Source organism: Adiantum capillus-veneris, chromosome 22 (genome assembly GCF_014529385.1).
Source record: "Adiantum capillus-veneris isolate H3 chromosome 22, ASM1452938v2, whole genome shotgun sequence".
Classification (NCBI taxonomy): domain Eukaryota; kingdom Viridiplantae; phylum Streptophyta; class Polypodiopsida; order Polypodiales; family Pteridaceae; genus Adiantum; species Adiantum capillus-veneris.
Genome location: NC_140952.1, coordinates 146,742,899 through 146,814,987, shown reverse-complemented (window position 1 = coordinate 146,814,987; position 72,089 = coordinate 146,742,899). Strand labels below are relative to the sequence as shown.

At 44.2% G+C, this 72,089-nt stretch overlaps 1 protein-coding gene across 1 annotated transcript; it reads right to left on the bottom strand.

The window, feature by feature from the left end:
- Window positions 1–13,026: 13,026 nt before the first annotated feature.
- BETA-UP (beta-ureidopropionase) lies at window positions 13,027–68,925 on the bottom strand. The gene is made up of 8 exons (XM_086494848.1): window positions 68,725–68,925; window positions 67,567–67,649; window positions 67,245–67,369; window positions 67,032–67,139; window positions 14,285–14,473; window positions 13,972–14,202; window positions 13,659–13,883; window positions 13,027–13,583 (listed from the first exon to the last, which is right to left on the bottom strand). The coding sequence occupies exons 1-8, from the start codon at window positions 68,865–68,867 to the stop codon at window positions 13,230–13,232; spliced, it is 1,458 nt and encodes a 485-aa protein (XP_086350974.1). The 5' UTR covers window positions 68,868–68,925; the 3' UTR covers window positions 13,027–13,229.
- Between the last annotated feature and the right edge of the window lie 3,164 nt (window positions 68,926–72,089).

Sequence of the window (72,089 nt, the reverse complement as noted above, 5' to 3'; positions counted from 1 at the left end):
CCACCAAGCTAGGCATCCAAGCCTATGATATGGGAGATGTCCTACCTGCCGATGGTGCTTTCAAGGGGCAAGAAGCTTCATTTACTCCCTTAATTAGGAAATTGAGGCTCCATGTCCAAAGCTGTGTGGACAAAGAGGACTTCTTTATCCCTCCTCTGAGACACAAGGATGTAATCCTAGGGGCACCATAGTTTGATTGCATGGCTGCTACTGTTAAATTCCTTGAAAGGAAAATCTACTGTAGGTTCAGGAAAAAAGAAATGTACATAGATGTTAAGGAGTTGGGTAACACCATACCCATTGTACATACGCAAGCTTTCAATAAGTCAATAAAGAGATCTATTTCCGTGTACATGATTTTTGTTAAAGATTCTCAAAATGAACCTAATGCTTTAGCAAAAGAAAATATAAACAATCACAAGGAATTAGAGTTATCCAATTTTCTCAAGAGGTTTCAAGATGTTTTTATTGACGACATCCCTTGTAAACTACCTCCTAAACGAGGCAATGATGACCATGCAATTGAACTTCTTCTAGGAAGTTCACTGCCTAAACCTCCTTATAGAGTTTCTCAAGCTCAACAAGAGGAGATTATGCGGCAAGTGCATGCGTTAGTTGAGAAGGGCATGGTTAGGCCTAGCTCATCTCCATTTTGTTCACCCGTGTTATTAGTGCAAAAGAAAGACGGCACATATCGTATATGTGTCGACTATAGAGCACTAAATAGGATCACTATCAAGAATAGGTTTCCCGTTCCACGGGTAGAAGACCCATTTGATAAGCTGCAAGTGTCAACCTACTTCACTAGGATTGACCTAAAAGGTGGCTACCATCAAATAAGGATAGTTGATCAAGACATTGTAAAGACCGCATTTGCACTACGTTTGGTCTTTATGAATACATTGTCATGCCTTTTGGTTAACCAATGCACCGACCACATTTAACCACTTGATGGGGAAGCTATTCACGCCTCACCGAACCTTTATTGGAGTGTTCTTTGATGATATAATCATCTACTCTAATTCACTAGACGAACACAAGCAACACCTCTAGGTAATATTTCAAGTCTCACGAGAGAATAAACTTTATATTAATCTAAAGAAAAGTGAGTTTTTCTTACAAGAGATTTAGTATTTAGGCCACATTATCTCTCAAGATGGCATCCAAATGGATCCATCAAAGCTTGAGGTAATAAAAGGATGGCCTTATCCAAGGAATATTCATGAACTAAGAAGCTTTATAGGTATATGTGCATACTATAGATGCTTCATAGAAAAGTTCTCACAAATTGGGGGACCATTACATGACCTAACAAAAAAAATGCTAGGTATACATCGTCTACCAAGGAGAACAATGCTTTCAAAAAACTTAAAGAAAAGATTATCTCTCAACCTGTGCTTACACTGTTGGATCTCTCAAAGCCATTTGAGGTCCAATGTGATGCTTGTGGTGATTGCCTTGGAGCTCTTTTGCTCCAAGAAAAGCGCGCCACAGCCTACAAAAGTCAAAGGCTTGACCCTGTTGAGCAAGCTCTAGGCATATATGAAAAGTAACTCCTCGCAGTTCTACATGCCTTAGACTCGTGGAAGCACTATTTATTGGGGACTCCCTTCATTCTGCGGACAAATCACCAAAGCCTTAAGTACTTCATGACACAGACCAAGCTCTCCAACAAACAAATGAGGTGGGCAAATTTCCTTTCACAATTTCATTTTCATATTGCTCACGTTGCTGGCAAGCATAATCAAGTAGCCGATGCACTCTCAAGACGGCCGAAAGTGAATGTGGTTTCCATAACAACTCACAATGATCTATCTTCTATGATAGACGAGTACGCTATTGATCCGGATTTTAGAGATGTGATTTCATCCCTTACACTAGGGAAGAAAGAGGAACCATTTACTTTACAAGATGGTTATCTTCTCTATGGCAATAGACTATGCGTTACTAACTCACTACGTGAGAAAGTAATCTATAATCTCATGCTCCTCCTTATGCGAAGCATAGAGGGATTCAGTCTATCCTAAAAAGGATAGAAACATATTTCTATTGGCCTGCCATGAAAGCAAACATACAAGAGTATGTTTCTAAATGTGTGGTATGCCAAAAGACGAAGTTTGATTGGGGATAACTTCGTAAAATTGACCACCGTGTTATTTTGAACCGAAAACTCTACAAGCTTCCATGGAGATGTCCCATGGACAACCTTTGCCAATCCCTAATTCACCATGGGAGAGCATATTCATGGATTTTACCTTTGGATTGCCTAAGTCTATCCATGGCAATACGGGAATATGGACGATAGAAGATAGGTTCAGCAAACAAGATCATTTTATACCTGTCAAAGCCCATCAAATGGCAACCCTCTTCATATCACAAATCTTTAAGGACCATGACTTTCCAATATCCATAGTGTCGGAAAGAGATCCTAGAATGACCGGTAATTTTTGGAAGGGTCTTTTTGAGAATTTAGGGACAAGGCTAAACTTCTCTTTGGCCTATCACCTGCAAACAGATGGCCAAAGTGAAATAGCTAACCTAACAACTCTTAATCTACTAAAAGCCTACGTAACGGAAGTAGATCAAGGTACCAATGAAAGAAGTACTTACCCTTAGTGGAGTATGCATACAATAATATTGTACATACCTCCATGGGAAAAGCACCTTTCGAGGTAATTAAGGGAATATCCAAAAGTCCCCTGCTACTTAAGGTACACTGGAAGATCTTTGCTGCAGATGAGTATAGTCGAGACTTACAAGAATATTTCCAAAAGATTAAGGATGCTATCAGTATCTCTGTTGATAAGCACAGAAAAGCCAAGCCTTTAAAGAAAATGATTGGGTCTTGCTTAAATTTCCCAAGGCTTGATTAAGGCACACGATGGGCAAGAATCCCAGGGGACACCAAAAGTACTATGCTAAGTTAGCAAAAAGGTACTATGTTCCCTTCCAAATTCTTAGACCAATCAATGAGATGGCCTATCAACTCAATTTGCCCAGTCATTGGCTCATACACAATGCTTTTCATGTGAGTCTACTAAAGCCTTACAAAGGAGAGCCACCTCAAGAACCAACTAGTGAAGACCTACCGGAGATCGAGGACCAAGAAGAAGTGCTGCAGCCCGAGTCCATTCTCTGACATGAAGACAAGGTATTGAGAGGCGGTAAGATTATTTGACGATATCTTATCAAGATTAAGAACTATCCTTTTGAAGATGCTAGATGGATGCAAGGCATACAATTAAAGGATAACCTAAACCTTGTCAATGTTAACTGACATTGACTCAGTTAACATTCCCCCCTTTCTATTTTAGTGCCCATCCTCGGGCACTGCCGAAAAGTGTCCGTGGAGGCAAGGCAAGGTTTTGATTGGTTGTTGATGGGCTGATCGTCTTCATTTTGTCGTTGAATTTGTTGATGAGGTTCACTTTGCTGCAGCATCTTCATTGGTCCGAATATGTTTGATGTGAGAGATGATGTTGCATTTGTCCGTTGTAATAGCATAATGATGAGGTTGATGTTTATTTATGAAAAGTATGTACACGGGAAGTAGAATGATGAGGTCCTAAAGTAGGGTCTAATACCTGGATGACCAAAGGGAAAAAACCCAGTGGGAAAAAAGTGCCTTTGGGATACGCCCATTATTGGAGTACTTATTAGCATGGGAAATATTAATAAAGTACTCAAGGGATTATTTGCTGATGGATATGGAATTAAAAAGGAAGCTACTATGAGAGGGTAGCATGATGGAACATTGGTTTGCCTATTGTAGTCCACTCAAGGTGCATAGATGGAAGCAAAAAATAGTGTCTAATGCATATGTCCAACGGTGGGACATCCTATATATGCATACACAAAAATGCATGGGAAACAATATGCTGTGCAAGAAATATTTTGAGGGGATCTTCAGAAAGATGGTGTAGCTATAAAAGCATATGACATGGATTTGCAAGTTGGCACCCCTTTATGAATGGTTTTCGTTGACAAGGATATGTGCCCTCATCTTATTGTGTACTGTGAGTGGTTGTTGGACTCTACGACACTCACCAATTATAAGTTAATAGACTTTGACTCTTATGCTCATCTCATACAGCATGAGCAACACGATTTAGATATGCTCAACTCTTCCAGCTTGAGCGTAAGCCTAATAACTATGACTCTTAGCACATAGTTTAATATGTTGAAGCTTTGGGACTAATCCTTTGCTCATTTTATGGCTCAACAACCCGACTCTGACTATGCCAAAGAGTGTTTTTTGCACCTTGGCGACTTGACTTTTTACATTCTTGTGCTTACTACAAACATGTCTTCAGGTAAAAGTAAGCTTGAATCCTCAAAAAAGGATTAGTGAAGGACCAAGCTGGCATTGAAGGTTTCTTTTGTCATACCTGTTTTATCATCTTTGAATCTGCATTCACGTTGGTTGGGTTGTCCTTCTTTGACTGTGAAGACTCCATTATCTGTTTGATTCTCTAATTAGGCCTGCTGATAGGAGTCTTTGATGTTGTTGTATGCCTTTGTTGGCTGTCAGCATTTGGCTTTTGACTAGGAGCATTGGAAGACTTAGGAATCCAAACTCTTGATGACCTTTATATCTCCTTTGTTGACTTTGTTGAGCTCTAGGTCTTGTAGAGTTCTTGAGATCTTCATGCAGGTCTGGTGTAGTTGCAGCTGGCTTTTGGTTGATTGGTAGCCAAATCTTTGTATAACCTATGTAGAATCCTTGTCCCCAAGAGGAACATTCTTTGAGATCCGTCTTTGTTCTGTATCCTCTTGAGAGTTGTGATTGACTTTAACATCTTTCAATGTGGTTCTATTGTATACTTGCTTCTTAGGTATCCTAGGATATTGTTGAGGTTGATAGCTTGTGGGCCTTCTGTCTTGGGACGGACTTGACGTTACTTCATATGCCCTAACCTGCGGTTTTGGCACCCATATTTGTTTGTTACCTTCATAGTACTCCTGTTCTTTTAAGCTCCATTGTGATGCTATCCATCCCATGTGTTTGTCTTTCTGTGTTAATTTCCTATCTTTAATCCAAACCGGATCATCGACTTTGACTAAACTGCTCGAAACAAACACTTGCTTGACTATCTTTTGTTTTCTTGAGTACTTTGGCTGATATACCTTTGCTTTTTTGGGTGTCCCCTTTGAGGTTTCCGTTGGGTCACCAATTGACTTTAAGTCTTGAAAGCTTGACTTGCTTGAAGAAGCTGATCCATGAGGGTTCTTTGATGTAGAGGCATATGTAGAGGTTGATCCATGAGGGTTCTTTGATGTAGAGGCATATGCTGTCACACCTTTTGTGGTAATTGATGGAAGGTCCACTTTAGCTTTACCTTTGTCTGCAAGATTTTTGTTCGATCCTTGTGACTTCTGCAACTCTGAATCTGGCATTAACGGTACCTGTAAATGTTGTTGGATACCTCCTGGAAAAGAGAGTATTATCATTGTATCTTCTTTGTAGGTCTTGTGTTGGTCTAACCACTGATGTCCAAGGATAACATCAGCAAGCATTTCCTTTGAAAGCTTCACCTGAAACTTTACCTGCTCTTCATGATTTTGGATGCTAAAGGGTAGCAAGCATCTCTTTTTTACGTGTAGCCTTACCCATGATTTTTCTGTTACCTGGCTTGTCCGAGTAATCTCTAGGATACTCTGGATGTTGTCTGTAACCATATTGCAGTTTGCTTCTTTATCTAGTAGAGGATTGTATCTAACACTTGCTCTTTTTGTATTGCTGAGAACTACAGCTATTCTCACTGCGGTTCTACTGAAGATCTTTGTCCTGATTTTGCCATGGTCTCATCTTGATCTAGCTGTGTCTCTATGGAGGGTAGCTTGAGACTGTGTTTTCCAACCTGAATTACATCAACTAATTCAACTGGAAATGTATGGATCTGTGGACTTCCTATTGCTTCTTGGTTGTCTGTAACCTTGTTCTTCTTTACTTCTGGTTTTGATGGCATTCTCTGCTCAATAGCTTTTGTAGTTGCTCTTTGTTTTGTTTGATTTTCACTTGCTATTGCCTAATTTGCTTTAAGCTTTTCTGAAGTTTTGCTTGATGGAGATGAATCATCTTCAATAAGATCTTCCATTTGAATTGTGCTTGAGGACTTTGTACCGTCGTCCGCGGGTGACCATTGTTGGTCTTCATTCTTGGCTGTCTGTGATGACTCTATCATGTTTACATTCTGTATCTCTAACATCTTCTGGGTCATTGGCATTCCTAATATGATGTCATCTGGCATATCTTTTGCTGTGATCACATAGAATTGAGCTATGATGATCTGTGAACTTACTTCAATGGTGGTGGAGATGATTCCCCCCGCATTTTGCTCGTTTGTTTCCTGATATGCTCACAAATTCAGGAGCATCTTCCAGCTGTGGTTGGCCACATCTTTCCCAAGTGCGGAAAGACATGAGGTTCTTGTCTAACTGAAAATCTAGCTTTACTTCTCTTGATAGCTTTTGTTTGTTCTCACCAACAATGTTGCACTTGATCGTCTCACGATTTGTGTCTAAACTGACTTCTTTTGCTATGGCAACATCCTTTGGTTGAGCTTTATCTACATTTTCTTTGCCTTGACCACCTGCTTCAATTGATGTTGACTCCATTTGCTGTGATACTGCACTTTTTGTTTGCAATTGATGAGCATTGTCCTCCTGCATCTGAGTAACCTTTGATCTTAGAAGATCTATTGTACTTTCTGGCAGAATATGTCTCTTTGGAAGAGATTTTGGTAGTGAGCTTTGTGTAGCTTTCTGGACTTTAGCTCCCATTGACTTTGAATTTTCTATCAACTATTGTGGAAGCTTGAGGCTTTGCATCATCCTCAGATAGTCTTCGACTTCAGTCGGGCCTTCGGTGATATCTTGACACCTTTACTAAATTCATGCAAGAATTTGTTGTTCAAATAATCAATTTTAAGCTTTTGAGATGCCTTTGCATCCTTATGCTGATTTTGAATTTGCAGTGTTCTTACTAGTGCTTCTAATGGTAATGCAGAATCATCTCATTGCATTAAAAGCAACGAGTTAGATGCACTTACATCAAGATTCATATTTCCAATTTTCTCTGTGCCTTGCTTGGCAGTTGATGTGTCCTTGTTGTCTGGATTTCTTGGACAATTTTCAAAAAAATGTCCACCTTTTCGTCCATAATTTGAGCAATACGCCATGACTGGTGGTATTTCATTTGGTTCTGTCATGTCAAGCTTTAGCTGAGGAGCTTCTATTTCTGTGCTTGTCAAGTTGTTGACTTCTTCTTTCAAAACACTAAGCATCAAGCTATAGACTGCTTCATCTTGACCTTTGTACCGTCTTTGACTCGGTTCTCCAATTAGATTTGCTTCTATTGGTTGATATGTTGGATCTTGCAATTGTGGCTCTCGATTATAGATCTGACCACTGTAATCCATGTACAATGATCCTGATTGCATATGCACCAAATGGATGCTTTGCAGACTTGTGCAGATTTCTGGATAAACACTTGGGTTGACTTTTTGCACTTCTATCTGTGCTTCATCTTTGAGCTTGCAATACTTGGCTCCACTGAAGTCTGTGAGCATCTGGGAGTTCTCTAAATTTGGGTTTACCCTAATCAATAGGATCTTGGCTCTCGTGCTGCTTTTGCTACTCACCAAGTATCTATGGCCTTGTGAATATGCATATAAGACTTTGTCTCCATTGTAGCCATAAAGCTGCAAAATTTGCTCTGTTGTAGTTGTGCATGTATTGCCACTGCTACTTGCTTGCTCTGATGTACTGGACCAGAACATAGGATATTTGGCTTGTATCTTGGTCTCCATTTTTAGCTCAAACTTGAGATTTGGGATGTCCTCAAGTGTCTCCAAGATCATCAAGTCAAATGCCCCCACTATGCTGAGGTACATGGATCGCGATCCATGTTTCTCTGTCAAAATTGTTTCTCCAAATTTTGACAGTATGTAGACAAGGTCATATGCAGGCTTTGTACCAATTTTCATCAAATTCTGAGGTTGAGGAATATGGATCGCGATCCATGTTCAACCACATATGGACTTGTCCTCTTAAGAGTTTATTCCTGACTATGTCAACAAGCTAAATCTCAAATCTTTTTGAATTTGGACTTGTTTTGACAAATCAAATACCCAATACTAGGTTTGCACTGCGGTTTTCAGTCTGTCACATGTTTTGCTTGCTTTTGATCCAAATTTGTTCATTTTTTTTCAAAATTGGACTTGGGGATATGTTTCCTTGTGTATGCTCTATTGATCTGGAAAGTTCTAGGCCAAGTTGTTACTATGGATACATGGATCACCATCCATGTTTAGAGCCCATATTAACTTTTTTTGGTACCATCAAAATTAGCATGATTAGTAAGTCCTATGGTATTAAATTTTTTGAAAATGGACTCTGAATTGAAAATTTTGTCAATTCTGGCACTTAGAATATTGACAGTTTTGGTTTTTGATATCCAAATTCAGTTTTGAAAAGACCACTAGTCTCCTTGTGATGTCCTCTAGCTATGGTGCAAGTTTGGTATCAGTCTGTGACATTGGAACATGGATCGCAATCCATGTACCTCTGTGTCAGATGGTAATGAAACTTAACTCACAGCTTGTCCTTGGTTCACTGATCCCTGCTGTATGATTTTTGTATAATTTGACTTGTTTAAGCCAGGCAAAAGTCAATCCCTAGGTCTGTTTTAGGGCTTTCCTCTTTGCACTGTTTTTTGCTCTTTTCACCTACTTTTTGGATTTTTTTGACAAAAATTCTTTGGGGACTTTTGTTTACAATGGTCTCTGCTACAAGCTGGAAAAGTTTCTGTCCAAAAATTTATCAGGTATACATGGATCGCGATCCATGTTCCACCACTTTTGGATCTGAATTTTGGTGTGTTGATAGCTTGTGATATTTGTAGCTTTCTCCACAAAGAATTTATGGTTTTGAATCAGTTTTGCCCAACCAAAATTGACTTCTACACTCTGTTGTGCCAATTTTGACAATGTTCTATTTTTGACTCTTTTGACCATTTTTTGTAACTTTTTTGCATATCATTCTTTTGGGAAAGTTTTTCTAAATGATACCAGCTACCTACTGCTCAAATCTCATTAAAAAAAATGATGAGATACATGGATCGCGATCCATGTTCCATCAGATCTGAACATCAAATTTGATCTGCTGATTACTGGCAGTATCAGTAATCTATTTCACCACTTCTTTTTGGATTTGGACATCTTTTTCCTGGTCAAAAGTAAGTTTTTCTGTCGGCAGTTTTTGATTAGTTTCTGTATTTGGCTATTTTGACCAACTTTCTTCACTTTTTGACATTGTGCCTTTTGGGAAAGTTGTCATAAATGGTATCAGGGATGTACTTGTCAAATATCAGTCCCAAATGTCAAAAGGTATATGGATCGCGATCCATGTTTGATAGCATTTTTTCATGAATTTTGTTCTGTTGGTTCTCTATTCTTTGTAGAAGCCAAATCTCACCCCTTTTTGAATTTGGATCCCAAAAACTTGAAAAATCCCAAATTTTGTGTTTGCAATGCCTGTTTTGTTGTTTTTGCCGTGACAACCAATTCTGATGTGATTTTGAGTTTTTCTTTCAAGCAAACTTGATAAGAGCAATGTCCCGCTGATGTACAATCTCATTGTCACTTTTTTGCAATATTGGTCACTGAGATACACGGATCGCGATCCATGTTCCTTCACAGAATCAGTCTAAACTTTTTAGATTGCTTCTAAAGAGTCTGTCGATGCTCTTGATCCACAAATTCACTTTTGAAGTCTCTACCATTAAATTTTTAAAATTTCAGAGTTATGATCATTTCGATCAAAATATGGTTTTGAGTCTTTTTTCTTTAATTTTTTAGCCCAAATTTAATGGTGGTAGTTTCTACTTACTCTACTCCTAAGTACTGAAATAAAACATGAAACAAAACAAATAAAACGGTACAAAATAAAGTCGAAACGAAAAACGGAACAGCACTCTGAAAGCATAGAGAAAATCGAAGAATGAAATGCTTTTGGCTATCTCATTCACAACCCTCTTTACCTCTCGAAAATAGATCTAGCAAGTTCTCGACTTCTACACTCTATCAAGCACTAAACCCTGTGTCTAGTTGCTTCACTGATAAAGTGTAAATGGAATGGAAAGACAAATCTTAGAAAAAGAACGCTCTAAATACGCACTAGGTCACTCACCATCTAAGGATCATATCCCCGACAGCGATGCCAATGTTAGCGGGTCATGACGACGGACGTCTGTAACATAGCGATCTGACACTAACATAATGTCAATACTCAGGGAAGTGACTCGGATGGGACACGGACTCTTTGAGATCTTCAATCTTAATAAGTGAAGCTTAACAAGCAAAAATACCAACTCAATAAGCAAACCAACACTCAATGATCAAAGAAATCTGTCTATGTCCTTTTTCATAGCTTTAAATCATCACGCCATTTTGACACTCGAACGGATTCAAAATGCAATAAAACTTGAGGAGGAGGTCTAAGACACCTAGGGGCACTATCCTACCAAGTTTGATCGCAATCCAACAAGGTACCAAAATCATGATCCATCATGAAAAAGATCTTGAAAATTGTAACAGAACTATCTAGAAAGGCCGCCCTATGGTTTAGGAACACTCTCCTATGGTCAAAACGACTAAAAACAGTGATTTAAGCACTCAAATCTGCAATTTAAGGCTCACTAACACGTAATCACGAACCACAGCAAAACTAGCAATGCTAACACTTAAATAAAAGAGCGAAAAGAGAGGAACACAATGCAAGTTTCAAAACTGAAATCTGATTACCCATTCATTAGTTGCAATGATTACAAGTTGGAGCAGCTTCGTAGCTTGAGCGTACATATAGTAGAGCTCTCTTCTCTCTAAAGATAAGCCTTTTTTCACTTTATACTTTGGACATTCTAAATGGCCACTGGCCGATTCACGTGGACCTTTACAATTGTCATGACAGATTTGCAACTCAGGGAACTGACCTACTACTCTAGAATCAGGATTTACATAGAGTATCACTACACTACCTCGGCAAAATAATAGACAACAAATGTGGTGTCCGGCTACGTGTTCGACCAGGTGGACGCCGTTCGATAGATTCTCAAACAAAGAACAAGAATGATAGATTGTACACGAAATTCCTCTTGGGAATCAAACGAAAATTGATTTTAATCAAGGCTTTGGTTCCCTCGTTTTAGAAAATCGAAACAACAGAGTTATTGATTCGTGCAATCCTTGATCGTCTTTTTCAGTAATTCAAAGTTGAAACTCTTTGAATCAGTTTTCCATGCATTTGACAATTTTGTCTTCAGTAAATGAGCTATACATCATCTCTAATTTTTTCTTTAATCGTATAAATCCAACAAGCCTATCAATGTTGGCTACCTTAAGCCTACACACATATTCACAAAAGCAGAATAGAGAAGATGAGAATTGGCACCCAAAACAAAAACCAAGCTAAGATCATGCAATTATGTCCACCTAAGTATATTCAACAATAGGCTAATAATAAAGTCATAGTTTTTCCTTTGTAGCTTAACAAACATTCCATACATAGAGAAATTGAGTTGTCTGAGTAATTCTCTTCGGTAAACCCTCGAGTCCCTTCAAGTTATATTTGTTCAACATTCATGATAGTGATTATGGAAAGGCTCCCATATCAATGCAAAGCTCCACAAAAAACGCACCACTTGGGTAACAACACAACACTTGACAATTCAAAAGAGGAATAACCAGAATCCCATTGTGAATTGATGGTTATCAATGGCTTTGATTACAACACGGGACTTTACAAAGAACCTATTAGAAATGGGACAGATTGAAGCAATTTGATCTAGCCAATCTCTCATGCTACCAACGACCTATGTCATCACTATGTTGAGCATCCAAAATACAACCAAAACACTTTGTTCTCAACTACCTAGTAGTATGGTGGGCTTATTATGAGTCTCACCCTTGGTAGTGTAAAACCAAACCTTTGATAGTGTATGGTGTGTTGGCAAGTCAATTGATAATGTCATTTATGTATTCCATTGATTTTCGCCCTAAGCCATGTATTAATGTTACATAAAGAGTAGGAGTCTCCATTCTAAAATACTTCCAAAATTTTCTGCTGCAAACAATGCATTGCATTTGGAAAAGAACACAAAACTAGGAGTTGGAAGTCTCATGGAAGCCTTGAGATCCAATCGTGTATGTGCCTTCCTTTGTCAATGCCAACCTCCCCATCCAGGGTACCTAAGAAACTAGGTATTCTTTTCACAAAAAGGAGCGAAGGCTACTTGTCCAAAATGTAACAACCAATCAGAAGAGAGGGCCTAATCAACTAAACAACTAGCCAACATCACATGAAAGCTCAATGCCCCTCTTAAGTGAAGAATTAAACATGAAATAGCCACTTCATATGGGGAAGAATTGGAGATCTGCTACTAGAGATTGCAACCTAGCCAGTACCTCCAGAATTTTTAAAAACATTCAAAATTTTCTCCAAACAATGCATTGCACTTGAAAAACAGCACAAAACTGCACCAAGTAATCTCATGGAAGCCTTAAGTTCCAATTGTGCACGTGCCTTCCTTTGTCAATGCCTTCCATCATAGTAGTTGCACAACTAAGGTCCTAGGTTCTGAAGATGTGTCCGAACGTTCTATATTTGTTCGAAGTGTTCAAGCATCCCTTCCCCAGGCTCTTTCATTTTGACACAACATAGAGAAAGGGAGCTTGTGTAGGTCATTGCATTAGGTTCGTGCAAACCGTGCAAACGAACTTCCAATTTCCTGCGAACGAATTGAGATCCTGCAGTCCTTTGACTCGCTGCTTTAAAAACCTGTAGTTCTGAGCCAGTCTATTAAAAGCAACAGAACTGTTATTATTAGTACCACTTTACACGTGGATAGCCTCTCCATCCAGAGGGCCTTAAACACTCCGCATTCTTTTTTTTCCGTTGGCAAAAAGGATGCAGGCTACTTGTCCAAAATGTAACAGAAGGGAGAACCCAAGCAACTAAACCACTAGATAGCATCACACGAAAGCTCAATGCCTTCTTTTAACTTAAGAATTAAACAGGAATAGCCACTTCACAGGGGAAGAATTGGATTATTGTCTGTACATAGTATGAAGTGTATTATTGCGACTCTTACTAGAGGTTGCAACTTAGCCGTTGCTTCCTTATTGGCCATGTTACAAGCTGTTTTCAAAAATCAAACTACACATTCTACATCACGGTAATAGGGGATCCTTAATCACTTGAGGCTTGAAGTCCTCTCTGATGTAAGCTTTCAAGAGATGTGCATACTTTTCATATCGTGCAGTCATAGGAAATCCCCATTTATCTTTCACCTGTTGACACAAGTTAAGATCCATATCCGCAATCATCAATCCATCTTGAAACCTTGAGAGACAAGGTGTACAGGATGCATCTGGAGATGCAAAGTAGCTTGAGCCATAAAAATGACCAAAATCAGTGTGTGCTTCTTTTCCATCACCAGACGTAAAAGCTCTTGGAAAGACCTCTGTGCCAACACGGTTGATTGCGCCCACATAGTAGCTATTGGCTATGGCAGCATTTCGAGCCTGAAAGGCCTAAAAGTAATCAGTTGCATACAATTGAATTACCTAAGGTAACTTTCACGTAAAGAAAGAGCTGACCTCAATGGGCCACATTGGTTCACTCAAGTCGCCAACAGTAGCAGAAGGATTGAAAACAATCTCTGCCCCATTCAGCCCAAAGGCCAGCCAATTCAATGGATGATGACGGCCATAACAAATATTTACTGCAATCTTTCCGTAAGCTGTTTCAAAAACAGGGTTGCCTGTATTTCCTTCCATGTAATAAGTACTCTCGTTAAAGTCTCCAACTCTTGGAATATGATTCTGCCAAAGGTCCACATCATCTTTATAAGTGTTAGAATGAAAATAGTGCACATCCATGGCCACATTTCGAGCATTTCCAAGATGTTACCTTGCGATGTTTACCGATTATGTGTCCGTTGTTACCGATTACAACTGCAGTATTCCATAAGATATCTCCGTGGCTCTTGTCTCGCTCCAGGATCGGACTTACAATGACCATATTATGCTTCTTAGCTAGAGCTTGAAGAAACATCGTTGACTTGCCTTGTTCTGCACTTTCAGCAAATTCACACCAGGTTTTCTCTCTGGTACAGAAGGCAAAAGGCATTGTCCATGCTTCCTATCCAATGAATTGACCATAGTAAAGTTATGCATTGAAAAAGAGACACTAAAATTAAACCACGATGCTGTGCAGGAGAAACCTGAAGGCAGAGGATGTTCACGGAGGCCTTAGCTGCTGCATCAATCATACATTCCACCCGATTCATAATTGCCCTCTTTTGATCCAAGAATGGCTCCGTCGTCGGCAACACAATCTTATTTTGGATGACGGCAGTGCGCACCACACGAGGACTCCGCATCTCCTCTCTCCTTGCCTTGAAACTGTAGCCCTGACAATTATCATCACACTATCAATGTTGGGAAAAAACCAAACACGTGCAACTTCCACACCCAAGATGCTGCTTTACAGCTCTATGCAACTGGTTAGTTGAATAGGTTACTTTGAATGGGTTCAGGAAAAACAAGTTCACGGGGCCATGCAGAGGGAAAAGGAGAACGTTTACACTCTTCTCTCTGATCGCCCCGAGTCTCATTCAAGCTAGGTAGTGGAAGGCTCCCCACAATTTGTTTTTCTAGCCCAAAAAAGACGAGGATTCTTCTATTAGCTTTTAATCTGCCCAGCTTGCCACACCTCCCCCTCTCAAGAGGATATACTGTATAAAAGCAAAGAGAAACTCTCCCATGATCAACAAGATATGTGCGACAGCTAGAAAAAAAGGGAGGAAGGAAAAGCCGCACAAATGGCCTGTAGTGCCAATGGATACCTTGGCCCACCATAAAGAAAGGTCCAAGCCGCCATAGCTGAATAAATGCCTAATGTCATCTCTCATCCGTGTCGAAGCTGGGAGAATGGATGACCATCACACAGAGGATCTGAAGCCAATTTTGTGGTGCATGTGGGCAGTCTTTCTTAGATGACGCCTCTGCGGCATCCACGTCCAGTCAAAGGATGTCCGCCCTATGCTCCAGACACCCACAGCTGTCCCTCGCTATGCTACTAGCCACTGAAAAGTAGTAATCCTATAAGACTGATGAGTAGCCCATTGGCGAGTCCCAAAATCTAAGAGAATCTCATCATTGATCCCCTACGGTTGCCAATGCTGAACACCTATGGGGATGGCCTCACAGAAAGCCATTAGGATGTGCCATCCAAGCCACACAGCATGCTGGAAAAAAGGAGGCCATAAGAGTTTTAGAATGTCTGTCGCCCTCAAGCCACTTAAATGATGGGAAAACTTGGAAGACCTAGGTCCTGAGGCAAATGATAACACTGACTATCGACTACTCCTGCTGATTCCTCCAACACAAAGGGAAAGCAAAGCAAATTGCAGACTCCATAGCCTCGATCTCCTCTGGCTGGCAGAAGGAAAATATGTATTCTAATCCAAGAGGGTGCAGTGTCCGCCTCTTTATCACCAAGGTACCGTGTGAAGTAGTCAAAGGCTCCCCTCTGTAGCTCAAGTCAAAGCCAACCAAGCCTCCGGGCAGTGCCGAGAGAGGAGAAATCTGAACCTGCATCCCCCGAGGGATGGAGTCCTCCTCCCTGGTGACTGGTGACAAAACCCTCCCCATAAAGAGGTGCACTGCAAGAGGCAGCTCAGTCCCACATGAGTACACGTGTGCGGAAGGGTGTGTATGTGCAGGCCACCTAGTGTGCAACTTTCTGTGGAGTGGTTTAGATGGGACTACTTACAAGCGGCCACGAGTTCATTGGGGGACAATTGACTTGCCTAGGGAGGAGGGAGGCTTGGGGATTATTTGCTAGGCTCATAGTACGCAATTTGTTTCCGGCCCAAGGTGGATAGGTATGATATTTTATGGTACAGAAAAAATGATAAAAAAACATGGTAAACACTACCAATCCAAAAAATACGTTAAGTACTAATTACAATAGATGTACATGTTTACTTAGGCATGGTTGCACACATTTAAATATGCATGCATACACACCAACATACATGCACACATATGCACATATACATACATATGTCTACAACCTAATATAAATGCATGCATACACGCATGTGTGTATAGCAACCGGTACGTTAAGTACTAATACCAATACATGTATTTATCGTATGGTATAAGAAGAATGAGTTATGAATGAAACTTTGTTCCGGCCTATACCATGCTTTGGTACATGCGTTGGGTCTATGGATAGTGATGGTGCTCAGATTCATCCTCACAAATGCTCCTTTGGATATAGCTCACCCCTTATTGAAGACCCGATTTCCCAATCACTAGGGCTTTAGGGTACTTTCTGCTAGGGTCTCCCTAAGGTGCTCTGGCCCAAGTTTCGGCGCATCTGAGGCCCTAGAACAACTAGTTCTATTCTGATGTGCACACAACTAATTAGATAACTATTTTCTCGTAAATAAATTAACTATTTACAAAGTCTGACATTGTTACACTTGCCTTCTCCCTTGTCTTATGTAGCACAATGATTCTGCTCTCGCGCACCTCTCTCACCCTTTGAATACAGAATCATATTGCCCAACTCAAGGGCTTTCCAACTGTATGTACAGTTGTGTGGGTTCATGCGCGTATGCCGAGGCAAGCCTCTTGTCCAGGTACTGGATTAGCTAATTGCTAATCCCCCGCAGGTACAAATGAATTCAGAGAGATTATGCAAGAAATCTCGTCCGATTCAAAGGGCAAGTAGCCCTACACATGCGAGAGTACGAGGGCTTGCTATGGACGCGATCGGCACACGAAACGGAGCCCAAAACAGTAAAATACAGCCTGCTATGTATTTTTGCAGGTTTAGGGTTTTGACCCTGATTGATCCCTAAAACCCCCAAGAGCTTCCAAGAAGCGAGGGGGTCACTCTACGGGTGATCTGGTGCACTTCGGGGCAAAAAAACAGAGAATTCAGTGTGCTGCAGATTCTCGCCAAGTTTGGGAAAGTGCTCCTATGGGCCGGGGAAGTCACCTTTTGCATGGGGATTTTGTTTGTGAAGCCTCCTACTGCGGTTATGCTGCCGAAATCGGACTAGAGTAGGCCATTTTCAGCCCCGTAAAAGCGGGACAGCCCGTAGAAACTTACAAGTTTTCTCCCAAGTTTTATAAGAATAAAGAAGTACCTAAAGGGGCGCCAATCTTTGGGGCCTATAGGGTGTCAGTGTCTGTTTGTAGTACTCTCGCTGCCAAGCCGTGGTTTTAGTGGTGTTAATTCCAATCACACTTTTATTTGCGAAGTGTCTCTGTGTCGTAAAGTTCAAGTAAAGTTTATTAAGTAAAGATTCAGGTGAAAGCCAAAGTCTAACGCCCTACGGGCCGGTTCCATGGTTCCATTGTCAGGATAGAATCACTTTTTCCTTAAAGAGTGAGCCTTGGTTGGTTTGCGGCGAAGACACAGAGCATAGGAACTCGGAATTACACTATGGCTGACAGGACAAACGATGCCAGGGAAGAGGATTCCTCTTCAAAGGACAGACAAGCTATTCCTCCTCCAGAGTTTGAGTGTGGCGAGAGTTCACTGCCACCGCTGTCTATACCTTTTGTTTGATTTGAATGCTCCACAAGGTCAAGGGTATATGACTCATTGACTAGGCAACTTGCGTTCAGGACACGGTTGGTTGCCGCTGTGAATGTGATTTCTCGATTGGTGCATAGTCCTAGGTTTATGGAATTTATGCAAGCGCCACCAGTGTCACCAACAGACAAAAGCAATTGTCTCATGCAGTAGAGCCTGTTGAGGCTCAAGCCCAGGTCCCTTGTGCTTCCCAGCAGGGCAAGGAGCACTCTCATGTTACGAAGTCAGTTGGGGCTTCAGACAACTTCCTTCTGTGACCTATCCACAAACGGGTGGTTAGGACACCTATTCAGCGAACCACCTTTAAAAGTCCAAATGTTCCATTAAATGAACAAGGAGCCACTTTCCGGGCTATGCGACAGGTTTTTCCACCACCCACGGTACATCCTGGTTATTTCAGGGTTGGATCTGTGTTTTAGAGCATGGCTGGTTATGCGCCTGGAAATCAGCAATATATGCCAGGAACAGTGTTTGGGGTTATGCAAGGCATGATGCCCAGAGTGACTGGGAACGACCGAAACGGGCACCGCCATTCTCGGAACGCGTTCTCGCACAAGCAAACCGCAGGAACGGATATGGCAACGGAACGGCATTCCGCCCGGGGACATAACCGGAATGTCTACCGTAACGGGGGACCGGAACGCGGGAAATCCGGAACGGCAGTTTTTAAAATTCAAAACATCTGACCGTTTTTTTTTTTTAAACATCCGTTTTGAGGCAACGTTTTTGGACGCTTGGGAGAGGGGGTGAGGGGGCTATAGCCTATCCTATATAAGGGCAACTTTGCCTCCTATAAACCTCATCCCTCCCTCAAAGATTCAAGGGCCAAGGTCAACCGTCGGTGGCTTCATTCAACTTTTGAAGTTCTCATGCTCAAGCCTCACATGCTCTAGCCTCTAGCCTCGGCCCTCTCCATCAAGCCTCTCTCGAGTTTCGACTCTCTCCGCATCCCTTGGGCAAGGCTCATTGCTCAGCCTTCATTCATTCTCGTCTCTCTCCCTCTCTCTTGGGCCTCAAGGCTTTAAGTCTCAAAGCTTCAAGGCTTCAAGCTTCAAGCTTCAAAGCTTCAAGCTTCAAGGCTTCAAGCTCCACACCGCAACCCCTCTCTGTAACAAACTTGGACACTCCGAGTCAAGAATCAACCGCGACAGCACCAAATAACCACTTCAAAACAATTCACAGATCACAATAGATTTGCACTGGCCCGGCGGAGTTCCGTGCCTAGAGATATTGGCCCCAAAGACTGGCGGCCCTTTCGGTATTTCTTTTTATATTAATCAGTTCAAAGTACAAGAGAGTGGCTAGGGTTTCACTCTAAGACTCTGCGTCTAGATGCTCTGAGAAGTAAGGCCCTCACCACTAATTTAAAGGTTACAAGGGATGCCCAAAAGCAGAGCCCCAAAAGCTTCAAATCAAAAGCAATTGCTCTCTCTCTCTCACAGAGAGTCAAAACTTGAAAGCAAAAGCATTCTCTCTCTCTTTCTCATATTGTAGAGAAAAAGCAAGATTTGCGTTGCTCATCATTTATTAATAAATAAATAAAAATAAAAATTAAAAGCCTTCGCGATTTCTGGAAATTAGGGCTTTTGGCAAAAATTAGGGTTTGCAAGAATTTTAGGGTTTCTGGCAGAAATTAGGGTTTCTGCTGTCCATAGCCACGTCATCACTTTGTGACATACCCCCCTCTTGAAAGCATTGTAATCGACCGCGATTACACCTGCAAAACCGACAAAAGCCATAAACCGTCTTAGCAGACACTGATTGTTAGTACCTACGTACTAGGAACACACATCTAGTACATGTACAAAATCGACAGTCACATCAAACGACATCGCAGGACATCAGCAGACATCACAAGACATCACATGACATTCAACATTTATTCGGATCTTAGACCATGATTTATCGGCAATGTAGCTAGCAATCACATCTAGGTCCAATCGGGACCTCATCGATGTCCGATTGACTAACCCCTATTGCAACCATGTCTATTCGAGATCAAGTAGACCAAAATGTTGCACTCATTTCGTCTATCAGTTCCTGCACTCAAAAGAAGTGAAGAAACAAATCAGTATCATTATCAGGAATTCCATTTCATAAAGTCATCCAACAGAATACTGTCAGCTCTCAGTATCCTTGAAGCTCAAAGAGACATCAGTGACTTTAGTATCAAAATCAAGGCATCTGTTGACAAAGGAGCGGAGCAACTCCCCTCTTGTGCATCCCACTGCACCAGATCTTCGGCCAAGCTTTTTGGGTTCCGTTTGGAGTAGACTATGCTAAACCAAAACATGGAGGTAAAGTTTCACAATCCGAGGAGTATCTGCTAGGTCCTCCTCCTCCATCCACTTCGCATCAAATGTAGGAAAGTTCTTGAACTTAACCAAGAACCGCCTTCTGACTTTACCTTTCTTCGTATCATTATGTGCCAAAATCAGTTCAGGAACAAGGATCTCCTCGTTTTCTTCCACTTCGGGTTGCTCATCAGGCTCCCCATCATCAGGCACATCACCCTTAACAGGTTTCAAGAGACTCACATGCAATGCATTGTGAATCCTCGAAGTGTTTAGCAGTTTCAATCGGAAGGAGACATCATTTATCTTGTCAGTGATCTGGAAAGGTCCGTAGTATTGCATACTAAGCTTTGGGAAAAAGCCTCTCCTTTCCCCTTTTCTTTCGTAGGCGTGCCTTCTCAAAACGTAAGAGCACCCAATCATCCTCCTTCAATTTCATGTTGCGACGATGGCGATCCGCTGCCTTTTTCTGTCGTTCTTGAGACTCCTGCAAAGTCTCGCGAACCTTGGCAAAAGCCGTATCCAAATCTCGCGAATATTCATCCGCTTCAAATATCTAATCTTTCGTGCTCAGGAAGGATGGAACCTTCGCAGCACTTTCAACAATCTCACATGGCGTCTTCCCCGTCGAAGAGTGTATCGTGTTATTGTAGGCAAATTCCACCAAAGGTAAGTTCTTTTTCCAATGAGTCTTCTGATCCGAGATACAAGACTTCAATAATCTAAAATCACTGAATTGGCAATCTCAAATTGCCCGTCAGTCTGCAAGTGAAACGATAACGAGAACTGCAACTGTGTGCCAATGTTCTCCCAAATTGCCTTCCAAAAGAAACTCATAAATCTGGGGTGTCTGTCGGAGACAATCGTCTCAGACGTGCCATGTAATCGAAAAATCATTGTGATCATTCTATGTTCTCGGGAGATCAAAAATGAAATCCATTTCAATACTTTTCCAGGGGCGGGTGGGTCTGGGTAAAGGCTTTAACAATCCCTCTGCCTTATGTCTGTCAAAATTGACCTTCTGGCATACTAAGCAACTGCACACAAACTCTTCCACATCCTTTTTGAGTCTCGGCCCAAAGAAGTATCTCTCTACCCCCTTCATGGTGGTAGCAATGCTGCGGTGACTCGTAAAAGGTGGACAGTGGCATTCAGTCATAACCTTTTCCCTCAACGGTTGTGTAACGCCACAACATAGTCTTTTTTCATCAAGTACCCTTCCCGAAGGGAGTTTCTAGCTATTGTCTCCCCATCCCGTATCCGTGTGAAAATATCTGCAAAATCTGTGTTTGTGGCATACTGATCGACCATATCCTCGAAGCTCCTATGATGTATCGCGGAAATAGCCAGAACCAACGGCTTCCGAGACGAAGCATCTGCCACCACATTCTTCTGTCCCTGTACGTGGACAATCTAGAAGTGAAACTGTGACAAGATGTTCGCCCACCGCATTTGCTTTTCCGAAAGCTGTTTCTGTGACAAGAAGTAGCGTAAACTCTTATGGTCTGTAAAGACAGCAAAATCCGCTTCGAGTAGGTAATGCCACCACTGAGTAAGAGCATGGATAACCGCCAAAATCTCTCTCTCATATAGCTGTGCTGTCATCTCCGGCCTAGAGAACAATCGGCTCTCATAAGCTATGACATGGCCTTCTTGCATCAAGACCGCACCCAGACTACGACCACAAGCATCACAATATACTTCAAATGACTTCTGCAAGTCCGGCAAAGTCAAAACTGGTCCCGTAGTCAATTTCTCTTTCAATATTTGAAAGGCAGTCAACTCTGTGGATCCCCACGAGAAAGGTACTCCTTTCACTGTCAAGATATGCAAAGGGGAAGCAACCTCTGCAAACTTTCATATGAACCGCCTGTAGTACGAACACAGTCCCAAGAAGCTTCTAACTTCATGGACATTCCTCAAATCGGGCCAATCACGGATAGTCTCTATCTTGGCCGGGTCCATTTGCACTCCTGCAATGTGTCCCAAAAAGTGTATCTCTGGTAGGAAAAATTCACTTTTCTTTGCATTAATCACTAACGTGTGATCTCGTAATGCCTGAAAGACTTGAAGCAGATGATCTTTGTGTTCTGCCTCATTCTTGGAGAAAACAATGATGTCGTCAAAGAAAGTGCCAACAAATAGCCTATACTCTCGAAAAATCCTGTCCATCATCCGGTTAAATGTCGCAGGAGCATTGGTTAAGCCAAAAGGCATCACCAAAAACTCAAATAACCCAAAAGTCGTCCGAAAAGCTGTCTTGTAGACATCTCTTGGCGCTATCCTGATCTGATGATATCCACTCTTCAAGTCAATCCTGCTAAAGCACGAGGATCCCTGTAACCTGTCGAGTATATCATCGATCCTAGGAATCGGAAATCTGTTCTTGATGGTGATTTCGTTGAGAGTGCTATAATCGATGCACATTCTCCAAGATCCGTCTTTCTTCAAAACCAACAACACTCAAGAGCAATACGGTGAAGTACTAGGCTGGACAAGACCCTTTTCCAAGAGGTCTTTCACTGGGTTCATAATCTTTTCATTCTGTACTCGGCTCACATGGGAAGGTGGCTGATTCGGTGGCGTGCTTCCAGGTATCAGATCAATGGTTTGATCTTCAGGCCCTCTGAAAAGCAATCGGCATGAGTGTGGAGAAAAATCTTGGCGTTCTTTTGATCAGGTCAAAACATATTCAACCTTTATCCATCGTTCAGTTCTCTCCCAAAAGAATGAGTAAAGAAACTGAAGTTCATCAAGTACAATCTCTGAGCCCTTCATTTGTCAAAGTCGCTTTCTCGGCCCGGTAGTCAAATACGGCGTAGTTCTGGTGGTGCCAAGGGATTCCGAGTAGAACGTCACTCGCGTGCCCTGAACACCCCTGTCATTGCAAACGAAGTTTGCCAATGCTCGGTGTAATGGCAACATCCCATCCGAGTGCCAGTCGAACTACCTCCACCTGTGGCGTCAGTCTGTCGGGCGTAATTCCAAATCGAGCCGCCAATTCCAAGTGAAAAGAAGTTGGCCTTGGCTCCTTCAAAAGAGCTTCCTGATCCTTCACTTTGCCCCAAAAAGCGGCAAAGTTTGTACTTTCATTCATTTGATTCGGTGCAAGTCCCACACCATGTGGTACCAGTTCTGCTTTTCTATCTGCCTTTTCTGCCACCTTCCTCAGCTGCTCTCGAACCCTCAGGCCTGTCGTCGTTCTTATCGTTCTGTTCTTTTTGTGCCTTTTTAGGGCACTTCGCAGAGATATGTCCATGTTCCCCGCATCCAAAGCACTTCCCCTCTCTAATGAAGCGAGCTCTCTCCTCAGGAGTAAGCTTGGGTTGTGCATCCTTTTTCTCTGGGTTGCTCTTTTTCTTTCTACTTTCAATCCCAGAAGTCTGTTCGGCTCGTTGTGTCATGGCCTCATCTGTGGGGTAGGTCAGATTGCCAGAGTGAATGGCAAAGCCCCGCTTCGCATGACTCATCAACTCCTGAATAGAAGCTGACTTCTGTTCCAAGCAGTGATCTCGGATCTCTGTAGGTAGACCCAAGGTAAACCGCTCAATCTGTTCTCTGAACGAGATCTTCTTGAATGAAGAGGCGAGTAGAAAAGAGCTCCAGAATCTTTCACAATAAGCATTGATTGTATCTTTCTCGGTCATCCGAAGATGGTTCCAAGCAGCTCGTACATCTCGTTCATATTCTTGAGTCAACCAAGAAGAAATAAAAAGCTTCTTAAATTTCAGCCATTGAACTGGCACAGTCTTGTTTAAAAGAAGAGTGGACCACCAAGTACGAGCATTCCCCTTAAAGTAAGAGGTAGCTCTCCGAATCTTAGAGTGCTGTGAATAGCGTCCTCCCGCGAAAGCGATGTCAAACTGTTGTATAAAAGACAAAGCCTTCGAAGCATCTGAGTATCCTGAGAAAGTATCAAACTTGATCGAGTGGCCACCTTCCTTAAACTTTCGGACTTTCTTGCTTTTATCTTTGAGAAAGTCATACTGGTTAGCTTTGTAAAAATTCTTCTTGTTCCCATAAAAGTTTCCGTCATCGGAATCTAAGCTGTCTGTAGACGAGTCCTCAGTAGAACTGTCAGTCTCTGGGCGAGATTTAGCCTTCTATGTCTTTCTCTTGGCCTTTCCGAAGCGTTGCTTCTTGCTTCGCTTTTTACCTTTTCTGTCTTCTTCGCTCGAATCCGAGGAGCTAGAAGAACTGTCAGAAGAAGAAGAAGAAGAACTGGGTACTCCTTCAAATCGAATACACTTCTTCTGTTTCTTTGCCTTGTCAAAAGTCGACCGACGACCCAAATATCCCAGGAAGTCAGTGCCTTTCTTTTGCTTTTTGCCGTGTTTTTTGTCTTTCTTTTGCACGTCGAAAAGCTAAGCAATCTGTGCATCAACCACGTTCTCCAGTTCCTTCTCCGTATATTTCTTGGAGGCAGAAGGTTTCTTGAGAGCGGGTTTCGGGAGTGGTGTCGTGGTTCTCTGCCACTTTGTTTGTACCTCTTCCAGAGAGGTCTGGTTCATATATTTTGCTATCTTCGGATCCTTGGCAAAATTGAGCATCATCATCGTTGCATCGCCGATCAACTGGCGACGCTCCATCTCTCGCCGCTCCGCCTGAGTAGGCCGAGGCGGGCCATACTCTCTGCCGGAATCTTAGTTGTGATCCCTGCCCACATCTCCAGATGCAGAGGGAGTCGACTGATCCTTGCGTGAAGCCATAAGTGCCGCGGAAAAAAAAAATTCGGGGATCGGATTTCCCGTAGAAGAGAAATCGGCCATGCTCTGATACCACTGTAACAGACTTGGACACTCCAAGTCAAGAATCAACCGCAACAGCACCAAATAACCACTTCAAAACAATTCACAGATCACAATAGATTTGCACTGGCCTGGCGGAGTTCCGTGCCTAGAGATATTGGCCCCAAAGACTGGCGCCCCTTTCGGTATTTCTTTTTATATTAATCAGTTCAAAGTACAAGAGAGTGGCTAGGGTTTCACTCTCAAACTCTGCGTCCAGATGCTCTGAGAAGTGAGGGCCAAAGGTTACAAGGGATGCCCAAAAGCTTCAAATCAAAAGCAATTGCTCTCTCTCTCTCACAGAGAGTCAAAACTTGAAAGCAAAAGCATTCTCTCTCTCTTTCTCATATTGTAGAGAAAAAGCAAAATTTGCGTGCTCATCAAATTTTTATTTTTATTTTTTAAATAAAAAATTTAATAGCCTCTACGATGTCCAGAAATTAGGGTTTTTGGCAAAAATTAGGGTTTGCAGGAATTTTAGGATTTCTGGCAAAAATTAGGATTTCTGTTGTCCGTAGACACATCATCACTTTGTGACACTCTCTCTCTCTCTCTCTCTCTCTCTCATCATCATGGCCCAAGCTTCCGCATCAAGTGAACGTGTGCCCTTGGGCACGAAGAAGAAGAAGGATGAAGCTTCATTTGGGACGAAGTGCATTCCCGAGTGTTGGGAAAGGCCGGTGGTGCACGTGCACTGGAAGTGCAAACTATGCGAACGACAATTCGGCACAACTAAAGTACGTGCTCACCTCCTTAAGCTAGAGGGACATGTCACATGACACATCCAACCCTATGTGTCCGTGGACAAGCTACAGCATGACGAGGGTTCAGTTCAGTCAAGTCAGTCTAGAATAGGAAGTGATCTGACACTTTTGTGAGTCTGTTCGCAGACAGTGCATGTCCAGACACTTAGATTAGATGCATATCCTCCGGTTGCACACAGCATGATCATCGGCATTCCCATCAGAATCCATCATAATCCATCAGGGGAATTTTCCAGTCTATTAAACCTATTTTCCTATTTTTGACATTTTTCACTTATTTATTAAGTGACTTTTGTTGGGAACTAGGTAGGGCAATTTTGCTAAGATAATACATAAGCAAACCAGAGTTAGCACTTTCTGGCAGAAGAGGCAACAGGAGCACTCGCTCAACAGGCAACTTCTCAGTAGAACCCCCAGATGCCCTGGCGTTTTTGCATCACAGCAGAAGGCTAGCATTTTTTGACCAGATCAGCCAGCGTTTTTGCATTGGCACAGCCTGGCGACAAAAGGAAGCAGAAGACTCCCAGCGTTAGCAGATTTCCACAGCAGAACTCCAAATCAGCCTAGCGTTTTTGGATTTGCAGAATTTCCCAGTGATTTGCAGATTCTTCGCGACAAGACACTCATATGCACTAGCGTTTTCAGTTTCAGCAGTTAGATTGGACCCCCCAACCTCGCAGATCTCACCTTCCTGCAGCAGATTCTCGCCACACGGTGAGATTCATCAAGGTTTACAGTTTCAGCCCGGAAAACGCAAATTTCAGCATCTGCGTTTTCAGCGCGTCGTCGTCGTACCATCATCACCGACATAGAGTCAGAATTCAGCAGATAAAGATTTGCAGATTTCAGCCCTTAGCCTTTTCAGATTTCAGCCCATCTCGTCGTCGACATCGTCAGCAAGTACAAAGCATTGTAGAGATTTGTGCAATCATGAGTAGACCGCTCTCGCCATGGAGAGTGGGGCCTTCGGAGGAGGGTTTGACAACATCTTTGGTGTCGTATTCTCTTCTTTCTCTATCTCTCAGTCTCATGTACTTCCATTCACGGTGTCCATTCACTTTGTTTGTGTCCATTGCACTCTCTCACTAAAGGAACGGAAGGCTCTCCCTTCCGTAAGTAAAAGGAACCTGAGCACAATTCGGAGCACTCATCTTGAGCAAAGTTCAACATTCATTCCGCTGCACCTTACATTGGTATCAGAGCTTTGGCAATGTTCTGTATCACTCAAGGAAAGAACCACAAGAACCACAATTTTTTTTTTTTGCTTGTTGAGGTCGCACGAACCCAAGTTCATTTAGGCGTGTCGATTCCTGATCGTGTTTTTGAAGAGTGACAGGAAACCCAAGAAAGAAGGGCTTGTTCAGCCTCCCCTTGTGCCTCTTTTCACTCATTGAGAGCGGACCGTGCACTTAGCGGCCGGCCAATAGACGTGAAGGTGGAAAAAAGTAACCTTGATGTGAGCGCAAGGCCACCAAGGGGTGCGCCCACGGAAAAGAGCAGAACTCGGGTGAAGAGAAGATCCTTCTCTAGCACAGATTGCAAGCGTAAGAACAACCTCAAGAACCTCAAGACCCTCAAGAACCTAAGAACCAAGACTCCCAAGAATCCAAGTTCCTCGTGAACTTGAGAACCCAATACCACAAGAACCCACGACTTCAGTGGATGGTCATCACTCAAAGCGGAATGGATACTTCGCTCGGAGGTGATGAGCATGAGAGAGGCAAAGAAGAATTTTCCCTACATGAGGTTTTTCCGACCCTCCCCCTTCCCCATCTACGCCAAGGATTGCACTAACTCCTATGGAGGAGTTGGAGCAGATGTTTATGAACAAGTTAGAACGCGAAGCAAGAAACGCAAAAATTGATCGTAAGTACGAAGAAAGAATGGCAGCCATAGCGCGCGAGTACGAGCAAGCACACTTGGAAGCCAAAGTAAGACAAGCCGAATTTGATTGTGAGTGCGAATAAAGTGTTGCTAATTGGACTATTTTCTTATTTTTAATGATTAATCTTTTTGGATATTTTATTGTGTGCACTAAGAACTGTTAAAAGATTGTAGCTACAGGAACTGCCATCAAGAACGGACAAACTCTGATGTGTCATTTGATGGGTGACGGTAAACATCGCGAAGGAGTTTCCGTAAGTTCGGTGGAAAGGGCCGGGTTACGAGTGCCCCTGATGCGTCACATGATGGGTGACGGGTGCATCAGTAAGGGGGCATCCCGTAGGCTAAGGAGGAAATCCGAACTGAGTAAGAAAATACGCGTAAGAACGCAAGCACAAGAATAAAGATGGGTTCAATGAAGCTTTTTGTGAAAAGCAGGAACAGTCGCAGGAGGACAGATGTTTTCCCGTGAGGAGTCTGTGTCGACATTGCATCTGTGTCGTGTCCTGCACCCGGGGACGCTTGGAATGTGTTCGTGTAGCATTGTTTTCACTAACTGAGTGAGTTTTTAAAGTTTGAACAGGTTCACACTTTATTTTATAAAGTGACCGGTCACTTTTAAGTGACCAGCACTTTTATTAATAAAATAAAGCAAGCAAGGCTCTTTAAAAAAAAAAGCCAGCGCTAAAAGCTAACGCAGGGGGCTGAAATTGCGATCTCTCTCTCTCCTCTCTCTAGGAGCGCAAGGCTCTGCTTTTTGGGCCTCTATTCCCCTCGGGTGCCAGACCCTATAAAAGGGTAGCCAGCGTTCCAGTTAGGGGAGAAGCCGGAAGCAGCAGAAAGCACTAGCGCTGGGATTCTGGAGCATAGACTGGCGACGGAAACTGCAAGTGTTCGTGTGACGATTGAGTACGGAGGTCGATTCTCCGAGCAAGGAGCGACAGGTATAAGGTGTTGATACGCATTGAGGATTGTTGCTTTGTGTGGTTTGTTTTGCAGGAATCTCCCGTCTTACGGGAAGGCCCTTCACGGGAAGTACGGCTTCACGCCTAAGTCCCTTACGGGAAAGTACGGCTTCACGCCTAAGTCCCTTACGGGAAGGAACGGCCTTGTGCCCAAGCCCTTTACGGGAAAGCACGACCTTCGGGTCTAAGATTACAGAATGGAGGGGTTTCCTCGGGTTCTCGTGCTTGTATAAGAATTCTCCCTGAATAAAAGAATACTCTTAATGGGGGGGGACCAACCCATCTTCTGGTCCCCAATACTGTGTCGATCTTCTCCCTTCTCTCATGTTTGCAAAGTATTATAATTTTCAGATTTTCTAAGTGCTCGTGTACGCTCCCATTTTGTGACAGTGGTATCAAAGCTCGGACTCCTCTCTTTCTCTACAAAGAAGGACGATTCCGGGAAGAACGGGAAGAACCATGTCGGGCCAAGGGAGAAGCGTTGAAGAGGAGCTTCAACAAGTGCAAGCTCAGCTTGCGGATTTGCAACAAATCTTACTGTACGCTCCCATTTTGTGACAGTGGTATCAAAGCTCGGACTCCTCTCTTTCTCTGCAAAGAAGGACGATTCCGGGAAGAACGGGAAGAACCATGTCGGGCCAAGGGAGAAGCGTTGAAGAGGAGCTTCAACAAGTGCAAGCTCAGCTTGCGGATTTGCAACAAATCTTACTGTTGCCAGACGTCCAAAAGCTCTTGGGCGGAATGAAGAAAACGAATGGAACTGATGCAGCCAAGCATCCAGACAACACTGTTGGCGTGAGACCACGTGAGGAAAGAGAAGAAGAACGTGCCGAGGTGCACAAAGGATCTTCGGATCGGAATGAACGGCCTACTCCAAGGAAAGGACAGGAAAAAGCGCTCTCTTTGCTAGACGAGAGCAAGGACATCTCTATCTCATCTCCATCTTACTCTCCTGATTATACTTCTACTTCTCGATCATCTCGTCAGAAGAAGGAAGCCACTACTACTGCCACTACCCTACATCAACCTAAAGATAAGCCTCGATTCAAGAAGCATGGTCGCAAGTCTCAACATCGCATGAGAGTCTTCAAATCGGGCAACAAGGACATCAAGTTCGAAACCTACAACGGACGGAGAGACATCTCCAAAGCACTATCCTTCATCTGACAGTTTGAAGTCGCCTTGACCAATGGGCACTTCACAGAAAGATCCAAATTACGCCATGTGGGGATGCACCTCAAGGAAACGGCAAGTAATTGGTGGTTAGCCAAGATTTTGGAAGGTTCTCAGGCCAGAACTTGGGAGAGCTTCAAATCTGAATTTTATGAACAATTTCTTCCACCTGACTTCGAGCAGGACATACGGAAGGAATGGGACTGGCTTGCCCAGAAGGAACATGAAAGAGTAACGACTTATGTGGACAAGTATTGGTTGGTTCTTCTGAAGGTCACTCCCTTCATGAAGATTGCCGACGAGGAAAAGAAACGAAAGTTCGAAGCGGGTCTTCAACCGCAGCTTCGAAAGAGTATGGAAGTGTATCAGCATGATACTCTTCAGAGGATGATGGAGTCAACAATCATTGCTGAGGATTTGCACTCAACTGGGACGCCCAAAAAAATGGAGCATAGCACGTACCGTGCAAGACAAAGAGGGGTCTACGATGACCAAGGGGGCCAAGGAAGAAAACGTCCTCCATCTAGGGGCGATGATCACTCTAAGAAGCCAGAGGGCAATGGCAAGCGAACTAAGTATCTTTCTCCTACTCAACTTCAAACTTTCAGAGAGGAAGGAAGATGCTTCTACTGTGGCGAGAAAGGACATCTGAAACCGGATTGCCCGCTAAAGCAGCAACGGCAAGAACAAGCCTCTACGAGGCAAGAGAAAGCAAGGAAGGAACCCGCACCACCAAGCTCGAACTCAATTCCAGACGTTCAAGGAAACACAGAAACGGAGAAAGGGAAGCGTCAACTTCTGAAGGGCTGGGGGTCTTTGAACAACTAGCGAGTACTGATTCTTTATGATCCAGGATCCACGGATAACTTCATCTCCCTGGATACTGCGGAACGACTGTGCCTCACACCGGCTCAGCTTGGCACACCGGTTACATCCGGATCGGCATTCGAGGGGTTGACAACCAATGCAACTCCCGTGCAAGGACAGCTCAATCTTCGGATTGGCGAGTACAAGGACCGCGAATCATTTTTTATGGCACCCATCGAGGGATGTGATTTCATCTTGGGTATGCCATGGCACTTCCACATGACACCTATTCCCGATTATGTGGAAAAGACCCTCACTTTTGATCATGGGGGTAAGAAAATAAAGATTCATGCTGATGCAAGAGATTGGCAGTTCCCAATTGTAAGCCATATCTCCATTAAGAAAGAAATGAAGAAGTGTGTTTCTGCTTGATTTTCGCACGTGAGAAGGATAAAACTAGTAGGGACTCTCTCTCTAGTCTGGAAATTAAGCGTCTTCAATTTATTGAAAAGTACAAAGATTGTTTCACGGAAACACTTCCTGATGAACTCCCTCCGGTACGCCCGGAAGATCACCGCATAGATCTCATACCGGGTAGCTCGCCTCCCAATCAACCCCCTTATCGGGTAAGTCTTGCTCAGCAAGAGGAAATTTTGAAGCAAGTCAACGAGCTTCTAGAGAAAGGGTTAGTACGGCAAAGTGCTTCACCCTACTGCTCTCCAGTTCTACTGGTGCAGAAGAAAGATGGCACGTTTCGAATGTGCATAGACTATAGGTCTTTAAACAAGATCACAATCAAGAATCGCTTTCCGATCCCTCGAATTGATGATATACTTGATAAGTTGCAGGGTGCAAGCGTCTTTAGTCGCATAGACTTAAAGAGTGGGTATCATCTTATACGGATCGCCCCTGAGGATGTCCATAAGACTGCTTTCCGCACAACCTTTGGACTATATGAATTTTTGGTAATGCCTTTCGGCTTGACCAATGCTCCTGCGACGTTCAATCGCATGATGGACCGCATTTTCAGCCCGTATCGAGCTTTTACGGGAGTATTCTTTGACGACATACTCATCTTCTCTAAGTCAAAAGAGGAACATCGGAAGCACTTGGACTTAGTGTTTCAAGAATTGCGAAAGCATGAGTTGCATGCATGTGAATGCAAAGAAGAGCGAGTTCTTTCTCTCTGAGATACATTATCTCGGCCATATAGTCTCTCACAATCAAGTGAGTATGGGTCCTGCCAAGATCCGAGTGGTAGAAGATTGGCCTATTCCCACTACGGTACATGGTGTACGTAGCTTCCTGGGACTATGTTCGTATTATCGAAGGTTTGTCCGAGGATTTGCTCATGTAGCAGGACCACTTCATGATTTGACAAAGAAGAAGATTCCGTTCAGATGGGGATCGAGACAACAAGGAGCTTTTGATCGGCTCAAGTACTTGCTAAGCCATGGACCTATTTTGATAGTGCCCGACTTAAGGAAACCATTTGAGGTTCACTGCGATGCTTCGGGCGATTGCATCGGAGCAGTGTTAAACCAAGAAGGCCATGCAATGGCTTATGAAAGCAGACAGCTTAAGGATGCAGAGTTGCATGCATCAATCTACGAAAAGGAACTCATGGCTGTGATTCATGCCTTATCCAACTGGAAGCACTATCTTCTAGGAGCGGATTTCGTGATCAAGACTGATCACCAGAGTTTGCGGTATTTTCTTACGCAAAGGAAACTATCTGAGAAACAGATGAAATGGGCAAACTTTTTGTATATGTTTCACTTCCAGATCCTTCACACGGCTGGGAGTAAGAATGTGGTCGCGGATGCATTGTCTAGGCGGCCAAGGGTGAACGCTATCACTTCGGTGTATCACCAAGAATTAGAAGCACTACCGGATTTGTATCCGAATGATCCAAACTTCTCCACCATTTGGGGAAAGCTACATCGTGGAGAGAATGAGTTTCCCTATTCCATTCGGGACGGTTATCTCTACCACCATCAGGCCATATGTGTGGCGGAACCATTAAAAAAGAAGATCATGGATGAAGCACACGCTTCGCCTTATGCGGGTCATCGGGGTATTCTCCCTACGACCTTAGCAATGGAAAGATATTTCTTTTGGCCTAGCCTTAAAGCAGACATTGATAAGTATGTCAGGGAATGCTTAGTTTGCCAAAAAGTGAAGTATGATCGGCATAAGACGCCTGGGTTGCTACAACCTTTGCCTGTGCCTAATGAACCTTGGGAAAGTATCGCCATGGACTTTATCATGGACCTCCCTAGAACTCAGACTGGAAATGACGCGATCTGGACCATTGTGGACAGGTTTAGCAAGCAAGCACACTTTATACCAGTCAAGAAAACGATCAAAGCAGATCATATGGCTAGGGTCTTCCTGACACAGATCTTTAAGCATCATGGAATGCCTAAGTCTATTGTGAGTGATCGAGATCCTCGCATGACAGGAAATTTTTGGCGTGCCTTGATGGATAATCTTGGTACGAAGCTGAATTTTTCATCTGCCTACCATCCTCAAACGGACGGGCAAAGTGAGATAGCCAATTCCACAGTATTGGATATGTTAAAAGCTTATGTGTCAGACCGGCAATCGACTGGGAGAAATATTTGCCTCTTGTCGAGTATGCGTATAACAATACCATACACTCATCGACGGGGAAAGCACCTTTTGAGATTCTCTATGGTAAGCCCTTGCTTCCACCGATCCTTTTAACTAAGGATAAGATCTTTGCAGCAGATGAATTTGTCCGGGATTTGGACACAGCCTACGGGCAAGTTAGGAGAGCTATTCTACGCTCTTAGGAAAAGCATAAGAAAGCTGCAGACAAGCACAAAAGGAATCTAGACTTAACAGTCAGACAGTTAGTCTTACTCAAGTTTGAGAAGGCAAGACTTAAGAAACAAGCGTCTCATAAGGGGAAAGTGGTAAAACTTTCTACCCGTTATTATGGGCCGTTTAAAATCACTGAGCGAGTGAATAATGTCACTTTCCGATTAGAGCTACCGCCTAATTGGAAGATCCATAATGCTTTCCATGTCAGTTTACTCCGGCCGTATGTGGGACCGCCTCCGAGCCAGCCTAGTGCTGAGGAACCTCCTGAGGTTGAGGAAACAAAAGAAATACTCCAACCAGAGCAGATAGTAAGTCATCAGGAGCGGCCTCAAATCCGGAAAGATAACACGGAAGTATTTGGTTAAGTTTAAGAACTATTCGAATCTAGATGCTCAGTGGATGACGCAGGAGGAATTAGCAGCTTATCCCGAGATATTGGAGGTATATGTCCAAGCACTACAGTTGAGGTCAACTGTTTAGAAGCCAGAGGGATGTTGCTAATTGGACTATTTTCTTATTTTTAATGATTAATCTTTTTGGATATTTTATTGTGTGCACTAAGAACTGTTAAAAGATTGTAGCTACAGGAACTGCCATCAAGAACGGACAAACTCTGATGTGTTATTTGATGGGTGACGGTAAACATTGCGAAGGAGTTTCCGTAAGTTCGGTGGAAAGGGCCGGGTTACGAGTGCCCCTGATGCGTCACATGATGGGTGACGGGTGCATCAGTAAGGGGGCATCCCGTAGGCTAAGGAGGAAATCCGAACTGAGTAAGATAATACGCGTAAGAACGCAAGCACAAGAATAAAGATGGGTTCAATGAAGCTTTTTGCGAAAAGCAGGAACAGTCGCGGGAGGATAGATGTTTTCCCGCGAGGAGTCTGTGTCTACATTGCATCTGTGTCGTGTCCTGCACCCGGGGACGCCTGGAATGTGTTCGTGTAGCATTGTTTTCACTAACTGAGTGAGTTTTTAAAGTTAGAACAGGTTCACACTTTATTTTATAAAGTGGCCGATCACTTTTAAGTGACCAGCCCTTTTATTAATAAAATAAAGCAAGCAAGGCTCTAAAAAAAAAATGCCAGTGCTCAAAGCTAACGCAGGGGGCTGAAATTGCGATCTCTCTCTCTCCTCTCTCTAGGAGCGCAAGGCTCTGCTTTTTGGGCCTCTATTCCCGCCGGGTGCCAGACCCTATAAAAGGGTAGCCAACGTTCCAGTTAGGGGAGAAGCCGGAAGCAGCAGAAAGCACTAGCGCTGGGATTCTGGAGCAGAGACTGGCGACGGAAACTGCAAGTGTTCGTGTGACGACTGAGTACGGAGGTCGATTCTCCGAGCAAGGAGCGACAGGTATAAGGTGTTGATACGCATTGAGGATTGTTGCTTTGTGTGGTTTGTTTTGTAGGAATCTCCCGTCTTACGGGAAGGCCCTTCACGGGAAGGCCCTTCACGGGAAGTACGGCTTCATGCCTAAGTCCCTTACGGGAAAGTACGGCTTCACGCCTAAGTCCCTTACGGGAAAGTACGGCTTCGCGCCTAGGTCCCTTACGGGAAGGAACGGCCTTGTGTCCAAGCCCTTTACGGGAAAGCACGACCTTCGGGTCTAAGATTACAGAACGGAGGGGTTTCCTGAGGTTCTCGTGCTTGTATAAGAATTCTCCCTGAATAAAAGAATACTCTTAACGGGGGGGGGGGGACCAGCCCATCTTCTGGTCCCCAATACTGTGTCGATCTTCTCCCTTCTCTCATGTTTGCAAAGTATTATAATTTTCAGATTTTCTAAGTGCTGGTGTACGCTCCCGTTTTGTGACAAAAAGAGAAGCAGAATTTGATCATGAGAACAAAGCAAGAAAAGAAATGAATGACCGACACATGAAAGAGATGTTGCGACTCTTTTCTCAAGTGCAGGCACAGATGCAAGAGATTGGGGAAAAGGAGACTCTATCAGTCTCTTCTTCTCCAAAGCATGACACATAGGATTTGCATGATGATAAGCATGATGAATTGCATGATAATGATAAGCATGATGATTTGTATGATAAGGACAAGCATGATGATTTGCATGATGATCAAGATGTGTTTCCTCACAAGCATGATGATCTGTATGATCAAGACGTGATTGTTCAAAAGGATGATGTGTTAGTTGATACTTTTTCTAGCGAAGCTAACCTTATTGCAGTTTCGATCAATCACGAAGAACCGATCTTGACTCTCGAGTTGAGGTCCACAGAACCCCCACAGGAAGATTCGATCAAACACGAATAACCGATCTTGGCTCTCGAGCGTCAGTCCAAAGAACCCCCACAGGAAGTACTATGTGTTCGTATGATTAATCAACACGCATTGTACGAGTGTTCCATTCAAGATCGTTTCCTGTATTTTAATCAGCGTCTTTATGTGATCCCTTTCCCTAGGCATGACATATTGTACGTTGAGCACGTTTCACTCATGAATGAACACGGATGTATGCGGATTGTTCATGAAAAGCTCAAAAGTATGCATTCAAGGAAGTCACATTCCATGTCTCTTCCTTGGCATGATACATTTGTAGAAAGAGCACAAGAAAGTATGAGCACAAGCATGGGCATTTCTGTTGTGAATTGCCACAGTTGATTGATTTAGATCAGCAAGACAAGATTCGATCTCATTGTTTGCGTGTGTATGGTGAACGGTTTGACACTTCGTCTATTTGTTTATCTACAATGCATGCACAGTCTTTTAAGAAGAATAGATTTTTTCCAGTCACTTTACATGGAATAGATATGTTCATGTTTTTGTGTTGGAAGTGGTTTCAGGAATTTTCAGCCATGGAAATTCTTGAAGAAGGAAGAAGCACGACTCTAGCCGAAGTTGAAGCATTGAAGGAGCCACAGAAGACTTTGTGTCGCTTTCGGCGCGGCGCAAAGAAGAAAGCATTGCAGACCTTTTATAAAGTTCAAGTATCGCATGACCCACACATCATAGTGGGCCGACGAAGAGTCCTTTCCAGGATTCCGGATGTTGTTCGCGAACTCCCTCAATGCCATACAGTTCGGTACCCGTACCTCACTTTGAAAAGGAGAGGATGTCACGTGACACATCCAACCCTATGTGTCCGTGGACAAGTTACAGCATGACGAGGGTTCAATTCAGTCAAGTCAGTCTAGAATAGGAAGTGATCTGGCACTTTTGTGAGTCTGTTCATAGACCGAGCATGTCCAAACACGTAGATTAGATACATATCCTCCGGTTGCACACAGCATGATCATCAACATTCCCATCAGAATCCATCATAATCCATCAGGGGAATTTTTCAGTGCATTAAACCTATTTTCCCTATTTTTGACATTTTTCACTTATTTATTAAGTGACTTTTGTTGGGAACTAGGTAGGGCAAATTTGCTAAGATAATATATAAGCAAACCAGAGTTAGCACTTTCTGGCAGAAGAGGTAGCAGGAGCACTCGCTCAACAGGCAACTTCTCAGTAGAACCCCCAGATGCCCTAACGTTTTTGCATCACAGCAGAAGGCTAGCATTTTTTGACCAGATCAGCCAGCGTTTTTGCATTGGCAACAACCTGGCAACAGCAAGAAGCAGAAGACTCCCAACGTTAGCAGATTTCCACGGCAGAACTCCAAATCAGCCTAGCGTTTTTGGATTTGCAGAACCTCCCAGCGATTTGCAGATTCTTCGCGACAAGACACTCATAAGCACTAGCGTTTTCAGTTTTCAGCAGTTAAATCGGACCCCCGAACCTCGCAGATCTCACCTTCCCGCAACAGATTCTCGCCGCACGGTGAGATTCATCAAGGTTTACAGTTTCAGCCCGAAACGCAGATTTCAGCATCTGCGTTTTCAGTGCGTCGTCGTCGTACTGTCGTCATCGACATCGTCACCGACATAGAGTCAGAATTCAGCAGATAAAGGTTTGCAGATTTCAGCCCTTAGCATTTTCAGATTTCAGCCCGTCTCATCGTCATCCTCATCATCGTCGACATCGTCGACAAATACAAGCATTGTAGAGATAGAGAGTGGGGCCTTCAAAGGAGGGTTTGACAACATCTTTGGTGTCATATTCTCTTCTCTCTCTATCTCTCAGTCTCATGCACTTCCATTCACGGTGTCCATTCACTTTGTTTGTGTCCATTGCACTCTCTCACTAAAGGAACGGAAGGCTCTCCCTTCCGTACGTAAAAGGAACCCTTGAGCACAGTTCGGAGCACTCATCTTGAGAAAAGTTCAACATTCATTCCGCTGCACCTTACACAACAAGTAGCAATATGCAAGATGGTCAACAAGCAATTGTTGAAGGTATTTAAAGCCAAGGATGCCGCCATCAAAGCCAACAAAGAAGAGAAAGACGCAGCCAAGCCGAAGCGTCTCGCAATCGACTCCAACGACTTCATTTTTCCCTCTTCTACACCTTCTTCGTCGATCGGTGGTGAAAGTAATGCAGCAACGGCGGAGACGGGGGCTACATCATTTCGATCAGCATTTTCAATGCCCAATACTACTACGGTCTCCACTCCCAAACCTCACGAACGCACCTTACATTCCAATTGGGATCCAAAAAGGAAGGAGGATGTGGATGCAAGTGTTGCACGCTTTTTCTGTCATGATCACATCCCCTTCATAAAGGCTCGGTAAGACTATCATTCTCTCATGATTTGCCATCTCGATTCTCATTCCCATCTAAATAGTAAATCCTAATACCTCTTGTGTGCAGTGTGTAGGTCGGAGTACTTCAAGACAATGTGCACGAGGATTGGAGAGTATGGGGCACGCTATGTGCCACCCTCTTCCAAGGCCCTCCGCACTACTCTACTCGATAGAGAGAGAAGGCCGTCGTGGAGATGGAAACCCTCAACATGAAGACAATGGATGAAGTATGGCATGATCCTCATTGCAGATGGATGGAGCGACACAAGGAGGAGGTCCATCCATGGTATTGTTGCCTATTCCAAAGGGGAGATGTATTTTGCCCACTCCCATGATGCCACGGAGACAGGGAAATCAGTAGATGTCCTTGCGGGTGAGTGGGCCTCCACGTAGAGACCATTGGGTCAGACCTTGTGATAGGTCTAGTCACCGATGGGGAGGCATCAAACAGGGCAACCGGAGCTATTTTGGAAGGCGCTTATCCTCACATCACGGTGTCCTTTGGCATGGCACATTGCCTTAGAAGCTCTCATTGCATCCACGTCCAAGGTGGTTGCTTTCATCAACAACGACAACATACTTCGAGCCGAGTTCTTGAAGCAGTCGGGGGGCAAAGTGCTTCTAAAGTATTGTGAGACACTTCGCCTACAACTCTCTAAAAGTAAGCAGCTTTGTAGTGTGTCAAAGTGCAGTGCGGCAACTCTTCATTAGTACAGAGTTTGCTAAGACTTCCCATGCAAGTACAGTTGCAGGGATCATTTGTACAGGGAAGGTGGAGGATACTCAGTTTTGGGAGTCCCTAAAGACTATTGACAAAATGGTGAAACCAGTGATCCACTTGCTTAGAGTGATGGATGGTATGCAACCTTGCATTGGCAAGGTCTATGAAACAATGGATCGCATGGTCGAGGCCCTTGAATATCATGAGAAGGACCAAGATAGGCTCGAAGAAATCAAAGACTTTTGCAGTAGCAAGTGGAATGCCTATAGTTCACCTCTTCATGGTGCAGCTTTTGTGTTGAACCCAGAGTTCCAGGGTGCATGTCAGGAGCATGATTCGGAGGTAAACACACATTGGAACACCATCTTGAAGAAGCTTCACCTTGATCATGACATGCAACACAAAATCAAGGATCAACTTGCATTTTACAAGGTTATGCGAGAATCATTTGGGACAACCGATGCCCAGATTGATCGCACCAAGATTTCCTCGTCTTGTGGTGGCAAGAAAATAATTCAGATGGTCCTGATCTTCAGCGACTTGCCGTCCGCATTCTCAACCAAGCAGTTAGCTCCTCTTGCTTGGAGCAATTGTGGAGTGTATATAGCCACATTGCATCTAGAAAGAGAAATGGACTTGGAGTGGAGAAAGCAAATGACCTTGTTTTTGTCAGTGCAAACTTAAGAATGCTTTGCAAGTCAGCATCCAAAGTGACAGATCCTTTTCTACAGTGAGAGATGGAGACAGAGGCAGAGGTGCTTGGAGAGACAGGAGGATCTACGCATGAGGATGAGCCTATGCAGGAGGATTGGGATGATATTCACGACGTCCAAGACTCCACTACAAATTGGGAAGTAGGATGCTCTTCTGCCCCTACCCAGAGGTGAACATCAGTAATGAGTCATGACTCATTGCTCATTGGTTTTTGATATTTGTTTCCTTTGTGACCGCCGGCTTTGCCCCCTTTTTGTATTGCACTACCATATGAGGTAATTGAGTCTTGACATGTCACCTAGTGACTCTTACAGTTGTTATTTAGCACTCTAGCCTCTACATGTCTTTTTGTAGCGCCTTGGCTGGCCTTGTAAGCCATCTTTATAATCTATGATCTATCATCTTTTTGCTCCAAGCTTTTGTGTGGAGTCTGGACTCTATTCTTCAACTTTGAGTTAATGTTCTTTCTATGAAGAATCAAGATGCTTCTGTAAAGGATGATCCCAATTCATGTATTGTGTATTGCGCAATCGCGTGTAAGCCTTAAGACTGAAGAATCATTGCAAAGCATACCTAAATAGGATTCTACTTGGACTAATGGGTGTGTATGGCTTTCTACTAACATATAGGTTAAATCCAACCTAATTTAAGCATATTTTAAGCTTACCGTTCCGGCCCCCGTTCCTGTTGCGCTTTTTTTTTTTTTTTTGGGGAGGGGGGGGGGGGGGGGGGGGGGGGGAAATGTTCCGGAGGCCCCCGTTCCCGTTCTGGGTAACTTTGATGATGTCAGACCCCATGTATGGTAATATTGGCATGTAGCAAGGGTTTCAATGCAATCAAGGCCAATTTGGGTGCCATAGGACAATTTTGGCATGGCTGGTTTTTCCGACCAGCATGCATATATGGCACCGATGACGCAAAATGTCAATGGCCAAGGGGCGCCAATAATCCCTATTACAGTGCCCATGTTGTAGACAATTCCCAATGACAATTTAAGAAAGTTGGCTTCACTGGTTTTCATGTAATCTTATCCTGACACAGTCGTTTGCTCCTACAAGTATCAAATAATGTGTTTTGCTCAACAATTGTGGGCCGTGACATAGGTTTCCCTTCAATGTTTTTCTATTTTTGCACTCGTTTTGTTCGATACCTCTATTGTCTTATTGATTTTTGGTTTGGAAACTATGAATTGATTTTTGGTTTGGAAACTCATAGAAGAACACCTCATGATAGTATGGTTTAGATTCATTTTCAGAGCTACTCGATAGCTCATCCTCAGCTTCAATCTCTAATTCATCATCTCACGAATCTTTGAACTCTTCATTAGGAGCACTAGATGTCACGAGGACGTGGCAGTTATTAACCATGTCACAAAGATGTGGCAACTGCTAACCTTGGTTGTTGGTTTCTTTCCAATGGGGTTTATTTTATTTGTTTTGAGACCCTCTTGTTGAAGTAGCAAACGGTCAGACATTGTATGGCCAATGTGAATGGTAGATTCACCCGCAGACGGGAAGTGGTCGGCACTGGAATTCGTATGGTAAGAGGATGTCTAGGCTCAGAGCAAGATCATATAGGTCCCCCCGTCGCACTTAGCAAGTTGGTGGATACTAGGAAGTGAACTCAATTAAGGCGTAAAGTCAAGGTGGGACTACCAACAAAAAGTATTCGACAGTTGGGCCACATTGCACTTTTGGATGCGGTCCCAATGAGGATAGATGGTCAGAAGACCAGTGGGAGCCCAACGGAAGCATCTCCTAAAATTTAGGGAACTGCTATTTTGGGCCGTGAAATGTGTTCGCGTCATTACCTCCGGTATGACTAGGGGAACATTTTATAACTCTGCCGCGAAGTCAACTGACGCGTCGGTTGGAATATTTTTAAGCGGCGAACCCGAAACGGGAAAATGCTTGTAAATGCGCCAAGTGTCACATTTTCAGGGACTTGCCTCTTCCAGAAAAATGGGCGCTGAATTTTTAAGCTGGGATGAGCCTCCTTTTGCATTTGTCACATGTTAAGAGCTATGGAGTGCTTCCTTTCCCTCTCATGTACAGTGTGGTGCTAGGAGTGATGCCCTGCACACTACACACTGCTCTCTCTCTCCCCTACGTGCAGTTATGTGATGCCCCACAAGAGGGCTACTCATTTGACTGATGTACAGCTATGTGGGTTCATGCTTTCGTGCTGAGGCAAGAGCCTCCTTGAGCAGGAACAGGGGTAGCTAACTGCTACTCCAAAGCAAGCACTGGTGAGGGTCATAACCTCACCATACAGGTGCAAAATCAGCGTTGTGTATGCGCTGTAATTTGACTGTTTTTCAGCCATACGGACGCCAGAACACTTGGGAATCGTGCCCCACTGGCAGAGGACAGTAAGGGGACTGTTTAGGCCTGAAAACAGGGCAAAAACCAGTAAATACAACGTGCTGAATTTACTGTTTTTGGGCAGGAATCAGAGGGTATACGCCAGTGCAAGTGAGTTCCAGCAGGGGAATTGGTTTCGCGCAAGTTTTGGGGCTGTTATGCTGCCGAAATTTGGCGAAATCAAATGGTATCTAGGTGGATACACGTGAAGGATTCCTAGGACCTTACCTTGTAATTTACCCTCCTAAAGAATAAAGAAATACCGAAAGGGGCACCAATTTTGGGGCCTACAGGTTGTCGGCGTCTGCTCGAAGCATTCTAGCTTCCGAGCCGTGTGTGTGATCAAGTGTTAATTCCCGTTACCAGTCTCCTTTGCAAAGTGCTCTGTGTGTGTGTTTTAAGTAAAGAATTTCGGGTGAAAGCCAATGCCTACCGCCCTACGGGCCGGTTTCATGGTTCCATCGCCGGGATATCAATCACTTTTTCCTCAAAGAGTGAGCCTGGATTGTTCAGGGTAAAGACACACAGTGCACGAACACGGGGATTACACTATGGCCGACAAGGGGAAGGGAATTATGGAAGAGGGTTCCTCTTCAAAGGACAGGCAAGAGATTCCTACGGTTTTTGAGATTGGCGAGAGCTCATGACCACGTCAGTCTGTACCTCCTGTCAACGTGAATGTCCCTCCAGTAGTACAGGGCTTTATGACAGGGCAACTTGAGGATGATGCGTTCAAGACTCAGTTAGTTGCCGCGGTGAATGTCTTTTCGCAGCTGGTGCAGAATCCGAGGTTTATGGAATTCTTGCAAGCGCCACCAGTGCAACAGCAAAATAGGCAACCTACGCCGCGTACGGAGCTTGTTGAAGCTCAAGCGCAGGTACTTCATGTGGCGCAGGAGGAAAGGGAACACTCGCATGTTGCGGAGTTGGGGGCTCCAAAGTAGGTTCCTCCCGTGCTTGAACAGGTGGCTAGAATGCCTATTCCACAGGTTATGCCAGTTCAGCCCGCCACCTTTCAGAGCCAACATGCTGTCTTGAATGGACAGGGAGCTGGATACCAAGCTATGCACTCAGTTTTTCCACCACCCACGGTACATCCTGGGTATTTCGGGGGTGGATCAGTGTTCCAAAGTATGGCTGGTTATGCGTCTGGAAGTCAGCCGTACATGCCAGGAACAGTGTTCGGGGGTATGCAAGGCATCATGCCAAACCCCATGTATGGTAGTATCGGCATGCAGCAAGGTTTCCACTGCAACCACGGCCAGTTTGGGGTGCCACACGGTCATTTTGGCATGGCTGGTTTTTCTGGACAGCAGCCAGATATCGCACCTCTGACGCAAAATGTGAATGGCCAACACGTGCCGATGATGCCTAGTACAGTGCCCATGTTGCACACCATTCCGTATGACAATTTGGGGGCACTAGAGAAGCCGAAGGCTTACAAAGAAGGTGGTGCAACGATAAAGTTCAGTACCTTCAGTGGTTTCGAGGATAAGACAAAGGCACTCACTTTCCTCCAGCAGTTTGATACAGCTTATGCGGGAGGGAATTTTACAGAAGCCTCGAAGGTCAGGAAAGCTACCACTTTCTTAAAGGACAATGCGCTTACATGGTGGACGACATTGTTAATGCAAGGACAGGCACCCGCCACTTGGGTTTACTTCAAGCAAATGTTTGCATCTGCTTGGCTATCAAACGAATTTGAAGCCGATGTCCTGACAGATTGGCACCAGCTTACGGCAGCTTCGTGCAAGAGCTTGCTGGAGTACAATAGGAGGTTTTGTAAAGCATTACTCTCAATGACCTCCTACAGATTTGTGCCATTGACAGAGCAGATAGAGAAGTACTGTTGTGGGCTGCCTAAAGGGCTTCGCGATTACTGTACAAAGAACAGAGTGGCTACCCTTACTCAGCTTATGGAAGTTGCGAACACTGGTCTTGCCTTGTTGAAAGGAGAGGACAATGGATTTCCGAGCAGTGACAAAGGAGGGCAGCAAAAGAAAAATTCAGCGAAGAAGCCTTTTGTGAAGACGGCTCCTGAGCGTCACAGGGGTCAGAAAAGGCCACCAAAGACAAGGATTCAACCGGGACTTCTGGAGCGCAGGAAAAGAAACAGAAAAGGAAGCCTTTTGTGCGCAAGTCGCTCGAGGAAAAGAAGGTTATAATGGCTGAGAACAAATGCTTTATATGCGAGCAGCCTGGTCACTTTTCTATCAATTGTCCACAAAGGAAAAGGCCAGCTGACTCAGAGGATAAAGAAGACCAGAAAGGCAAGAAGCCAAAACCCACGGCAGGTTTAGTGCCAGACATGGTGGGTGACAGGCCCAGCACAGATGCCAGTGAGTTATGCAGGGCATGGGGTAAAGTTAGGGATCAGACGGCACTCATCTTCTTTGATCCACGTGCCAAAGCCAACTGTATCTCACCAAAGTTAGCTATGAAGCTGGGCATCAAAGCTGAAGAGATGGGGTACACAGCAGAGGCAGGGTTGGCATGTCCTGGCCACTCAGAGTGTGTTACTCCCATCATTGGAAAACTGCGTCTGCATATTCAGTCGTATGTGGACACTGAAGAGTTTTACATCATGCCGTTGGAAGGTTGTGACGCCTTGTTGGGGATCCCGTGGATGTTCCGAGTGCATGGAGTCTTGGATGCCTACAACAAAAAGATCACTGTACAGCATAGGGGCAAAACTCACATCTTGGATGTAAAGCTTAAAGGAGAGTCAGTCCCTATTGTATCTGCTTCTGCTATCACTTCTGTAATAAAGAATCATCTTTCTGTGTACTTGATTTTTGCACGTGATGTCTCAGATAGTGATCAGTCAAATTTACCTGTGTTAGATAAAGAAAGGTCAGCATTTTTGCGAAAGTTTAGTGACTGTTTTTCTGATTCATTACCGTCGCAATTGCCGCCAGAGAGACCTGAGGACCATCGGATAGATTTGGTGCCAGGGTGTAGCCCACCAAATAGACCTCCCTACAGGGTTAGTGCGGCGCAGCAGAAAGAGATTATGGGCCAGGTTGAGGAGTTATTAGAGAAGGGGCTGATTCAGCCTAGTTCTTCACCCTTTTGCTCTCTAGTGCTCCTACTGCAGAAGAAGGATGGCTCATGGCGCATGTGTATTGATTCCCGTGCGTTGAATAAGAATACCATCAAGAATAAGTTTCCTATTCCTCGCATTGATGATATTCTTGATCGTTTAGAGGGCGCTGCAATTTTCAGCAAGATAGACCTTAAGAGTGGGTACCATCAGATTCGTATAAGGCCAGAGGATGTGCACAAGACTACGTTTACAACGACATTTGGTCTTTATGAGTTTCTAGTGATGCCGTTTGGGCTAACAAATGCTCCTGCCACGTTCAACAGAATGATGGACCGGATTTTCCGCTCGCATCAAGAGTTTGTTGGAACGTTCTTCGATGACATGATAGTGTATTCGAAGAATGAAGAGGAGCATAGGCGTCACTTGACCATTGTGTTCGAAGAGCTGCGTCGTCACAGGTTACTTGTCAATCCTAAGAAAAGTGAATTCTTCCTTGAAGAGATCCACTTTCTGGGCCACATAGTCTCAAAGGATGGTGTTAGAATGGATCCCGCAAAGGTCGAAGCTATCAAGACATGGCCAGACTTGAAGACTGTGCACGATGTCAGGAGCTTCTTGGGATTGTGTTCCTACTATAGAAGGTTTATCAGAAATTTTGCAGAGATAGCATCGCCTCTTCACGCATTGCAAAAGAAAGAGGTCACTTTCAGATGGACCCAAAAAGAGATTTCAGCTTTTAGTCTCTTAAAGGAAAAGTTGACTTCAGATCCAGTTATTGTTTTGCCAGATCTTAGAAAGTCATTTGTGGTCCAGTGTGACCCGTGTGGCAGTAGCATCGGAGCAGTGCTAATGTAAGACGGACGGGTAGTAGCTTATGAAAGCCGAATTTTGCAAGGGCCAGAGAGGACTATGCAAGTCTATGAGAAAGAGCTCTTGGCCGTGATTCATGCGCTTTCTAGCTGAAAGCTCTACCTCTTAGGTGCTGATTTTGTTGTCCAAACAGATCATCAGACCTTGCGATACTTCTTGACACAGTCAAAGTTATCCGAAAAGCATATGCGATGGGCAAACATTCTTTCCATGTTCCACTTCCAGATTATGCATATGGAAGGCAAGAAGAATGTTGTGGCTGATGCGTTATCAAGAAAGCCACAAATTTCAGCTGTGTCAATTCCTTATCATCATGAGTTAGATGACATGAAGGAACAATATACTGCTGATGAAGATTTTGCAAGGATCTTTGAACAGTTACAAGAGGGGCAACATCACGAGCACTACCTCCCCAGAGATGGTTTTATGATGATGCATGGCAGAGTTTGTGTCACTAGGCCACTGCGCCATAAGGTCATGGAAGAGAGTCATGTCCCACCGTATGCAGGGCATCGTGGCATTGATGCAACAGTTAAGGCGGTAGAGACATTCTTCTATTGGCCTACCTTGAGGAGAGATGTGGATGCCTTTGTGCGAGCATGCATAGTTTGCCAAAAGGTCAAGTTTGATAGGCAAAAGGCACCAGGGTTGTTACAACCACTGCCGATTCCGGATAAGCCATGGGAAAGCATTGCTATGGACTTTATCTTTGATCTTCCAAGAACGCCAACAGGGAATGATGGTATATGGACCATTATCTGCAGGTTCAGCAAGCAGGCCCATTTTATCCCTGTCAGGAAGAAGATAAAATCTGATCAGATGGCACGCTTGTTTATGTACAATGTGTTTAAGTATCATGGTATGCCACAATCGATTATCAGTGATCGTGATCCTCGCATGACCAGTTTGTTCTGGAGAGGATTGTTTGAGAACATGGGCACTACGCTCAAATTCTCGTCTTCGTTTCATCCACAAACTGATGGATAGTCAAAAGAGGCTAATTCTACTGTCTTAGATCTGCTGAAATGCTATGTGTCACATATTAAGGGCAAGTGGGAACAGTATTTGCCTATGCTTGAGTATGCGTACAATAATACGGTGCATTCGTCTACTGGCAAAGCACCTTTTGAGATTGTTGAAGGCGGCAAAAAGGTTCCTCCCATTTTGCATACAAAGGACAAGATCTTTGAGGCAGATCGATATGTTGAGAACATGGATGAGATGTATAAGAAGATTAAAGTTGCCTTGGAGAAGACTCAGGCAAAGCAGAAAAAGGCTGCTGATCGTCACCGTCGTGAATTGCTACTATCACCTGGTGATTGGGTTCTGTTAAGGTTCGAAAAGGCAAGGTTGAAGAAGATGAAGGGCAAGGAACGGCTGTTTCCTAAGCTCAGCATGCGTTACTATGGGCCTTTTCAAGTACTTGACAAGATCAGCGATGTGGCTTACAGGCTGAAATTGCCTGATGCATGGAAGATTCATAATGCGTTTCACGTGAGTCTTCTAAGACCCTTCGTGGGTGATGTGCCAGAAGATATGCCAGTTGAGGATCAGCCAGAAGTTGAGGAACTTGATGAGATCCTGGTACCTGAGCAAGTTTTGGCACATAAGGACAGAAAAGTTAAAGTCTGTACCTCCTGTCACGTGAATGTCCCTCCAGTAGTACAGGGCTTTATGACAGGGCAACTTGAGGATGATGCGTTCAAGACTCAGTTAGTTGCCGCGGTGAATGTCTTTTCGCAGCTGGTGCAGAATCCGAGGTTTATGGAATTCTTGCAAGCGCCACCAGTGCAACAACAAAATAGGCAACCTACGCCGCGTACGGAGCTTGTTGAAGCTCAAGCGCAGGTACTTCATGTGGCGCAGGAGGAAAGGGAACACTCGCATGTTGCGGAGTTGGGGGCTCCAAAGTAGGGTCTTCCCGTGCTTGAACAGGTGGCTAGAATGCCTATTCCACAGGTTATGCCAGTTCAGCCCGCCACCTTTCAGAGCCAGCATGCTGTCTTAAATGGGCAGGGAGCTGGTGAAACCAGCCTGTTCAATCCAAAAAGGGCGGTAGACTTTACTTCAAACCTTGATTTAGCTTTCACCCATTATTAGTCGTCTATTTTACCTGTACTTTCAAGACACAACAAAGGGGAGAGAGATACAGGCTGCTAGATTGCACCTGTATGAGTAGACGGACACCAGATTGGCCCCTAACTTAGGTGCCCCTTTCGGTATTTCTTTATTGTTCAAAAGAGGGAATAAACGCTGGGTTCCCTACAAGCTGCCCCGCACAAACTCGGCTGAATTTCCACTGTTTCAGCCCGATTTCGGCAGCGTAACTGTACTAGAACCCTTCACGGTCAGTATTCCCACACATTAAATGACTTTCCCGACGCATACGGGCACTTTGCAAAACCTGTCGAGAATCTGCAGCACGCTGAATTCTCTGTTTTCAGCCCTGAAAATGCGCCAGATCACCTATACAGCGGTCCCCTTGCGTCCCCGAACCTCCTGGGGGTATTAGGGTCCGTTTAGGGCCAAAACCCTAAACCTGCAAAAATACACAGCAGGCTGTAATTCACTGTTTCGAGCTCCGTTTCGCGTGTCGGTCGCATCCGTAGCAAGTCCTCGAGCTCCCGCACCTGTAGGGCTACTTGCCCTTTGAATCGGACGAGATTTCTGGCGTGAAACCTCTCCGAATTCACCTGTACCTACGGGGGGATTAGCCGCTAGCTAATCCAATACCTGTGCAAGAGGCTCTTGCCTCGGCAATCGCGCATGAACCCACACAACTGTACATTGGTCAAATGAAGAGCCCACTAGAGGGGCATAACATACTGCCGAAGGGGAGAGAGAGGGCAGTGGGTAGCGTGCAGGATATCACTCCTGGCACCGCACTGTGCATAAGAGGGAAAGCAAGCACTCCATAGCTCTTAACCTGTGACAAAAGCTGCAAATGAGCCTCTCCCAGCTTAAAATTCAGCGCCACTTCTTGTTGCATGAGGCAAGTGCACCAGAAGGTGCCACTTGGCACTTTTATAAGCATTTTCCCCTTTCGGGGTTGCCGTCTAAAAATATCCCAACCGGTTGCCCAGTTGACTTCACGGCAGAGTAAGAAAATGTTCACCTTGTCATTCCGGAGGTAATGACGTCAACACATTTTCAGGTCCCAAAATAGCAGTTCCCTAAATTTTAGGAGATGCTGCCATTGTATCTTTCTAGGTCATCCGACCCTCTTTGTACACTGCGGCCACATCCAGAACTGAAATGTAGCCTTTGTAGCAAAGGATTGCACTTTGGCTAGTCAATGACCCCACTTGGCTAACCATAGTCCTTGTCCAACTTAGTGCTCTCTTGCCCTCAGGCCTGGACTCCCTCTGAACAGTTCCACACTAGCTATGCAATGCAAGGCAGTTAGATTTCCCGAGGGGTGTTTCCAAAAAGTGAAAGTAAATAGATAATAAGAAAGAAATCAACAAAAAGGATAGATAGTAGTCACACGCTGGTGACATACCCCCCTCTTGAAATCTCAAACGTCCTCGTTTGCATCTATGTCGTACATGCTTACTGTCAACACTGATGTATTCAACACCTGTCGACACATATACGACACATACATGCTCATTGTCAACCCTGGTGTATTCAACACCTCGTCGACTCATGTATTGCCCGCGTGTGAACCCTGTCCCAATGACATAGTGGTAGTTGCACACTCTGCCATTGCTTTGAGTCACTAACTTTCCAATGACAAAATGGTAGCTGCACATTTTGCCACTGTCTTATAGTACACGTTGGATCCCGTAACACTTTCAAGCATACCCAAACCGACAGTTTAAGAATGCAGTTACACATGTACTCTTTAATAGAAGCAATCACTGTATCCTTGACAAACTGACAAGAAATACTCACTTCTATAGCACTAACCAAACTTTTGGACATTCCATAAGAGCAATTGCCAAACTGACAATCTGTACAGCTCTAACATTCATGTAACAGGTATTTGATTTGAGCTCACTTTAAATACCATGTACATCATTTGTCTCAGAAGCCATTGTCACACTGACAATCCATTTAGCTTTGAAACTCAAGGGGTCAAGGTAGGTTGCAAATCGAAGGCTTCCAGGTAAAGTGATAACACAGTTGGTGACTCTGCAAGTTCACCTTCTTCCATCCACTTAGCATCCATTGGTGGATAGTTTCTGAACTTTACCAAGTAACGCCTAGCAACCTTGCCTTTCACTTTCCTTTCTTTGTGTGCCAAAATCTGTTCCGGGACCAAGATCTCGTCAAGTTCCTCGACTTCCGGCTGATCTTCAGCTGGCATATCTTCTGGCACATCACCCACATAGGGTCTGAGAAGACTCACATGAAATGCATTGTGAATCTTCCAACTGTCAGGCAATTTCAGCCTATATGCAACATCACTGATTATGTCGCACACTTGAAAAGGCCCATAGTAACGCATGCTGAGCTTTGGAAACAGTCTTTCCTTGCCCTTCATCTTCTTTAACCTTGCCTTTTCAAAGCGTAAAAGCACCCAATCACCAAGTGAATATACCACTTCACGACGGTGACGATCAGCTGCTTTCTTTTGCTTTGCCTGAGTCTTTTCTAAGGCCACTTTGACCTTCTTGTACATTTCATCCATGTCCTGAACATACTTATCTGCTTCAAATATCTTGTCCTTTGTATGCAGTATGGGAGGAACTTTCTTGCCACCTTCAACTATCTCAAAGGGTGCCTTGCCAGTTGATGAATGCACTGTATTATTGTATGCATACTCCACCAATGGCAAATACTGCTCCCACTTTCCTTTATGCTCTGACACATAACACTTCAGCAGATCTAGGACAGTAGAATTTGCCTCTTCTGACTGCCCATCTGTTTGAGGATGAAATGACGAAGAGAATTTGAGCCTTGTGCCCATATTCTCAAACAAGCCTCTCCAGAACAAACTTGTCATGCGTGGATCACGGTCGCTAACAATCGACTGTGGCATGCCATGATACTTGAAAATATTGCTCATAAACAAGCGTGCCATCTGATCTGGCTTTATCTTCTTCCTGACAGGAATAAAATGAGTCTGTTTGCTGAATCTACAAATAATGGTCCAAATACCATCGTTTCCTGTCTGCGTTCTCGGAAGATCAAAGATAAAATCCATAGCAATACTTTCCCATGGTTTATCTGGAATAGGTAGTGGTTGCAATAACCCTGGTGCCTCTGTCAAACTTGGCCTTTTGGCATATTAGGCATTCTCGCACAAAGGCATCCACATCTCTTCTCAATGTAGGCCAATAGAAGAATGTCTCAACCGCTTTAACTGTAGCATCGATACCACGATGCCCTGCATACGGTGGGACATGACTCTCTTCAATAACTTTGTGTCGCAATGGCTTTGTGACACACAATCTGCCATGCATCATCATGAACCCATCTTTGAGAAGATAGTGTTCATGACGTTGTCCATCCATTAGTTGCTCGAAGACCCTTGCAAAATCTTCATCATTTGCATACTGTTCTCTCATATCATCAAGTTCATGATGATAAGGAATCGACACAGCTGAAATTTGTGGCTTCCTTGACAAGGCATCAGCCACAACATTCTTCTTGCCTTCCACATGCACAATCTGAAAATGAAACATGGACAAGATATTTGCCCATCGCATATGCTTCTCAGATAACTTTGTCTGTGTCAAGAAGTATCGCAAGGTCTGATGGTCCGTTTGGACAACAAAGTCTGCACCTAGCAGGTAGTGTTTCCAACTTAAGAGCGCATGAATCACAGCCAGTAACTCTTTCTCATAGACCTGCATGGTCATCTCTGGCCCTTGCAAAATTCTGCTCTCATAGGCTACTACCCTGCCATCTTGCATTAGCACTGCACCAATGCTACTACCACAGGCATCACACTGGACCACAAATGACTTCCTAAGATCTGGCAACACCATGACTGGATCCGAAGTCATCTTTTCCTTTAAGAGATTAAAAGCTGAAATCTCTTTCTGTGTCCATCTAAATGTGACTGCCTTCTTTTGAAGAGCATGTAAAGGTGAAGCAATCTCAGCGAAATTTCGGATAAACCTTCTGTAATAGGAGCATAGTCCCAAAAAGCTTCGGACATCATGCACCGTCTTCAAATTTGGCCATGACTTGATCGCTTCAACTTTTGCAGGATCCATTCTGACACCATCCTTTAAGACAATGTGTCCCAGAAAGTGAATCTCTTCCAGAAAAAACTCACTTTTCTTTGCATTGATGAGCAACCTATGACTGCGTAGCTCTTTGAACACAATGGCCAAGTGATGCCTATGCTCCTCTTCATTCTTTGAGTAGACTATCATGTCATCAAAGAATGTACCAACAAATTGCTGGTGTGGACGGAAAATTCTGTCCATCATCCTATTGAACGTAGCAGGAGCATTTGTGAGACCAAAGGGCATCACTAAAAATTCGTAAAGGCCAAACGTCGTTCTAAAAGCAGTCTTGTGCACATCCTCTGATCTAATGCGGATCTGATGGTACCCACTCTTTAGATCTATCCTGCTAAACATAGCTGCTGCTTCTAATTTGTCCATAATATCATCAATTCTAGGTATAGGGAACCTATTCTTGATGGTATTCTTGTTCAGTGCACGGTAGTCGATGCACATACGCCATGAGCCATCCTTTTTCTGCACCAACAACACTGGAGAACAGAATGGAGATGAACTGGGCTGAATCAGCCCCTTTTCTAACAGCTCCTGTACTTGGCCCATTATCTCTTTCTGCTGAGCCGCACTGACCCTGTACGGAGGCTTATTTGGTGGGCTACTGCCTGGCACCAAATCTATCGCATGGTCCTCGGGTCTCTCTAGCGGTAATTGAGACGGTAATGAATCGGAAAAACAGTCACTATACTGTTGTAAAAACATTGACCTTTCTTTATCTAGCATAGATAAATTTGATTCATCACAATCTGACACTTCACGTGCAAAAACCAAGTACGCAGAAAGATGCTTTTTCATTATAGAAGTAATAGCAGAAGCTGATACAGTAGGAATAGACTCCCCTTTAAGCTTTACATCCAGAATGTGAGTCTTTCCCCTGCTCTGTACAGTGATCTTTTTGTTGTAGGCATCCATGATTCCCTGTACACGAAACAACCAAGGAATACCTAACAACACATCACATCCGTCCAGTGGCATGATGTAAAATTCTTCAGCATCTACATAGGACTGGATATGTAGACGCAACTTTCCAATGATGGGTGTCACAGCCTCTGTATGGCCAGGACATGCCAAACCTGCCTCTGCTGTATACCCCATCTCTTCAGGTCTGATTCCCAACTTTGAAGCCAATTCTGGGGAAATGAAGTTGGCTTTGGCACCTGGATCAAAGAAGATAAGCATTGTTTGATCCCTGACCTTTCCCCATGCTCTGCAAAGCTCACTTGCATCTGAATTTGGCTTGTCGCCCATTATATCTGGCACTAGACCAACCATGGGCTTCTTTCCTTTCTTGTCTTCCTTGTCATCAGAATCAGCTGGCCTTTTCTTTGTAGGACAATTGTAAGCAATGTGGCCAGGCTGCTCACATATAAAGCATTTGTTCTCTGTCCTCAGGACCTTCTTTTGCTCTTTTGACTTGCGAGGAAAACGTCTTTTCCATTTCTTTGCTGGTCCTTTTTCTGATTCAGCCGTAGCTTTATCTTTCCCTGCGTTGGCCGACTCCTGAGTCCCTTTAGGAGCCTCATTGGGAACGTGCTTCTTGGCTGAATTTTTCTTGCCTGATCCTGCCTTGACGCCAGTGTTAAATTCACAATCTTCTCCCTTGAGCAAACCATTGCCAGTGTTTGCTACCTCGATGAGCTGCGTCAAAGTAGTGACTTTTGTCTTCGTGCAGTATTTTCTCAATCCTTTGGGTAGGCCACAACAGTATTTTTCAATCTGTTTTGTCAATGGCACAAACCTATAGGAAGTTACTGGAAGTAGAGCTTTCCAAAACTTCCGATTGTAATCATCCAGATTTCTGCAAGTGGCAGCATTTAGCTGGTGCCATTCTGTCATGACATCTGCTTCAAAGTCATCAGATAACCATGCTGCTGCAAAAATCTGCTTGAAGTAAATCAATGTGGACGGAGCTTGCCCTTGAAGCAATAAAGTTGTCCACCATTGTCCCGCATTCCCTGTCAAGAAAGTGACTGCCTTGCGGACCTTTGAAGCCTCTGTAAAGTTCCCCCCTGCATAGGCCTTGTCAAACTGCTGGAGGAATGAAAGAGCCTTCTTCCTGTCATCAAACCCTGTAAAGGTCGTGAATGACACACCTTTGCCACCTTCTTTGTACGGAGTTGGCCTCTCCAGCGGCGTTAAATTGTCATATGGAAGTGACTGAAACATGGGAACACTATTAGGGTTCATCTGTGTTCCTTGGCCGCTATTAACTTGCCCTGGAAACGCCATATTTGGCTGCTGATTTGTAATTCCAGCCATACCAAAATTTGCTTGTGGCATCCCAAATTGGCCCTGAATGCTCTGAAACCCTGGTTGCATACCCATGACACTGTACATGGGGTTAGGCATCATCGTTTGAGCACCCCCAAACACTGTTCCTGGCGTGTAAAACTGATTTCCAGGTGCATGACCAGCCATGCTCTGGAATACCGATCCACCTCAAAAATAGCCAGGGTGTACTGAAGGTGGTGGGAAGACCTGTTGCATAGCCTGTAGGTTGCTTCCCTGCCCATTAGAACCAGCTATAGGCTGCTGAAAGGTGGCGGGCTGAACTGGTACAGCTTGAAAGACTGGCATCTCAGCCACCTGTTCTTGCACCTTAGGCATAGGTTGTGGAGACTGCATGTTCTCCGTCAAGTGTACAGGTGTTTCCATTGACTGTGCAGTATGAATCACCTGTGCTCGAGCCTTAACAGGCTTTTGAATATGATCCAGTGACCCAACTTGCTGAGACGGAACAGGAGGTTGCAGAAAGGCTAAAAACCTTGGGTTCTGCATTACTTGTGTGAACATAGCCACAGTAGTAGCCAACTGGGTCCTGAATATATCATCATCTGTCTGTGGTGGTCTTGAGGACTCACCCACTTCATGTGTCTATTGACCCTGTGAAGAGGAAACCTCTTCAGTCACATCATCTGGTCTGTCAGCCATAATTGCAATTCCCTGTGTCTGGTCTATGATCCCCTGTGTCTTCAAGCCCAAAACTGACCAAGGCTCACTTCTATGGGAAAAAGTGATTTAATCCCGTCGATGGAACCATGAAACCGGCCTGTTCAATCCAAAAAGGACGGTAGACTTTACTTCAAACCTTGATTTAGCTTTCACCCATTATTAGTCGTCTATTTTACCTGTACTTTCAAGACACAACAAAGGGGAGAGGGATACAGGCTGCTAGATTGCACCTGTATGAGTAGACGGACACCAGATTGGCCCCTAACTTAGGCGCCCCTTTCGGTATTTCTTTATTGTTCAAAAGAGGGAATAAACGCTTGTTCAAAAGAGGGAATAAACGCTGGGTTCCCTACAAGCTGCCCCGCACAAACTCGGCTGAATTTCCACTGTTCCAGCCCGATTTCGGCAACATAACTGTACTAGAACCCTTCACGATCAGTATTCCCACACATTAAATGACTTTCCCGACGCATACGGGCACTTTGCAAAACCTGTCGAGAATCTGCAGCACGCTGAATTCTCTGTTTTCAGCCCTGAAAATGCGCCAGATCACCTATACAACGGTCCCCTTACGTCCCCGAACCTCCTGGGGGTATTAGGGTCCGTTTAGGGCCAAAACCCTAAACCTGCAAATATACACAGCAGGCTGTAATTCACTGTTTCGGGCTCCGTTTCGCGTGCCGGTCGCATCCGTAGCAAGTCCTCGAGCTCCCGCACCTGTAGGGCTACTTGCCCTTTGAATCGGACGAGATTTCTGGCGTGAAACCTCTCCGAATTCACCTGTACCTGCGGGGGGATTAGCCGCTAGCTAATCCAATACCTGTGCAAGAGGCTCTTGCCTCGGCAATCGCGCATGAACCCACACAACTGTACATTGGTCAAATGAAGAGCCCACTAGACAGGCATAACATACTGCCAAAGGGGAGAGAGAGGGCAGTGCGTAGCGTGCAGGGCATCACTCCTGGCACCGCACTGTGCATAAGAGGGAAAGCAAGCACTCCATAGCTCTTAACCTGTGACAAAAGCTGCAAATGAGCCTCTCCCAGCTTAAAATTCAGCGCCACTTCTTGTTGCATGAGGCAAGTGCACCAGAAGGTGCCACTTGGCACTTTTATAAGCATTTTCCCGTTTCGGGGTTGCCGTCTAAAAATATCCCAACCGGTTGCCCAGTTGACTTCACGGCAGAGTAAGAAAATGTTCACCTTGTCATTCCGGAGGTAATGACGTCAACACATTTTCAGGTCCCAAAATAGCAGTTCCCTAAATTTTAGGAGATGCTGCCATTGTATCTTTCTAGGTCATCCGACCCTCTTTGTACACTGCGGCCACATCCAGAACTGAAATGTAGCCTCTGTAGCAAAGGATTCCACTTTGGCTAGTCAATGACCCCACTTGGCTAACCATAGTCCTTGTCCAACTTAGTGCTCTCTTGCCCTCACGCCTGGACTCCCTCTGAACAGTTCCACACTAGCTATGCAATGCAGGGCAGTTAGATTTCCCGAGGGGTGTTTCCAAAAAGTGAAAGTAAATAGATAATAAGAAAGAAATCAACAAAAAGGATAGATAGTAGTCACACGCTGGTGACAGCTGGATACCAGGCTATGCACTCAGTTTTTCCACCACCCACGGTACATCCTGGGTATTTCGGGGGTGGATCAGTGTTCCAAAGTATGGCTGCTTATGCGTCTGGAAGTCAGCCATACATGCCAGGAACAGTGTTCGGGGGTATGCAAGGCATCATGCCAAACCCCATGTATGGTAGTATCGGCATGCAGCAAGGTTTCCACTGCAACCACGGCCAGTTTGGGGTGCCACAGGGTCATTTTGGCATGGCTGGTTTTTCTGGACAGCAGCCAGATATCGCACCTCTGACGCAAAATGTGAATGGCCAACACGTGCCGATGATGCCTAGTACAGTGCCCATGTTGCAGACCATTCCATATGACAATTTGGGGGCACTAGAGAAGCCGAAGGCTTACAAAGAAGGTGGTGCAACGGTAAAGTTCAGTACCTTCAGTGGTTTCGAGGATAAGACAAAGGCACTCACTTTCCTCCAGCAGTTTGATACAGCTTATGCGGGAGGGAATTTTACAGAAGCCTCGAAGGTCAGGAAAGCTGCCACTTTCTTAAAGGACAATGCGCTTACATGGTGGACGACATTGTTAATGCAAGGACAGGCACCCGCCACTTGGGTTTACTTCAAGAAAATGTTTGCATCTGCTTGGCTATCAAACGAATTTGAAGCCGATGTCCTGACAGATTGGCACCAGCTTACGGCAGCTTCGTGCAAGAGCTTGCTGGAGTACAATAGGAGGTTTTGTAAAGCATTACTCTCAATGACCTCCTACAGATTTGTGCCATTGACAGAGCAGATAGAGAAGTACTGTTGTGGGTTGCCTAAAGGGCTTCGCGATTACTCTACAAAGAACAGAGTGGCTACCCTTACTCAGCTTATGGAAGTTGCGAACACTGGTCTTGCCTTGTTGAAAGGAGAGGACAATGGATTTCCGAGCAGTGACAAAGGAGGGCAGCAAAAGAAAAATTCAGCGAAGAAGCCTTTTGTGAAGACGGCTCCTGATGCGTCACAGGGGTCAGAAAAGGCCACCAAAGACAAGGATTCAACCGAGACTTCTGGAGCGCAGGAAAAGAAACAGAAAAGGAAGCCTTTTGTGCGCAAGTCGCTCGAGGAAAAGAAGGTTCTAATGGCTGAGAACAAATGCTTTATATGCGAGCAGCCTGGTCACTTTTCTATCAATTGTCCACAAAGGAAAAGGCCAGCTGACTCAGAGGATAAAGAAGACCAGAAAGGCAAGAAGCCAAAACCCACGGCACGTTTAGTGCCAAACATGGTGGGTGACACGCCCAGCACAGATGCCAGTGACTTATGCAAGGCATGGGGTAAAGTTAGGGATCAGACGGCACTCATCTTCTTTGATCCAGGTGCCAAAGTCAACTTTATCTCACCAGAGTTAGCTATGAAGTTGGGCATCAAAGCTGAAGAGATGGGTTACACAGCAGAGGCAGGGTTGGCATGTCCTGGCCACTCAGAGTGTGTTACTCCCATCATTGGAAAACTGCGTCTGCATATTCAGTCGTATGTGGACACTGAAGAGTTTTACATCATGCCGTTGGAAGGTTGTGACGCCTTGTTGGGGATCCCGTGGATGTTCCGAGTGCATGGAGTCTTGGATGCCTACAACAAAAAGATCACTGTACAGCATAGGGGCAAAACTCACATCTTGGATGTAAAGCTTAAAGGAGAGTCAGTCCCTATTGTATCTGCTTCTGCTATCACTTCTGTAATAAAGAATCATCTTTTTGTGTACTTGATTTTTGCACGTGATGTCTCAGATAGTGATCAGTCAAATTTATCTGTGTTAGATAAAGAAAGGTCAGCATTTTTGCAAAAGTTTAGTGACTGTTTTTCTGATTCATTACCGTCGCAATTGCCGCCAGAGAGACCTGAGGACCATCGGATAGATTTGGTGCCAGGGTGTAGCCCACCAAATAGACCTCCCTACAGGGTTAGTGCGACGCAACAGAAAGAGATTATGGGCCAGGTTGAGGAGTTATTAGAGAAGGGGCTGATTCAGCCTAGTTCTTCACCCTTTTGCTCTCTAGTGCTCCTAGTGCAGAAGAAGGATGGCTCATGGCGCATGTGTATTGATTACCGTGCGTTGAATAAGAATACCATCAAGAATAAGTTTCCTATTCCTCGCATTGATGATATTCTTGATCGTTTAGAGGGTGCTGCAATTTTCAGCAAGATAGACCTTAAGAGTGGGTACCATCAGATTCGTATAAGGCCAGAGGATGTGCACAAGACTACGTTTAGAACGACATTTGGTCTTTATAAGTTTCTAGTGATGCCGTTTGGGCTAACAAATGCTCCTGCCACGTTCAACAGAATGATGGACCGGATTTTCCGCTCGCATCAACAGTTTGTTGGAACGTTCTTCGATGACATGATAGTGTATTCGAAGAATGAAGAGGAGCATAGGCGTCACTTGACCATTGTGTTCGAAGAGCTGCGTCGTCACAGGTTACTTGTCAATCCTAAGAAAAGTGAATTCTTCCTTGAAGAGATCCACTTTCTGGGCCACATAGTCTCAAAGGATGGTGTTAGAATGGATCCCGCAAAGGTCGAAGCTATCAAGACATGGCCAGACTTGAAGACTGTGCACGATGTCAGGAGCTTCTTGGGATTGTGTTCCTACTATAGAAGGTTTATCAGAAATTTTGCAGAGATAGCATCGCCTCTTCACGCATTGCAAAAGAAAGAGGTCACTTTCAGATGGACCCAAAAAGAGATTTCAGCTTTTAGTCTCTTAAAGGAAAAGTTGACTTCAGATCCAGTTATTGTTTTGCCAGATATTAGGAAGTCATTTGTGGTCCAGTGTGACGCGTGTGGCAGTAGCATCGGAGCAGTGCTAATGCAAGATGGACGGGTAGTAGCTTATGAAAGCCGAATTTTGCAAGGGCCAGAGAGGACTATGCAAGTCTATGAGAAAGAGCTCTTGGCCGTGATTCATGCGCTTTCTAGCTGAAAGCTCTACCTCTTAGGTGCTGATTTTGTTGTCCAAACAGATCATCAGACCTTGCGATACTTCTTGACAGAGTCAAAGTTATCCGAAAAGCATATGCGATGGGCAAACATTCTTTCCATGTTCCACTTCCAGATTATGCATGTGGAAGGCAAGAAGAATGTTGTGGCTGATGCGTTATCAAGAAAGCCACAAATTTCAGCTGTGTCAATTCCTTATCATCATGAGTTAGATGACATGAAGGAACAATATACTGCTGATGAAGATTTTGCAAGGATCTTTGAACAGTTACAAGAGGGGCAACATCACGAGCACTACCTCCTCAAAGATGGTTTTATGATGATGCATGGCAAACTTTGTGTCACTAGGCCACTGCGACATAAGGTCATGGAAGAGAGTCATGTCCCACCGTATGCAGGGCATCGTGGCATTGATGCAACAGTTAAGGCGGTAGAGACATTCTTCTATTGGCCTACCTTGAGGAGAGATGTGGATGCCTTTGTGCGAGCATGCATAGTTTGCCAAAAGGTCAAGTTTGATAGGCAAAAGGCACCAGGGTTGTTACAACCACTGCCGATTCCGGATAAGCCATGGGAAAGCATTGCTATGGACTTTATCTTTGATCTTCCAAGAACGCCAACAGGGAATGATGGTATATGGACCATTATCTGCAGGTTCAGCAAGCAAGCCCATTTTATCCCTCTCAGGAAGAAGATAAAATATGATCAGATGGCACGCTTGTTTATGTACAATGTGTTTAAGTACCATGGTATGCCACAATCGATTATCAGTGATCGTGATCCTCGCATGACCAGTTTGTTCTGGAGAGGATTGTTTGAGAACATGGGCACTACGCTCAAATTCTCGTCTTCGTTTCATCCACAAACTGATGGACAGTCAGAAGAGGCTAATTCTACTGTCTTAGATCTGCTGAAATGCTATGTGTCACATATTAAGGGCAAGTGGGAACAGTATTTGCGTATGCTTGAGTATGCGTACAATAATATGGTGCATTCGTCTACTGGCAAAGCACCTTTTGAGATTGTTGAAGGCGGCAAAAAGGTTCCTCCCATTTTGCATACAAAGGACAAGATCTTTGAGGCAGATCGATATGTTGAGAACATGGATGAGATGTATAAGAAGATTAAAGTTGCCTTGGAGAAGACTCAGGCAAGCAGAAAAAGACTGCTGATCGTCACCGTCGTGAATTGCTACTATCACCTGGTGATTGGGTTCTGTTAAGGTTCGAAAAGGCAAGGTTGAAGAAGATGAAGGGCAAGGAACGGCTGTTTCCTAAGCTCAGCATGCGTTACTATGGGCCTTTTCAAGTGCTTGACAAGATCAGCGATGTGGCTTACAGGCTGAAATTGCCTGATGCATGGAAGATTCATAATGCGTTTCACGTGAGTCTTCTAAGACCCTTCGTGGGTGATGTGCCAGAAGATATGCCAGTTGAGGATCAGCCAGAAGTTGAGGAACTTGATGAGATCCTGGTACCTGAGCAAGTTTTGGCACATAAGGACAGAAAAGGTAAAGGACAAGTTGCAAGACGCTATTTGGTGAAGTTCAAGAACTATCCACCTATGGATGAAAAGTGGATGGAAGAGCATGAACTGTCAGAGTCACCAAATGTATTGCAGCTTTACCTTGAAGCCTTTGGGTTACAGCCTACTTATGCCCCAACCCAACGTGTGCAAAGGAGGGGTAATGATAGAGCTAGTACATCAAATGTACATATGAATTCGGTGCCATAGATGGAAATGGCAAAAGTATGAAGGCCTCATTAAGTCATTTGTATCTATGTATGTTACGACCTTTCTTGCGGATACATGCGATGATAAAAGAGTGTTGATAGCACATGGTATGCAATCGAGGACGTTTGCGATTTCAAGAGAGGGGTATGTCACGAGGACGTGGCAGTTATTAACCATGTCACAGAGATGTGGCAACTACTAACCTTGGTTGTTGGTTTCTTTCCAATGGGGTTTATTTTATTTGTTTTGAGACCCTCTTGTTGAAGTAGCAAACGGTCAGACATTGTATGGCCAATGTGAACGGTAGATTCACCCGCAGATGGGAAGTGGTCGACACTGGAATTCGTATGGTAAGAGGATGTCTAGGCTCAGAGCAAAATCATATAGGTCCCCCGTCGCACTTAGCAAGTTGGTGGATACTAGGAAGTGAACTCAATTAAGGCGTAAAGTCAAGGTGGGACTACCAACAAAAAGTATTCGACAGTTGGGCCACATTGCACTTTTGGATGCGGTCCCAATGAGGATAGATGGTCAGAAGACCAGTGGGAGCCCAACGGAAGCATCTCCTAAAATTTAGGGAACTGCTATTTTGGGCCGTGAAATGTGTTCGCGTCATTACCTCCGGTATGACTAGGGGAACAATTTATAACTCTGCCGCGAAGTCAACTGACGCGTCGGTTGGGATATTTTTAAGCGGCGAACCCGAAACGGGAAAATGCTTGTAAATGCGCCAAGTGTCACATTTTTAGGGACTTGCCTCTTCCAGAAAAATGGGCGCTGAATTTTTAAGCTGGGATGAGCCTCCTTTTGCATTTGTCACATGTTAAGAGCTATGGAGTGCTTCCTTTCCCTCTCATGTACAGTGTGGTGCTAGGAGTGATGCCCTGCACACTACACACTGCTCTCTCTCTCCCCTACGTGCAGTTATGTGATGCCCCACAAGAGGGCTACTCATTTGATTGATGTACAGCTGTGTGGGTTCATGCTTTCGTGCTGAGGCAAGAGCCTCCTTGAGCAGGAACAGGGGTAGCTAACTGCTACTCCAAAGATGGCACTGGTGAGGGTCATAACCTCACCATACAGGTGCAAAATCAGCGCTGTGTATGCACTGTAATTTGACTGTTTTTCAGCCATACGGATGCCAGAACACTTGGGAATCGTGCCCCACTGGCAGAGGACAATAAGGGGACTGTTTGGGGCTGAAAACAGGGCAAAAACCAGTAAATACAACGTGCTGAATTTACTGTTTTTGGGCAGGAATCAGAGGGTATACGCCAGTGCAAGTGAGTTCCAGTAGGGGAATTGGTTTCGCGCAAGTTTTGGGGCTGTTATGCTGCCGAAATTTGGCCAAATCAAATGGTTCTAGGTGGATACACGTGAAGGATTCCTAGGACCTTACCTTGTAATTTACCCTCCTAAAGAATAAAGAAATACCGAAAGGAGCGCCAATTTTGGGGCCTACAGGTTGTCGGCGTCTGCCCAAAGCATTCTAGCTTCCGAGCCGTGTGTGTGATCAAGTGTTAATTCCTGTTACAGGTCTCCTTTGCAAAGTGCTCTGTGTGTGTGTTTTAAGTAAAGAATTTCGGGTGAAAGCCAACGCCTACCGCCCTACGGGCCGGTTTCACTAGAGAAGCCAAAAGCCTACAAAGAAGGTGGTGCATTGTCAAGTTTGAAACTTTCAGCAGATTTGAGGATAAGACGAAGGCTCTTACTTTCCTCCAGCAGTTCGATAGTGCTTATGTAGGGGGGGGGATTTTACAGAAGCCTCCAAGGTCAAGAAAGTTGTCACTTCCTTGAAAGGCAATACGTGTACATGGTGGACGACCTGTTGATGCAAGAACAGGCACTCGCTACATGGGTATACTTCAAGCAATCTGCATGGTTGTCAAATTCATTCGAAGCAGATGTCATGATGGATTGGCACCAACTCATTGCGGCTACTTGCAAGAGCCTACAAGAGTACAATCGGCGGTTCTTTAAAGCGTTGCTCTCAGTAACCTCCTACAGATTTGTGCCACTGATAGAGCAGATTGAGAAGTATTGTTGTAGACTACCTAAAGGGCTTCAAGATTACTGTCCAAAGGACAGAGTGGCTATCCTCATCGGGTCTTGCCTTGTTGAAGGGAGAGGACAGTAGGTTTCCAGGCAACGTGAAAGGGGGTCAGCAAAAGAAAATTCAGCAAAGAAGCCCATTGTGAAAGTGACTCCTAAAGGGTCCCAAGCGTCAGAAAAGGCAAACAAAGGCAAGGACTCAACCGAGACGTCTAAAGAACAGGCTAAGGACAAGAAAAGGAAGCCTTTTGTGCGCAAGACGTTCGAAGAAAAGAAGGCTTTAATGGATGAGAACGTATGTTTCATATGCGAGCAGCATGGTCACTTTGATACAAATTGTCCACAAAGAAGAAGACCAGCTGATTCGGATGACAAAGAGGATAGGAAAGGCAAGAAGTCCAAACCCACGGCAGGTCTAGTACCAGATATGGTGGTGATAGGCCAAGTTCAGATGCCATTGAGTTATGCAGAGCATGGGGTAAAGTCACAGACTAGACACCACTTTTCTTCTTTGATCTAGGTGCTTTATCTCACCAAAATTGGCCATCAAGTTGGGCATCAAAGCTGAAGAGATGGGGTACACAACAGAGGCAGGGTTGGCATGTCTTGGCCATTCCGAGTGTGTTACGACTATCATTGGAAAGCTACGTCTGTATATTCAGTCATATCTGGACACAGAGGAATTTTACATCATGCCACTGAAAGGGTACGATGCGCTGTTGGGAATCCCGTGGATGTTCCGTATACATGGAGTGCTCAATGTCTTCAACAAGAAGATCACCTTCGGCATAGGGGCAAAACTAACATCCTGGATGTAAAGCTTAAAGGGGAGTTTGTCCTTATTGTATCTGCTTCGGCTATCACTTCTGTAATTAAGAATCATTTTCCTGCGTACTTGATTTATGCACATGATGTTTCAAAAAATTGTCAGTCAAATTTATCTGTGTTAGATAAAGAAAGGTCAGCATTTTTGCGAGAGTTTAATGACTGTTTTTTTGACTCGTTACCGTCTCGGTTGCCGCCGGAGAGGCATGAGGATTATGCGATAGATCCAATGCCAGGTTGTAGCGCACCAAATAGGCCTCCCTATAGTGTTAGTGCAGGTCAGCACAAAGAGATTATGGGCCAAGTAGAGGAGCTCCTAGAGAAAGGGCTGATTCAACCTAGTTCTTCACCCTTTTGCTCCCCAGTGCTTCTAGTGTAGAAGAAGGATGGCTCTAGGCGCATGTGTATTGATTACCCTGCCTTGAATAAGAATACCATCAAGAACAAGTTTCCTATCCCCAGGATAGATGATATTCTTGACAGACTAGAGGGTGTTGCAATTTTCAGCAAGATAGGCCTTAAGAGTGGGTACCATCAAATTCGTATCACGCCAGAGGATGTGCACAAGACTGCGTTTAGGACAACATTTGGTCTGTATGAGACTTGAGTTCTCAGTGATGCCTTTCAGTCTTACAAATGCTCCTGCTACGTTCAACAGGATGATGGACCGGATCTTCCGTCCACATCAAAAGTTTGTTGGCACATTCTTTGATGACATGATAGTCTACTCAAAGAATGAAGAGGAGCATAGGCGTCACTTGACCATTGTCTTCAAAGAGCTACGCAGTCACAGGTTGCTTGTTAATCCTAAGAAAAGTGAGTTCTTCCTGGAAGAGATTCACTTTCTTGGCCACATAGTGTCAAAGGATGGTGTCCGAATGGATCTTGCCAAGGTTGAAGCAATCAAGACATGGCTAGATTTGAACATGATGTCCGTAGCTTCTTGGACTTCTGCTCTTACTCAGAAGGTTTATCAAGAACTTTGTCGAGATTGCTTCACCTCTTCATGCTCTACAAAAGAAAGAGTCACGTCCAAGTAGACACAAAAAGAGATTTCAGCTTTTAATCTCTTATAGGAAAAGATGAATTCGGATCCAGTAATTGTCTACCAGACCTCAGGAAGTCATTTGTGGTCCAGTGTGATGCGTGTGGCAATAGTATTGGGGCAATGTTAATGCAAGATGGTCCGGTAGTAGCTTATGAGAGCAAAATCTTGCAAGTACCAAAAAAGACTATGCAAATCTATGAGAAAGAGCTACTGGCCGTGATTCATACGCTTTCTAGTTGGAAGCACCACCTGTTAGGTGTTGATTTTGTTGTCCAAACAGATCATCAGACCTTGCAATACTTCTTGACACAGTCAAAGTTATCCAAAAAGCACATGCGATGGGCAAACATTCTCTCTATGTTCCACTTTTAGATTCTACATGTGAAAGGCAAGAAGAATGTTGTGGCTAATGTGTTACCCAGAAAGCCACAAATTTCAGCTGTGTCAATTCCTTATCATCATGAGCTTGATGACATGAAGGAACGGTATGCTATTGATGAAGATTTTGCAAGGATCTTTGAACAGTTGCAAGATGGGCAACGCCATGAGCACTACCTCCTCAAGGATGGTTTTATGATGATGAATGGCAGACTATGTGTCACTAGGCCATTGCGATATAAGGTTATGGTAGAAAGCCATGTCCCACCGTATGCAGAGCATCGTAGTATAGATGCCATAGCGGTCGAAACATTCTTTTATTGGCCTACTTTAAGTAGAGATGCGGATGCCTTTCTGCAAGCATGCGTGATTTGCCAAAAGGTCAAATTTGATAGGCAAAAGGCATGAGGATTGTTATAGCCACTGCCTATTCTAGATAAGCCATGGGAAAGCATTGCTATGGATTTTATCTTTAATCTTCCAAGAACATCGACACGGAATGATGGTATGTGGACCATCATTTGTAGGTTCAGCAAGCAGTCCCATTTTATTTCTATCAGGAAGAAGATAAAATTTGACCAAATGGCATGGTTGTTTATGTACAATGTTTTCAAGTATCATGGTATGCCACAATCTATTGTCAGTGATCGTGATCCTCGTATGACGAGCCTGTTTTGGAAAGGCTTATTTGAAAACATGGGCACTACGCTCAAGTTTTTCTCCTCGTTTCATCGACAAACTAATGGACAATCAGAAGAGGCTAATTCTATTGTCTTGGATCTGTTGAAGTGTTATGTGTCAGATGATAAGAGCAAGTGGAAACAATATCTACCCATGCTTGAGTATGCGTACAACTATACGGTGCATTCGTCAACCGGCAAGGCACCTTTTGAGATCGTTGAGGGTGGCAAAAAGGTTCCTCCCATTTTGCACACAAAGGACAAGATTTTCAAAGCGGATCCATATGTAGAAAATATGGATGAAATGTATAAGAAGATCAAGCTTGCCTTGGAGAAGACTCACGCAAAGCAGAAAAGGGCTGCTGAACGGCACCGTCATGAATTGTTGTTTTCACCCAGTATTTGGGTACTCTTACAGTTTGAAAAGACAAGGTTAAAGAAGATGAAGGGCAAGGAAAGGTTGTTTCCGAAGCTCAACATGTGCTACTATGGGCCTTTTCAAGTACTTAGTAAGACCAGTGATGTTGCTTATAGGCTGAAATTGCCTGATACTTGGAAGATTCATAATGCGTTTCACGTGAGTCTTCTAAGACCCTTCGTGGGAGATCTGCCAGAAGATATGCCAGATGAGGATCAACCAGAAGTTGATGAACTTGATGAGATCCTGATGCAGTTTCTCAACTTGATGAGATCGTGATGCCTTTCACTTCTCACACATATTGGTAAAAGGAAGGAAATCCTTTCACATCATTGGCTCAATGCCATCCGCTACTAGGGGAAAGCAAGGGCCTCTACTGTCAAGAGTCTTCTAATCGATCACTATGAATTTCTCTACACCAAGGCCTATTACCATCCAGAAAAAGATAGAAGCTCAATGGTAGAATCTTCTACCAATATGTCACCTTTAAGCATGTGTCCTCTCCGGTTCAGGAAGCCACAATAGCAACCAACCTACAAATCTGCAAACTCGGGTTTTGTGCTGATCCGCACACGCGCTCGCACACACACACACACATATCAGCAAACCCAATATATATTCACCTGCACGTCAAACTTGAAATCCTTGCTCATCGAGATGATGCACTCCGGAAGTTGCAGCGCTGGCACCAGGTCCCCACCATTATAGCCCCTTAGCAGTCTGCTCGCTTCCTGCATATAAAATCTGGGGTCATGTCTGTCTGTGTGTGTGTGTGTGTGTGTGTGTGTGTGTGTGTGTGTGTGAGAGAGAGAGAGAGAGAGAGAGAGAGAGAGAACCTTAAGGGCGGCCGGGGGCAAGTGAGCAGCTAGAAGATGGTGCAAGGAAGGAAACCCAAGCAGAGAGCCGCTTGGCTCCTCCTCTGCCTTCACATCGCCCATGATACCAGCTCTTTTGTTTGATTCTAGTAGAACATATAACCCAGTGATCAGAGAAAGACAATCGCTGCTTTCTTTTAATTCATATTTAAACCGAAGAGAAAGCAAAGGTTATTTGTTTCCTCTTGTCTAAGAAAAGCTCATTTACAAAGCGAAGTAATCTGGAAATAAGAAAACATTAAGAGGCAGTTCATGCGAGCTTGCGTTTGATAACCTTAGCAACCTGTAACTCTGTCGATTTTGGCAGAAATACAAATCCCTTTCAAGCAAACATAGCATGCAGCAACACGACGACAAAATTGATCTCTTCAACTCAACTATGCCTTGTGATATATAAGACCTCACTCTCAATTTGCTATCGAATTTAGAACCTTAGCACATGTAAGTCAAGCGGTCTTTGCATCATGAAACGTCATACGATAAAGTTTAAAATAGCATCTTCACAATTCGATAAGGACAGCCCTCTAAGCTTGTCATAGTTGAGCTCGGTCAAATCATTCAAAAATTGCAAGCCTTGGCTTGGTGAAAGCACAATTGAGGTTGAAAACGAGGCATTTGACAACTTAGATGTCCCAATCAATCCCAAGGAAAAGGAAAAATGTTGCAAAAGCATCAAGATTCCTCATATGGAGGGTGAGTCTACGAAATGAATTTTAGCCCCATGACACTAAAAGGTCAAAAGACTCATCATATCCATATAACAAGGTGATTGGGTGTTCATTCCTTGCGTTTGCTTGTAAATCAGAGAGGGGAGTCCCGTGAAGAAACGTTGCATAGGCGCGCAGACAAGGCCCTGCAAACCTGGCCAGCCTCACCTCCTTCGCCGTTGAATAACACCCCCGATCAGATGTGAGGCGGAACTTTCGTACTGACCCGTTCCCTCTCAGGTCTTCCCAATCTGAGAAAAAGAAAAAATGTTGCAGAAGTATCAAGATTCCTCATATGAAGGGTGAGTCTACGAAATGAAATTAAGCCCCATGACACTGAAAGGTCAAAAGACTCATCATATCCATATAGCGAGGTGATTGGTGTTCATTCATATATCTCCATGTGTTTGCTTGTAAATCAAAGAGGGGAGCCCCGTGAAGAAACGATGCACAGGCGCGCAGACAAGGCCCTGCTGACCTGGTCCAACCTCACCTCCTTCACCATTCAATATCGCCCCCGATCAGATGTGAAGCAAAACTTTCGTACTCACCCGTCTCCTTTTTGAAACACACTCTGTACTTGATTAATGCAGCTCATAATCTGCCAGTTATAAGCAACCTAACTACCCTACAGCTCGTGGAGTGCGAAAGCATCGGCGACCACTTCTTGCAGGCCTACCTAGGGGGAAGCCGCAGCTTCGCATTGCAGCACCTGTCTCTGCGCAACTGCCTACCCTACGTTTTTTATGAGGGCCTGCTTGCCGTGGGCCAGGCCTGTTGTCCTTGCTTCATAACGTTGGAGATCACCTTCACGACCTTCATAAACCCCATCACCGACGGAGGCATCGACACTTTGTTGAGCGAGCACTGCGTGCATCTATAGAAGCTACGGGTGCACATGTGTAAGCAGGTGACTGGGTGGGGCGTTCGACATGGGCAAGAGCTAACACATCTCAGTCTAATGGGGTACATGACAATGAGCGAAGGGTTGGAAGAGGGGTTGCATGGGACTACGTCACTGCAAAATTTTTTGAACTTGCACTGGCAGCAGTTCGCTTACCAGATGGGGTTTGCCATTGGCGTGATCGGCCGGGTGTGTCATATGCTGGAGGAGTTGTACCTGAGATAGGCGTTGTCCTTTTGTGTGGAGGAAAAGGATCTGGTGGCAATAGCGCAGGGTTGTGGGGAGCTACGCGTGTTGGATGTGTCCTCATGCATCTAAGTGAACGAATTGGAGAGTTGGAAGGAGCTGGCGCAGCATGCAACGCAACTACAGGAGTTGGACGTCTCGCACTGCTGGCTGAATGAAGACGTGATGGAGGCGTTGCACCTTGGATGCCCTCAGCTATGCCTGCTGAAGCTAGACACTAGCGTTTCTCAATATCTGGAGCGTTTTTGCAAGGAGCACCCTCAGGTCTCAATTTCCCTAGCCGGTTCTGACGAGTACTATAACTATTTTGAGGAGGACATGCCGCCCACATTCCTTTCCGATCATCAGGAATAATCATCCTGAGTACTCTATGGCCAAGCTGCAGGCTGGAAGCTCTCAAATTTGGCAGCAAGTAAGTACATCGTCTTCTCTAACTCGCTGATTTACACGCATGGTGTGGCTGATTAGCCAAAGCAATTAGTCATCTTCAAGTACTCAGTACAACCTTTGATTTTGAAAATGTAATGCAATGCGACAAGGTTGATTTTGAAAATGTAATGCAATGCGACGTTGATTTTGCAAATTCTACAAATGCAATCTAATTAAGTATAAAATGATAAGTCATAGCTAGCTTAGAAAGACATATGAAGGTGGAAAGTCAAAAGATCATTTGTGTCCATATAAAGAGGTGACCAACTTCACATTGTTTCTTTTGTGTTTCTCTTTTCATATATTTTTCTTTTAGCGTTCTCTTCTCTTGAAAGTGTCCTTGCTCTCTCTCTCTCTCTCTCTCTCTCTCTCTCTCTCTCTCGTGTTCGTCCTTCTCAATTGATACTATTGCAAATTTACATGCTTCATCATTGCTCGTTGCTACATGATATAGACTAGTGCATCGTTTTTGTTGTTGTTGAAGGAATCTTTGAATTAGGAATACCTTTTAATTTTTTTGAAGCCATTAGGAATACATTTGACAATTAGTTCTCCCCAATGAAAAGCCCCATGAAAGTGAAAAATCAAAAGACTTTCCATTCCCATATGAGGGAGGTGGTCTAGTTTGCATTCTGTGTATTGATACATTTCTATTTTTCTTCTTTATTACCTTCCCTTTAGCATTTTGGTCCCTTTAGAGTTTCCTTGCACTCTTTACACTATTTAGGTAGTGAATTTATTTGTTTTGAAGCCATTAGGATATATATATATATATATATAAACCAAGCTTACTTGCTAGGGTAAATCCAAATAAGGTCATATGAATAACTAGATTGCTTGATATAGATGATGTTCTCTAAGTGTGAAGGAATGTGATAGCTCTAACAGCACAGCCAACAAGTTATCCTATGCGTTGTATCAAAGCTTTGGAGAGGACTCAGGAAGTTGGAACTTACAAGTCTTTGACCACGTTCCAAGAAATGCAACACTTTAGCTAGAGGACACTACCAAATATGCACCCCTCATGACCTCAAGGGCAGCCTTAGGCTGGGTTTAGACTACCCCTACGTGCACGGTTTTCGTTGAGCTAGACCAATGAAAGGAGACACACTTGGAGCAGCCTTTCAGATTGCGCACTCCTTGTTGCCACAGCCCGAGCTAGCATGCTAACTTGCACCCAAATGCGCGCAAGAATGTTTCGGGCTGGTAAGGCCGCCTATGGCTAGAAGACTTCCTTCTCAACCAGTTGGGTAGAGAGGGAACCTAACACACCCCACTTTTGTGAGCAAGTCCACCCTTCACGAGCGATACTATGTGAACCCCACGATGGCCTTAGACATCGGCCTCTTCAATTCCTCCCCCTTGAGCTATCCAAACCCATCATATTACTCCTACTAGCTCCATTCTCATTGAATTGGCCAGAATCTACACATATTCCTTTCTAAATTGCACCCTTGTGCAATGCTTATCAAGAGTCTCAAGGAGGGTTCGAGCTCGCATGCACCTCCCTTTCACATTATGTGCGCTAAGCTATCCAAGTTTCCCAACAAATTTTCTAATATCCATGCCTAGAGCTTGAGCGTGCACCCTCATATGCGCCCCCTGCCTCATCGTCTCTTGCCTGTACCGACGGTGCTTTGCATTTTCCCTTCCTTGCTCTTTGCTTTTCCAATGGGTATCTCACTTGATACCCTCTAATAAGTTAAGTTCCAAGATTATACCTCCTTACTTATTAGATAGATTATTCTTCTTAGGCCCATGACTATAGCTTCACAACACCATGCAAAAGCTTCCACCCCTTCTTCACGGGATGCCAAGCATTCGTGTGGACTCATGGGGAATGTTTTCATAACATTTCTATATATATATGTAGAGTATAAAGAGAAAGTCTATATGGGGAGGTTGAGGACAGCCTCATAAACATAGTCTACCACCCCCCATGGTTGGAGATTTTTGGTTCAGTATATGAGCTCTTTTTTTTAGCAAGTGTATGCATGTCTTTAGGATGTATGCCATCAAGAGTGATGCTTGAGAAAAGCAACAATCTAAGCCATAGGTAAAAAGCAAAAATTTGAACCATAGGTAATATATTTGAAGGAATTTTTATGAGCTCTATATGTAGCCATGGGATACGGTATAGGTAGGCTATTGCTACATCCAATTTTTGCTAGAGCTATGTCTAGACTACCTCTATTGTGATCGTTGAGAGTGACTTGGAAGTCATTTGCATCAACCATTTTATGTGGTTCATGTAGGACTAAGGCCTTACAAATGAAGATAAGGTGATTAGCTACTCTTAATGCTCTCTATTGTGAACATTGAGAGTGACTTGGAAGTCATTTGCATCAACCCTTTGATGTGCTTCTTGTAGGACTAAGTCCTTGCAAATGAAGATAAGGTGATTGGCTGCTTTGTCAACTTTATATGTCCTTAAGAGCATTTGAAAGTCCCTTTCTAATTGTAGTATAGCCATTATGTGTTTCTTTTTGGGTAAATTCGAAGTACAACATTGAAAGAAAT

What these genes read in the sequence shown, in the direction of transcription:
- BETA-UP (XM_086494848.1), bottom strand. Translation starts at nt 68,867, where the DNA reads ATGCACGCAGTGCTCGCTCAACAAAGTGTCGATGCCTCCGTCGGTGAT. An exon ending in GCCCTCATAAAAAACGTAGG is followed by an intron (nt 67,650 to 68,724) that starts GTAGGCAGTTGC and finishes GTTGAGTTGAAG; the next exon opens with AGATCAATTTTGTCGTCGTG. An exon ending in AACCAATGTGGCCCATTGAG is followed by an intron (nt 13,584 to 13,658) that starts GTCAGCTCTTTC and finishes TAGGCCTTTCAG; the next exon opens with GCTCGAAATGCTGCCATAGC.